Genomic DNA, 72,089 nt, shown 5'->3' with positions numbered 1-72,089 from the left:
CAGACCCGGAGGAAGCTCCTGGCTCCTGGCTTCAGATGACCCCAGCTCTGGCCGTTGCAACCATCTGGGGAGAGAACCAGCAGATGGAAGACCTCTCTCTTCTCTGCCTCTGCTTCTCTGTTACTCTGTGTTTCAAATAAATACATCTTTTTAAAAAGAGAACATTTGTTATGTTTTATCATATAAGAATTAAATGTCACCATAAATAAAACCAAAATACAAAATAAACTCAGGTACACCAAAAATTACACACAGGCAAAGGATTATTCTTTTTACTATACAAAGAGATTTTATAAATTAAAATTCAAATCCCAAACTTTCTAGAAAAAAATATGATGACCTGTGAATAGGAAGAATGGCTACAGAAACAGAAATGCAAGGAGATGATATACAAAAATAATTGATCGATTCTGCTCAGAAACAGATACTCTTAGATGCACCTTTAATCCCATCACATAGGGAAGTTATTTAAGAAATAATTTTGGCAAGTGTGTAGCCGGTGGTGGCCAGCTTGCCTCAGCTCCTTTTCGCTGATGGAGTAACTAGTTATAGTTGAGAGAGACAAAAGTAAGGAACATAAAGCAAAAGTTCATTTTAATGGTAAGTTGAGAGATCACGTGACATCTTTCTCCCTGGTTTGCAACTTTTATGCTAAAATAGGAAGGGCTTTCTCTGGGATGTGGCCATGATGCTCCTGATTGGCATTTGTGATTGACAGCCGGGAGTTGCATAGCTTTGGACTCTGTGCATGTGGCTACAATAAGCTATCCTTGTATCAGGCTACCTACATACAAGTTCAGTTCCCAAGTGCATTGTCTCGGTGGGGGGGGGTTCCCACAGAGAGGGCAGGGTCCTTGCTTTCGCCTCTCGATGGAGGTCTTGTGGCCCCTCCCCAGTCATTCGTGTCAGATTATCTACCTGATATATGGTATCGGCTATAATCTTTTGCAGAGCACTGTGCAATATATATTAAAATACGAAACCTGGGGTCAGCACTGTGGCCTGGCAGGTTAAGCCACCACCAAGGCTGCTCCACCTCCAATCAAGTCCCCTGCAAACATGCCTGGGAGAACCCCAGAAGATGCCTGCTGCCTCCTGTGTGGGAGACCTGGTTGGCGCTCCAGGCTCCTGTCTTCTGCCTGGCCCAGTCTCAGCCATTGCAGCCATTTGAGGAGTGACCTAGAGGATGGAAGATCTCTCTCTCTCTCTCAATTTCTTTAACGCCCTTCCAACTAAAATAAATAAATCTTTTGAGAAAAAGTAAGAAACCTGTATCTGTCTTGTGACACAACTCTAGGGTTATGCCTGAAAGTTATCAGTGGCATCATTCTTTGTTTTAATAACAAAATACTGGAAAAATTTCCAAGACTGTGTGCATAAGAAATTGAGATTGAGAGAGAATAAGAGTAATGTTTAATTAATTTCCAGTTTTATATTTTTGGTTTTTTCCTTGTTTTTAAGACAACTTGCTTTCTTGATAAACCAAAAAAAAAAAAAAAAGGAAAAAATTAAGGAAAAATAAAGGGCCAGAATAGTATTCTAAAAAGAACTTCGTTTTATTGCATTTTTGAACTCCAATCAACATGAATAGCAATTTTTATCGATGGGCTTTTTCTTTCATGGGTGAGTGAATTGCATGAAAATGGACCATTTGGCTCTGCAAGATTTCTCTCGTCTCTTTTCCTGACAAGTTTGCCTGAATGAATATCAAGTCAAACAGCTGGGTCTGCAGAAGCCAGGAAAACCACACTAACGCTGAGCAGAATTGCATTTTCTTCTTCTGACTTATGACCCTGAAACATTTTTTCAGGAGGAGAAGTCAGTCTCACAGAGCATCAAAGTTAAGCAGTGGTTGGGCGTTTAGAAATTTTGCAACAGCGACAGGAAAGAGGTACACACTTACATCCATCAATCAGAGCCTCATGTTGGGTCTGAAATCTGCAGAAAATCCCTCCTGTCTGAAAGGGTCCAAGACCCCGCTACCTTACATCGCCTCCATCCCTGAACGTGCACACAAAACTGTGGGCTATATTGTGAGATTTGGTTTTACCTATTTTCTTACTTCATACTTAAGAAATATGTCACAGTTCCATAATGAAGTTGGCAGCTTTATCACAAGACAGCAGGTGTCATAGGACATTGAGTTTCAGCTATAAGACAGTTGATAAGAAGGTGGTGTAAGTAAGGGGACCAGCTTCTAGATGGCTGTGAGTGTATAAATAAATAAAGAGAAATTCAGATTCTGAAACACTCCTTATGATTTGAGTATTTTAGCCATGTCCAACTTACCCCATCTCCATGGAATTTGTATCATGATGGTTTTCCACGAGGTATTTCTGAACTGAAAGAAACAGGAGGCCCATTTGCTACCTCCCTCTATGTGTAACAGTTTTCTTTGAGAAATGTGCTGTGCCTGGGACCCAGGTCCTGAGACACACCTTCAATCCAGTCTACCATGATGGCAGCACCCATAGGAATCCAGATTCGTTGAACATCTCATTGCAGCAAATGATGGACTTAATGAGCTTATTGGGAAAACATTTCAGCCTCTTGATTGCACAAAATAAGGTCCACAGAAATAACAGGGCAAACAGTCCCAGGTCTCCGTGACCTGAAGAATGCAATGAAGCCAAAGTATGATCATCGTGTCTCAGAGAAACCTGAGGCCACTCAGCCTGACAATTTAGCGATGATGACTTTGTCGTCGGGTCAGAGGAAAACGTGGCTTCTGGAAGAATATTTAGTCAGCAATGCTCACCAATGTCGGCGGCACAGGCTGTGAGAGTTCTTCTGTGCCCTGCAGATTCTAGGGCAAGAACACACTCTTCTGCTTAAAGAACTCGACAAATGGACTTATTTTGTGATGTCTTTGATTCCTAGAAAACAAAGTAAAAGAATAAAGAAAACCCAGGGACTGAAGAGCAGATGGCACAGGCAGATTTGGATTGATAGCCTATGAAATATAAGATAATGGTTTTCTTTCCTAGTTCAGGTCTTAAAAGGTCTTTTAATGGCAAAGCATGGTCATTTCAGACGAGATTTAATCGAGAGAAGGAGGAAAGAGGCAGGGGAGAGTGAAACTTAAACCAAAACAGTTGATAGTTAAGACTATTACAATTAAAGCCTATACTGCCCTCTGGTGGTCAAATCTGAAGGTGCACTTATACAGATGAGTTACATGAACCATCGTCTAACATCCATTAATAAAAACTAAAAGTACAGAGACTGGTACCTCATGTTGTGTGAATATTCCATCTTAACCATCTCACCTGACTACAACACTACTCATTATTAAGGCTGAATGACTCCTGCTGGTATAGGTTCTAGTTTTTACAAACTTTCCAATCTATGAACAAGGCTATAAACAGCACATGGTGTTGTGTGCTGACTCCTTATATACTTGAGATTTGGGCTTTCTTGTGTGTCACAATTTATGAAAAAATAATGGAAAAGAATAATTTTCTGGATTTCTTAAGACTACCTACATTTTAAGAAAATAGGTTATGCATGATATAATGCTATGTTTTTATAGTCAGAAAGAAACTTTTAGGAACACAGAGACATAAACTATTATCAGAACGTCAAGATCTATAGTCTTAATCCAGCAGCCCAGCCTAGTGATTTTGGTGGTTATTTGCATAAATATTAGACACACCTTCCAGTATGGACCCTCTTTTCTTTATGAGAACAAAGCACACTTTATTTTTTTTAAAGGTCTTTTTATTTATTTATTTTTTTGACAGGCAGTTAGACAGTGAGAGAGAGAGAGACAGAGAGAAAGGTCTTCCTTCCATTGGTTCACCTCCCAAATGGCGCTGCGCCGATCCGAAGCCAGGAGCCAGGTGCTTCTCCTGGTGTCCCATGGGATGCAGGGCCCAAGCACTTGGGCCATCCTCCACTGCACTCCCGGGCCACAGCAGAGAGCTGGCCTGGAAGAGGAGCAACCAGGATAGAATCCGGCGCCCCGACCAGGACTAGAACCCGGGGTGCCGGCGCCGCTAGGCGGAGGATTAGCCTAGTGAGCTGCGGCACTGGTCCGAAGTACACTTTATTATAGCTTTAAGGAATTAACTATGTCAGGGTGAGCATTTTGGCCTAGAAATTCAGATGCTGTTCAGGATGCGTGCATTCCATGTTAGGATGCCTTGGGGCTCCCAGCTGTGTTCGTGCTAATGCACACCCTGGGGGCCCGGCAGCCCATGTCTCAGGGATCATACGGATGATCTGCATTGAGTTTCCAGCTCCCCGCTGGGACCCATCCCAGCCCTGGCCACTGCAGTCATTTGGGTAGAGAACCGGAAGATGGGAGTCCGTCTGTATCTCTGTCCATCTCTCTCTGTCTCTTAATAAATATTTTTAAAGAACGAAATGAATTATTTTCAATTCCAATTTGGTTGGAATATAAATTTTCCTATCTGAAGGATATTAAATCCTGCATGTGGATGTTCTTCTTCACTGGTTAGTCTTAACATCATGCTAGACAGTTTTATATGAAAGCCAACAGAATCTATTTTTACTAGCGTACCCCTTGAGCTTCAAAGAGAAACCAAAAAAGGAGGAATGTGTAAGTAATTTTGGTTGACCACTTTTTCTTATTCTAATCATAAACTATTCTAATTGAAGAGTATGACAAAAATTAGACACTTTACTTTTATGAGTATTTTTTTCTGCTAACAAAGGAGGATTTAAAATAGTTTCCCATTATACTATTTAAGTTTCACACATTGTCTTTATTGAATCTGAGCTATGCTGAAGACGCACAGTGAAATTGTAAATTACCTTGAAGTTTAATGTGTCCCTTTTTTCTCAAATTGCTTCTTTCAATATAAACCTAAACATTGATGAGAGATTTTTATAGCATCAAAAGAATGAAGTCTTTTTTTTTTTTTTTTTTTTTTTGACAGGCAGAGTGGACAGTGAGAGAGAGAGACAGAAAGGTCTTCCTTTTGCCGTTGGTTCACCCTCCAATGGCCGCCGCAGCCAGTGCACTGCGGCCGGCGCACCGCGCTGATCCGATGGCAGGACCAGGTACTTATCCTGGTCTCCCATGGGGTGCAGGGCCCAAGCACTTGGGCCATCCTCCACTGCACTCCCTGGCCACAGCAGAGAGCTGGCCTGGAAGAGGGGCAACCGGGACAGAATCCGGCGCCCCGACCGGGACTAGAACCCGGTGTGCCGGTGCCGCAAGGCGGAGAATGAAGTCTTTAGGATTCATATGATTTTAATTCATGCAGTAAGTTTTTCTTGTGTACCTATTACGTAAAACTATTGTGTTGGCTATCTAAATTAATGGGAGAAGAATCTTAAGAGGATGAGAAGTATATATTCAGACCAAAATGTCTGTAGCTTTGAGGTAAGGCCAGAGGGCTTCAGGATGGACGGGAGTGAGTGGTGGATACTTGTCCTAGAACTGCAGACAGACGCGTCCCGTATAGGACTGTCCGGGTTGGCTACTCAGTTCTGGCTCCTGATTCCAGCTTTGTGCTGTGCAGATCCTCGGAGGTAGCAGGTGATGATTCAAGTATTTGGATGCATTTTACTCAGGAGGGAGGTCTGGATGGAGTTCCAGGCTCCTGGCTTTGCCCGGTCCAGCACTGTCCGTTAAAAGCATCTGGGGACTAAGCTGGTGGTTGAGAGCTAGTTCTCTTGCTCTCTCTGCGTCTCAAACAAGTTAATTAATTAAATTAAAATTTTAAAAGATATTTAAATTTGTATAGATTTAAACATTAAGTGTTTTGGTGGAAGGTGGAGAAATGGAGCGGTGTTGAAAATGGTTTTTGAGCGGGAGGGATAAGCGGGCGGAGCGCGCTCAGGGAGACGACCTGCCAGCTGGGTTTGCAGACTGAAATGTAAGCGCCTCTCCACACCTAGGCCTCTCTGGGCCCCACATCTGTCCCTGTGCCTCACTCATGGCTGTCATTCAGGGACTGTTAGGTGACTGGGTGGGCAACTCTGCGATGCACTAGGCTCAGTTTCCTTATTTGCAGAATCACATGGACTTAGAAAGTGATGCCAAACGCATTTGGGCCATCCTCTGTGTGTGAGAGCCTGACCCTGGGCACCTTGATGCAATGGATGAGATGGGCTGCATGAAGGCGGCAGCACTGCGCACAGGGGCTGGCTCGAGTGTGGACTTGCTCTGGGTGGGGCGACCAGCAGAGGCAGAGTGACACACACAGCAAAGCAGGGACGGCTGCCGGAGCCTTGGTCATAGGGCTGTCCCCCGGTACAGAGACCTGGTCAACTTGCAAAGGGTGACTCCGTGGATTGTTCAGTGAGTTCCAGACTGTCTTTGACTTCAGGAATCAATAGCATATTAAGATGAGCTACCACTAAATCATACCATCCGACTGTGTCCAGAGTTTTATGTTTGATGAGAGAAAAATGTCAATCTTAAAGAAACACATTGTATTATTCTCTCCCTTGAACCATAAGGAGAATTTGTCAAGAAATGAAGAAGTTAAAGACGCCTTATCAGTAAACATAGTTAGACATTTAAGAAATTTGTGTGCAATCTAATAAAAGAAAATATTTTCTCTCCATGTGTAGTAATGTATCTATCAACTGAAACGGCCTGTAGCTCCTAAATGACAAAGAAATACAGTCAGTTGTCACTTACGGGACTAGTCATAGGATTATGAAGTTAGTGGTCCATTGATTCATATTACATTTTTTTAAAAAGATGTATTTATTTGAAAGTCAGAGTTACACAGAGAGGCAGAGAGAGAGAGAGAGCGAGTGGTCTTCTATCCAATAGTTCACTCCCCAATTGGCCACAATGGCCAGAGCTGGGCCGATCCGAAGCCAGGAGCCAGGAGCTTCCTCCAGGTCTCCCACACAGCTGCCTGAGCTTCAAGCCAGGGCATTAATCTGCTGTACCACAGCACCGGCCCCCATAATACATTTACATTTACATAATACATTAAATATATAACATTTACATAATACATTAAATACATAAAATGTTATTATGATAGAAATTCCATAATTGTTAGTGAAAAAAATGTTAAGATTATGTTCAAAAACAATGTGGGCTGGCGCTATGGTGTAGCGGGTAAAGCCACCGCGTGCAGTGTCGGCATCCCATATGGGCACCGGTTTGAGTCCTGGCTGCTCCACTTCCTATCCAGCTCTCTGCTGTGGCCTGGGAAAGCAGCAGAGGATGGCCCAAGTTCTTGGGCCCCTGCACCTGTGGGGGAGACCCAGAAGAAGCTCCTGGCTCCTGGCTTTGGATTGGCGCAGCTTCGGCTGCTGCGGCCAGTTGGGGAGTGAACCAGTGGATGGAGGACCTCTCTCTCTGCCTCTTCTTCTCTCTGTGTGTAACTCTTTCAAATATTTTTTTTTTTTAAAAAGAACAATATATGTATTTAGTTCAAAAATTCTGTAATAAGATAAAGAGTCTTTGGGGAATACTTTGAGGATGTCTTTTAATTATCTTTTTAAAAAGATTTTATTTATTTATTTGAGAGGTAGAGTTACAAACAGTGATAGAGACAGAGAGAAAGGTCTTCCGTCCATTGGTTCACTCCCCAAACGGCCGCAAAGGCTGGAACTGCGCCAATCCAAAGGCAGGAACCAGGTAATTCTTCCTGGTCTCCCATGTGGGTGCAAGGGCGCAAGCACTTGTGCCATCTTCTACTGCCTTCCCAGGCCATAGCAGAGAGCTGGATTGGAAGAGGAGCAGCCGGGACTAGAACCGGTGCCCATATGGGATGCTGGTGCCACAGGCGGAGGATTAACCTACTGTGCCATGGCGCTGGCTGATGTCTTTTATTTATTTATTTTTAAAGATTTATTTTATTTATTTGAAAAAGTTACAGAGAAAGAGGTAGAGTCAGAGAGAGAGAGAGAGAGATCTTCCATTCTGTTGGTTCACTCCCCAAATGACCGCAATAGCCAGAGCTGAGCTGATCTGAAGCCAGGAGCCTGGAGCCTCTTCCGGGTCCCCCACGCAGGTGCAGAGACCCAAGGACGTGGGCCATCTTCTACTGCTTTCCCAGGCCATAGCAGAGAGCTGGATTGGAAGAGGAGCAGCCAGGACACAAACTGGTGCCCATATGGGATGCCGGCACCGCAGGCTGGGGCTTTAACCTGCTGCGCCACAGCACCGGCCCCGATGATGTCTTTTATTTTTAAAAAAATTTTATATAAAAGGAACACATTTTATGTAGAAAATGTCTTTTATTGAAGTGCTCTGCATAATTTGCAGGTTGCTGGGACATGGGTAAGAAAAGACTGTACTGAAGTAACCACACGGGTCCCAGAACACAGCTCTGAATCACAGAAGGGCACCAAGTGTAGCACCCAGTAACCGAATTCTCAGCATGCAGCTTCAAAACGAAACCCCCGTGGTATACAAAGTAGCAGAAACTATGACCAACAATGAGTAGGAAAATCAATTTAGAAACTGGTATAGATTAAAGAACTAGCAGACAACGGCAGGAAAGCAGCAATTACAATCCCACTCCACATGTTGGATAAGGAGGAGACAGCTTAAGGATGTTAAGACAGACACTGAAAATAGAAAAGCAATCCTAGTAAATTTCCACTGGTGGGAAAATGAAAACTATATTGAATGGGGTTAACAATACATGAAACACTGGAGAAAGAGCAAGAGATACTGCACAAAATGAACCAGAAAGAAAAAAGCTGAATAAAGAATAAAGAGGATCAGAGAGCCGTGGGAAAAATTCAGATCTCATACATGTGTAGCTGGAGTTCTAGAAGAAAGGGAAAGGGAATAAAAGTAGGTGCAAGTAAGTTCCAAAGGAGGCAGCAAAAACAGTAGAGAAGAATGTAAGTTAATAGAAGACGAAAGAAGAACCTCAAGGAAACCTAATTCATTAACTAAGTCAAGAAGATAAGTAAATTTTTAGTTAAAGCGTCAGGAACAAGAGAGAAAAAATAAATGACCAGTACTAGGACTCAGAAAGTGGACATCACTCCAGATACCAAAAATATTAAAGGAATAATAATGAAATATTATGAGCCTTCTGCCAAAAATCTGTATAACGTACATGAAATTTCCTTTGAAATTTCTGTTTTCAATTTCCTTTGAAAGGCACCAACAAGGAATGCTCACTCAAGAAGAAATACATAACCTGAGAACCCTATATTTATTTTAAAAAACTAGCCCCGGATGACTTCATTGATGGAATATATCACCTACTTACGGAATAATATCAATTCTTAGACCTTTTGAAGCCAGTCCTATTCTGATATAACAGAGGAATACCCTTCATGAATACCAAAGCAAACAAAAAGAATACATGTGAAAGATAATACATCTTGACAAAATTGTTTACCACAATAATGCAAGATAAACATTTGAAAAGTAATCAGTGTATTCACTATATTAACAGTAACAAGAAAAGCTGTATGAGTATCAAAACATGCTGAAGGACTTTTCTCAACATGTAGTATCCATGCATGATTAAAAAAAACTCAGTAAATTACAAACAGTGCAATCAGTGGTCTTTTTTTCTTTCTTATACCATCAGAATAGGAAGTTGCTTTACATGTCTCTTGGGTTTCATGAGCGATTAATGTAGCTAAAGCTTTATTTTATGGCTTCACTTTTATGTACTTCCCCTTAGCAGCTGGTTCTTGCATTCTGTAATATTAACCTATTTTTTAAGGCTACTGATTATTATTTTTTAATGTTTACTTATTTTCATCTACTTGGAAGGCAGAGCTGAAAAGGGAGAGAGAGAGACAGACAGAGACAGACAGCACGGCGGGGAGCTTGTGTCCACTGGTTTTCAACCCAGAGGCCCAGCATCTCAGGCTGGGCCAGGCTGAAGCCAGGAGGTAGGAACTCCATCTGGATGTCCCATGTAGACGGCAGGGGCCTACATCACTGCTGCCTCCCAGGATCCATTAGCGGGGAGCTGGATCAGAGGTGGAATAGCTGGGACTGGAACTGGCACTCGGATATGGCATGCTGGCATTCCAAATGCTGCTTACTCCTCTGGCCTCTAAGATTTTAATGTGATTTCTTTGGGATTTTCTGATTAAGTTCTATGACTGCTTTACTGTCTTAACCTAATATCTCACCTACTGCCTAACCCCAGATGCAAAGAAACCATTCAGTGAATATTCATGGCTATGACTCAGTACTAAGGAATTGTTTTAACAGAATCATTGGTTAATACATTCTGGATAACAATTTTAAATGGTCTTCAGAGTACACCAGGAAAAAAAAATCAAAACCGAAAAAGCCATTCTTTATCTTTTGTGTGCCTTGCACTGGGCTAGGTTCCTGATATAAAGAATACAACTTGAACTCTCCAAGGGTTCACAGTAATTTTAACTGTCACATGGATATGTGCCAATATAAAGTTCAAATATTTTGGAGAAAAGGAAGATGATATCCATTTTGGATGGAAAAACTGCTTGAAGTTAATTTCCTACACTAAGAACTTAGATGTGAAAGGCAGATCTATAAAGCTGTGTTATGTAAAGTGTTTCAGAAAACATGTTTTGTTTCCAGAGTATCTTGTTGACATGAACTGAGTCAGAGAAGTTATTACCAGAGCAAGAAATAATTAATCTTCAGGTTCTGCAGTGAAAACAGACCTGACTACCAACCTCTGGGAAGTGATTTAGTGTGAAAGTTGAGTGCTCTCAGCCAAAGGAGAGAGAGGACACCCAGTTATTATTTTTCACCATAATAATTCCATTTAAACAGATTGGCTTTAAGCATTTAATTTTTTTCTCCAAAATTTTTTTTATAAAATTCAGTGCAGATCTGTTCTTTTGTCTTTCTCTAGGAGGGCAAGATAGAATATTCTTTTATTTCAAACTATAGTAGTCCCCCCATATCATCAGGGGATATCTTCCAAGATCCCCGGAGGATGCCTGCAATTGCAGAGTTCTGAACCTTGTACACATGATATTTATTCCTATAGACACAAACGTATGGTGAAGTTTCATTTATAAATTAGGCATAGTAAGAAAGTAACAATGATAAAATACAATAAACATTATCAGCATTCCATAATAAAAGTAATGTGAATGTAGGGGCTGGCGCTGTGGAGCAGCAGGTAAAGCTACCACCTGCAGTGCTGGCACCCCCACATGGGCACCAGTTTGAGTGCCGGCTGCTCCACCTCCAACCCAGCTCTCTGCTATGGCCTGAGAAAGCAGTGGAAGATGGCCCAAGTCCTTGGGCCCCTGAACCCATGTGCGAGACCTAGAAGCAGCTCCTGGCTCCTGGTTTTGGATCAGCACAGCTCTAGACATTGTGGCCAAGTGGGGAGTGACCCAGCGGATGGAAGACCTCTTTCTCTTTCTCTGTCTCTCTCTGCCTCTCCTTCTCTAACTCTGACTTTCAAATAAATAAATAAGTTTTTATAAAAAAAAAAAAAGCCGTCACTTAGGAATCTGATCTGGATCTTCAATTTTTTACAGAAATATGTATTTATAGAGGCTATATATGACTTTGGTTACTCAAATTTTACCTAACTGGTATCATATTATGTGCATGGTTCTCTACAACTTCCTTTTTACTCAGGTTTTCCATTTTATTACTATGAATACAGATGGGTATAGTAGATGTACATGCAGATAAATCAGTGCAAGCAGAGTAAAGAAGGTAGTTCAGTAGAAGTGCTGTACTATCAGTCCTAAAACATAGTAGGATTTGCTGTTTCTATCTTAGGAAGTTCCCATGGACTGAATGGGGCCTCAAAGATTCCACTTGTAGCTTAAAATTGTAGTGCCCTATCTGGCCACAAGATGGCAGGCAGTGTTAGGTGCCACTTGATGAGATAAGATGCAGAAATATTAAAAGAATTAGGACACGCTAAACCAGTAAAAAGTAAACTTTCAAAACCTCAAGAAAGTTCAGCATTAACTTTGCAGGCTCAGCAAACCAAGGGAGATTTGCCACCTGTCCTTTTTTTGACCTCTAAATCATCAGCTGTTTGGTTTGTCTCCTCCACACTGATCTTACTGATACTGTCATGAGACATACACACACACACACACACACACACAATCTGTGATGCTGGTCTTTGAGAAAAGGTTTAATGTTGGGCAGTAAGATATAGAACATGACTCCAGTCCACTTCCTGGAGCAGGGGTCATACTGTCATGAGACACAGACACACAGACACACACACACACACACACACACACACTCTGTGATGCTGGTCTTTGAGAAAATAAGGTTTAATGCCGGGCAGCAGGCTAGAGAACATGACTCCAGTCCACTTCCTGGAGCAGGGGTCATACTGTCATGAGACACAGACACACAGACACAGACACACACACACACACACACACACACACACACACACTCTGTGATGCTGGTCTTTGAGAAAATAAGGTTTAATGCCGGGCAGCAGGCTAGAGAACATGACTCCAGTCCACTTCCTGGAGCAGGCGTCTGGACAGTTTCATGCTCAGGTAGGAGAGGCAGTTTCCCTAGAGGGGCGTGGAATCACGCCAGCCAAGGGTGCTGGTGCCCTCCGCAGTTTTCCTAAGAAAGCAGAAACTTAAAATAAATGATCAGACCTACTGTTAAAGCAAAAAATGCAGGAACTTTCAGGGAAAGAACGAGGAAACATCGCAAGGGGGCTTTGAGTTTGGAATGTCATCTGCTACCAACAATGCAGCTACTGGGTGGCAGCAGAAACTGTACACTAATAATGTGACCTTCCCCTCCCCATTTTTCTTAACTGCTTTACTCCACAATTAATTTTGCATATAGGTTGGCAATCTCAAGCTAAAGAATAATGCAAATATCTATAAAATTCTTTTTTTTTTTTTTTTGACAGGCAAAGTGGACAGTGAGAGAGACAGAGAGAAAGGTCTTCCTTTGCCGTTGGTTCACCCTCCAATGGCCGCCACAGCCGGTGTGCTGCAGCTGGCGCACTGTGCTGATCCAAAGCCAGGAGCCAGGTGCTTCTTCTGGTCTCCCATGGGGTGCAGGGCCCAAGGACTTGGGCCATCCTCCACTGCACTCCCGGGCCACAGCAGAGAGCTGGCCTGGAAGAGGGGCAACCGGGACAGAATCCAGCGCCCCGACCGGGACTAGAACCCGGTGTGCTGGCGCCGCAAGGCGGAGGATTAGCCTAGTGAGCCACGGCGCCGGCCTATAAAATTTTATATATATATATATATATATATATATGTAATACATATGAGATTTAGTGATTTGAAAGGCAGAATGGCGGGGGAAAGAGATCAAGATCTGTCCACTGGTTTGCTACCCAAATGGCTACAACAGCCAGGTCTGGGCCTGGCCGAAGCCAGGAGCCAGAACCCTAGACTGATCTTCTACACGTGTGGCAGGGGCTCAGGTACTTGGGCCATCATCTGCAGCCTTCCTAGGCGTGTGAGCAGGAAGCTGGATCAGATGTGTAGCAGCCGGGATTTGAACTGGCGCTCTGATATGGCATGCCAGCATCTCAAGTAGCAACTTAACTCACGGCCCCACAGCGCTGGCCTCATGGTTGTAACATACATTTAAACAAGAAAAACAGCTTTTGTACCATGTCAGTTTATTCCACTGATCAGCATAATTTAATGACATTTCAGTTTAAAATGAAAGGATTATAGGAAGTTACAGTGAAATATGTATCTGCATTAATAATTCAATAATTAATGGGACTCCAGTATTATTTATTAGGAATTCATAGTAATAAGTGTTTCAGTGGGGAGGGGAGTAGTTTTTCAATGCACTTTCTGATCTAGAGACATTTTTCTACATCTCCAACAGCACGCCGTCCTAATAGCTCACGATGATAGAACACCTGCCAAGTACTCACGAACACACTCTACAGTCTTCCACCAGCTGGCCCCACACAACAGCTTCGTGATGCACTTTATTGATGAAGAATCGGCTACAGAGGGCTCTGGGCTTTTTCCAGAGTCACATGGCTGAGGTGGCGCACAGGTGGGATTTAAGTCCACACCGGCTCGCCTCAGTGGTCATGCCCGTAGGAGCTGCTGGTTCCCCAGCAGAGTCAGGTGGGAAGCAGTGAAACGCATACTTGAATAGGGGTCTTACTATAAACCGTGTGCACTAGCCCAGTTCCATTTCCCTTTTCTTAAAGACATTTCTTAGAGAAATACTACCAGCAGGTCTGCCACTTTCTTTTGCCTACTAGAAACCACCAGTTAAAAAGGAAGACAAAAACAAAATGAAAGCTGGAAAACTGCCAGCAAAAGGTTGTCTAGAGAAGCCTATTTCAGGAAACAATTGTGTATTCAAGCAGTACTGGTCCACTCAAATTATCACTGATAAACTAAAAATCTCACTTAGCAACTGTAGAATTTCCCTCCGTTTGGGCGTGTGTGTACTTGCCTGTGCGTGTACCTGTGTCTGTTTATAATATGCACACACTCCCCATGGCGTGACGCGTGTGTGTTCTCAGGATGGACTTTATCTGGAGATAATCAAAGGCACTCTGAGCGTAGATGGGTGGATAGGACGGAATTGGGAAACATTAATTAAATTCTGGCAAAAAGTAATGAAGCGGCATTTTTAACGTCGTTACCCACTGTGACATGCCTTCCTCTAGCAGAGACCTGCCTGTGCAGTCTGATTCCACGGTGAGGCAGCCTGGTGCCCGCTCCCCAGGCTGTGCCCAGAGCCTCGGGCCCGACCTCGTTCACTGGGCTCGGCCTGTGGCAGTGTGCAGGACTGTAGACCTTCAGGTTACCCGGGACGAACTTTCTTCAGAGACAGTTCGCCAGAGGAGTCCTCCATGTTTGTACTTGGCAGAAATTCAGTTTTCCTTCATTCTCACGCTGCTGAAGAAGAAAAATCCTTCCCCCACGGCGGGAGCGGTGCAGAGGCTGCAGGTGTGTGAAGGAACGCATCGCAGCCGGGCTCGCTCTGGCGGGCACTGCTGCCATCTGCTGGCCGGGTGTCGTCAGAGTTTAGAAAACGCAGTGCACAGCGCGGCGGTCACGATGATGCAGAACGCAAGTGTCATTAATAAGTAGTTTTTCAGACCCTGAGTAATAAGAAATGACTGCAGTGAAAAAGAGCCTGAACCGAACACACACAAAAGCACAGACCCTCGGGATTTCTGGGGCTTTGCTGATGCTACGCTCCTGCCACCTGTATGCTTTTGTTTTCTGGATAGTCTCTCTTAGTAATCACCCAGATCACCTTGGAAACCTCCAAGACCCTTATTAATTGGCGTATTCAGGAAACGCATGTGGGCACCCACTCTGCCTCCACTTCTACTAGGGTTAAATGGTGACAGCAGAACAAGGGTGTTATGCAGTGAGTTGGACAGAAATCAAATACTTACAGGAAAGAAGGTGCATGATGACGGGGGCGTTAGTAAGAAAGTGCATGCCAGTTTGAGAGTGTGTTTTCGGATTCTTACTATTTGGGTTCTCAGGTAGGGAGGCTGAGCTTCCACCTGTTAGCGTCCACGAGTTCGCCAGGGGAAGGAGCAGCGAGTGGGCATTCAGGAAGGAGGAATGCTAGGTGCACAGGAAGCGCGTTTCTCCAGGACTCATAGGAGGACGCTCTGACTGCAGTGAGCGGTACACAAAGCAAGACGGTGCTGGAGGTGGGGGTGCTGTCCCAACTGCTGGGGCGCCACGAGGATTATTAGGCCATTTATACCTCTGGGCTCTGCTTTCCAAGCCACAGGAAGACATCCAGGGAGCAGGCAGTCATATTCGGTGAACAGGTCAGATGTGCTCGTCCACACATTTCTGCGAGATGGTGGACAGACTCCAGGGGCCCCACGGAGGCGAGGGGACCCAGGAGAAAGTGGCTGCATGCTCCAGAGGAAGGGCGATGAGGAGCATGTGGGTGGCTGGAGAGGATTCCCAAGGATGAGGCGGAGACGTGGCGCGAGGTGTGAAGAATGGGACAGGGCTCTTAAAGCTGAGACCATGGAGAGCAGCCGCTTCCCGGGGTAACCCGGTCCATCTTTGGATTAACAGAGAATTATCCACCTGTGCTAAGCAGAAAGATTTCCCACATGTCTTACCTCTAGGGATAAAGACCAGTCAGTGGTAGTACCTCTTCCACAGGTAAACCCTCCAACACTGAAAAATACCTATCTCATACGCCCATAGGTGTCTGTTTTCCTGCTCAGTATTTTAGCTTCTTTGATGACCACTCTTCATGTGCAGTGGTTTCAACCTCCCTTACTGTCCTGGCTGTTCCTCTCTGAATTTGCCTGTATCTATTTTGCAGACAGACCCCAGTACTCTAAGGCAAGGGTTGAGTGTCACAAAATGAAACAGGACCAGCATCTCTCTGACTTTAGTATTATGGTCTCATTACATTCAGATCTTCTGAGAGTCAAATCATATAATACTATAACACCTCCTTTTTTTAAAAAAATAGCAAAAACAACAATGATTAATTTTAAGTCACAAAGAAGACACATACGGGTTCTGGGCAGAAAACAGGGAAGAGGGAGGAGGCTACTCCAGGTAGCGGTGGGGCACCCAGCCTGCTCCCATCCACGGGGAAAGGAGAGGAGGACTTTCTCCTGTGAACGTTCTTGCCTCTGGGTCTGCCGCACTGCAGCCTGAGACTTCCCCAGTTTGGGGTAAAACTTCAGGGAAGGCTGTGGGCATGGGATGCTGGGCCTCCACAGAGCTGCACTGCTCATCGGGGGCAGAGAGCTCATAAGGGGTTGACCCCAGGGATGTCTGAATTTGCGAGCCCCCAGCCCTTACCACCACCACCACACAGCCCCTCTTCTGTGCTCATGCGGGAAATCAGTGAGGACCAAGCCCCAGCCTGGGTTCCTACAGCCAGGCAAAGGAGCGGCTTTTCTTTACTTCAGAGTAAAGGCTTAGAGAGACCCATTTCTCCCTGCAATGAGGGAGGGGGTTTCTGCGTAGGCTGTGACTGCTTTGAGAGAAACTCAGGCAGGGAAGCTCTCCCAGGGCTCCCACAGGAAACTAGACTTCGGGCAGGCCAGGCCAGGCTGACCACATGCACACACTGCTCTCCTTTCTGCGACTTAGTCAAGATTTGGGTTAGCATGGGTCACTTTGCCTCTGTTTGAAATAGAGCTCTGTATGTCAGGGTGGGGTGAGTTGAGTTGTTTGACTCACTGTGGGCCTCCGCACTACTAGAAGTCACTCTAATAAGAGTGTCTACAAAAGGTTTGCCAAGTACAGAGCAGTTTATTTATGCACACACACACACACACACACACACGCGCACTGAACCTCTGGGTTTCCCAACATCTGTTTCCTTAGGTGTAAAAACTTTAATCTTAATGTAGACAGTACTACCAGTGTAGACTAAACATAACAAATATGGGGACACTTCAAAAAGTTCACAGAAAAATGAAATTCAAAGGAGTTTATTTTGGTACAAAAATCGTTAAAACCCACATTAGTTTTCTTGATAATACGCATCTTCCATGAACTTTTTCTAGAGTCTTCATATTTGTTCAAAGAACGAATATACGCGGGTGATTTCCAAACGTCCTTTGTCCATTAGAAATTGATGCAATTACTTAAATTTTTAAACATGGGCTTAAATTATAAGCACTCTACATCCTAATTATGTGACTACGTTCTAAGCTTCATTTTTTTTCTTATCTGTGGACATATGAATAATGTTGTCAGGGATGGTTACGAACCTGTCCCAACTGCTTACTCTTCTCGAGAAAAAAGGGCTGAATATATTTGAGCAAGAGCAAGAGTTTTCCTTTGTCAAAGGTGAATATTAACACTCAAAAAAGCACGCTAGCCCTCTTTCCAAAGTCAAAAGTGTCGCTCCCCCATTCGCAGAGGAACGACACAGGACCCTGCACTGTTCTTTTGTCTGCTCGGCCCTCCCCGGGTTTGCTGCTGGTTCTTCCCGGGTTGGCTGCCGACCCCTCCACCTCCGTGGAAGGGCAGTTCCCCCTGCCACTTTCCCCACTTCCGCGGAGGAGCGGCACACCGCCGGCCGGCTCTCTCGGGGGCTGCTCAGGTGTTATCCGGATGTTCCTGGTGCATGCCGTCTCTCTCCTCCTTTATAGTCCTCTTCCACCAACCCCAACTCTGCTACCCACATGCCGAGCACGCTGCTCTCCTCCAATCAGGAGCAGGATCAGCTCCTGCAGCTTATCAGTCAAACTGGCGAGAGGCAGCTGCGTAGAGGTTGTTTGGGCTCTCTTTCAGCGCCATATTGTGGGAGAGCAGATGCATAGAATAAGTCTTAATTCCAGTAACTTAGTCTAGTCTCAGTTGCTCCCCACAAAAAGATGTTAGCCTGAATTCCTGAAGTATATTAGGGTCACTATTGCCAAAAGTAATAATAAAATATAACAGGTGATCTCATTCTTTATCTGAAGTAGCCAATTTTAAATTGTCGTGGTAATAACTCCCTGTGTTGTTATTACTGTAGACACACTGATTAAAGTGTGTTGGTGAAATCATAACTTCTTATAGTTTACCAATGTAATACTCTAAAACAACATTTTCAAAGAGCAACAGATATGGGATTTAAAAGAAGATTAGAATTGCAAAATTTCCAACTGACTGACAACGCTTGGGCACAAGGGTCCTTGGGTCCCCTGCTAGTCCTTGCACCTGTTAAGCTGAGTACTATAAAATACTTGTCTCCAAGGACAGCTTCAAGACGCAGACCTGATAGGATCTAAGAGTCACAAAAATAAAGGCTTTGCTTTCGTATTGTTAGAATAAGCTTAGAGAATTTGGTGTGGTTTCTAATAAAAACACTTACAAATATTTCCAGGGGACTATCCTGGTGGGTGTATACTCAGAACTTTCCTTTAAAACAGCTAGAAAGAGGCAATGAAACATCTGCATTGAATCAGAAGCACCTCTGGACACCTTTTAACTTTTGTTTGTAGGTAGACAGATCGGATTTTACCTTTAACTCTGTTGGGGTCAGTAACATTCACTTCAGCCTTCTCTCTCTCTCTCTTTTAATATCAATAGAAAAGAGCAGTCATTTCTAATGTTTAAAAATTCTTACTTTATAAGCAAATATTCTCAATCTAAGTTGCAGATATTTCAGAAAGAGGGGGTATGTGCTTATTTTTATGTTTATGGCCTATTTTAAATACATCATTAGCCAAACTTGAGAACTTACTCTGAAAATTAAAAAAAAAAAAAAAAAAGTGCTTCTCTGGGATTTCCTTGGACTCCCACTGCATGGAAGTGGACAGCACTGCCTGCTGAGAAGTGTGAGTTGCTTCCCCAGGGCCTGTGGGAAGTTTCCACCTCTTCAAAGTGCTTTGCCGTCTATGTCCGACTGTAAGTTTTTGCGGTGAAGTAAATCGTGTTTGAATCTGATCTTACTGGAGTTTAAGATTTTCAGGTGATTATTTCACGGTTTTTTAAAAGGTAAGACCATCTGTAGGTGACACTTTTCTCATTTCCTTTCGTGTATTAGTTCCTTTATTTCTTACCAAACTGGCGAGGATCTGCAGAAAATATTGACTGATGGTGGCAATGGAGAAAGCGCTGACTCCCAACTTACAGAGAATCCTGTTCCACTCGAGCTACATGTCTCTGATGCTTTTTTCACAGACATTCTGTCCAGGTCAGGCTTCCTTCCTCTTGCTGACTGCGAGGTGAGCAGTGTGTACATTACCAGTTCCCTCTGTTTACCCAATATTGTAGTCAGTAACTTTAATTGATTTGCATGTTACGAGCTATCCTTGAATTCCTGAATTAAACCATTCTTGGGTGTAGGTGGGCCTTTAAAATGATCTGTTTGGTCAGAGGTGTCTTTTTAAAAGATGTTTTTAGGGAAAAAAAAAACTCTGACTATGCCTCAGATGTTTTTAGAGGATTCTGAAGAACTAGTACTAAGATTTCTGGCTAGGAATTCTGCCTGTGAAGACAGCTCTTACGTGTAAGTTAAGACAATTTTTGACTGAGTGTTTTTTTTTTTTTTTTTGCAACAGTGACCAAAATAATTTTCAAATGCTTTCTTAGTGTGTGCTTCTTTATACCTATAATTGCAAACAAGCTACAATCACTAACTTGTGATTTTCTAAGACAGTGTCAAATTGTTGAATACAAATAAATATTTTGTGATGTAGGTGAAATATCTGTAGGGAGATTTACAACACATTTTGGGCACTTAGTGACTTTTTATAGAAAGTGACTACAACTAAAATAAATGAGAAATGCATATGAACTTAACACATGTATTTGTAAATGTTTTAGATTATACTTGTGTATTTAAGAAATAAAAATCCAGATTATAGGCCAAATATTAGCTTAATGTGAGACTCTTACTTGTATTATCAAGTGATGGCTCTTTTAATTGAGACCTTTTATTATCATCGGGATGTTTCAAATCCAAAACTGAATAATCATTTTAAAGGTCAGCTAGCTAGAAATACTTCCACTTGATGCTGTCCAGAGATTAGCAACTTAATATCTTCCTGGAAGCAGCATTATTTGTTAAAACAACTGCATGTTACAACAGAAAACACCGCGTCTCTGATGTCTCCACAGAGAGTCTTTGGATTTACGATGCCTTTACAAAAACTATTATAAAACATCATTCGTGTTTAGTCAACAACTAAAGATCTTTTCCCTAGGAAAAAAAGTTCTAAAGTAATTTTTGTTGCACACACACACACACACACACACCAGAGCTAGGTTTTACATCCCCATCATTTGCTTTTGAAAGAGGAAGAAATGGTGGTAGCCAGCAGTCACTAAACTGGTTTAACAGGGAGGCCTTTGGGAAGCAAGAGGACTAAAATAAAGCTGTATCTCCTTATCTTATTTGCTTCAAAGGGTAATTTACCCTTTGGACTAACTAGCAAACAAACAAACCAAAAACCTTTTATTCTGCTTATATATGACATTTTATACTTAGCATTTTAAAATTTTTTTAAAGATATATTTGTTTGAAAGGCAGAAGTAGAGAGAGAAAGAGAGAGAAAGAGAGAGAGAGAGAGAGAGAGAGAGAAAGAGATCTTCCATCTGTTGGTTCACTCCCAGGTCTCCCATGTGGGTAGCAGGGGCCCAAACACTTGGGCCATTTTCTGCTGCTTTCCCAGGTACATTAACAGGGAGCTGCCCTGGAACTGGAGCAGCCGGGACTTGAACCTGCACCCATGTGGGATGCCAGCACTGCAGATGGAGGCTTAACCTTCTAAGCCACAGTGCTGGCCCCAGCACTTAATCTTTCGTATGTTGTTGAGTTATTTAACTAGAATCCCTTCGGGGCAATGAAGGTTAACTGAAGTCTTTTCCCCTCTTGGTGCAGTGAGGCGTACACGACGCTTCATAATAACTACCCTGGCTCTCGGCTTGCTTCCCTCCATAGGCACGGAACATTTTCAGCACTTTACCTGTCAAATTCATTTGTGTGTTTCTGCCCTGGGCTTACGAGCCACATACAGATTTCAGAAACTTAATGTTGAATACGCTTCTTACTTGGACATATGCCTGTTTTCTACCCTTTCTTATACATACCTGTATTTCTTTAAACATGAAGACACCCCACATTGCAGCTATAAATCCTGGGCCCTTAAATAAAGATAAAAACTTTTATTAAACTAGGTATTTTCTTATGACTGTAAGTTGGACAGCAAATAAAAATATTTTCAGGGAAAACTGCCCATAATCTTAACCATAATTCCACATTATGCTAATATTAAGTAATATAAAGTAAAAAAAGCCTCTTTTTTCTATGTTCTTCATTTTATCATTCTGACGATGTTATGATATTTTGTGCCACAGAATATACTTTAATGTATATATTTATAATAAACTACTTAATCAGAAAACAGATTTTTCTCCACTGACTTAGTTCCTTAGGATTTTAGAAATGGAATTAATAAGATAAAGTGTATGAATATGCTTCTAAATTTCTTTGGTGTGAGGTAATGGCGTGTTCTTTGGGGCCTGACAAATAATGTGCGTTCACGTACGTATGGACACAGCATGTATGTAGAAACATGTCACTGATAATTATTATGGCACAACAATCAAATAATCCAACACTGGATGCTAATAAACACTGCAGATAGTTTTATGGGAAGAGAAAAAAGCCTCATAACGACAAAAGCAACCACAGGGGTCACTGGTCAGGAGACAAGGCAGGGATAAAATAATGCGACCAACATGCGAGGAAGTGAAGACAAGGAATGATCCCGATATTTCAGACCTGTAAGCCATTCAAATCTGATGTTAATTATTTTAGCCAAGGAGGAGAAAAACTGCCATTTGAGTTAATAATGGTCTCTGTGTACAAAATGTATTATATCATCGTTATGATTTCCCTCCACACCCTGAGGAAACGTGAGGAGTCTCACATCAATGATTCCAAAATGGTTTTCGTCTGCCGCTACACCAACTGTCGAAATGACCAGGTCAACAAAGTTTGGTTCCACTCCTGGCATGCAATGCAAGTGAAGTGATAAATACACTCTTTATTAGCATCTGAAAAGTCAACATCAAATGAGCTAGAGACATAGGTCAAAAGAACTGCCTTTTGCCAAACCCATAAGGTCCTAAGCCTCGAAATCCAAATCAAACAGGAAGCACAAGAGTCTTTCAGACAGCCTCACACTGACCTTCCATAGGATGGGAGAAACTGGATAAATAATATTAACATTGGGGCCGGCGCTGCGGCATAGTGGGTAAAGCCACCGTCTGCAGTGCGGCAACCCATATGGGCACCGGTTCAAGTCCCAGCTGCTCCACTGCAGATCCAGCTCTCTGCCATGGACTGGGAAAGCGGTAGAAGATGTCCCAAGTCCTTGGGCCCCTAAATCCACGTGGGAGACCAGGAAGAAGCTCTTGGCTCCTGGCTTTGGATCTGTGCAGCTCTGACCGTTGTGGCCAATTGGGGAATGAATGAGTGGACGGAAGATCTCTCTTTCTGCTTCTCCTTCTCTCTCTGTGTAACTCTTTCAAATAAATAAATGAATCTTTTTAAAAAATAAATAATATTAAAGTCATGCAGTCACTCAAGAATTTTTGTCTTTAATAATTCACTTCCCTAGGAGAAGGAGGGAAAAGGGTGGGAGTTGGGGTGGGAAGAATCACCACGTTCCTAAATTCTTCCCACCCCAACTCCCACCCTTTTCCCTCCTCCTTCTCCTAGGGAAGTGAATTATTAAAGACAAAAATTCTTGAGTGACTGCATGACTTTAATAATACTTACAGGTAAACATGATACCTAATTGCCTGTTATATTTTCTTTTTTAAATTCAAAGTTACAGAAAAAGAAAGAGATCTTCCATTGGCTGGTTTACTCCCCAGATGGCCACAACAGCCAGAGATGGGGCCAGGCCAAGGCCAGGAGCCAGGAGCTTCATTCGGGTCTCCCAAATGGGTGCAGGGGCCCAAACATGGGCCATCCTCCGCTGTTTTCCCCAGGCCATTAGCAGGGAAGTGAATTAAAAGCAGAGCCGCCAGGACATGAACTGGAGCCTATATGGGATGCTGGCAACACAGGTGGCGGCTTTACTCTCTATGCCACAACGCTGCAATGCCGGCCCCTTTCTTTCCACATTTAACATTAAATAGTCTTGAAATGATGGACAACAAAAATCCTTCTTGGAAAGAATTTGGTTCCTTTGCCATTCTAATTATAAGGACCGTGGACCTAAAGATATTCCTTAGAATTTGCTAGATTTGGACATTCTCCCTCGATGGGGATTAAGAATGTCAAAAATGTGGGCTATTTAAATTTTTAAATCTCTGTATTATTTGACTTCAGTTACATGTGAAAACTGTTTAATAAGCACACTACAACAGTAAAAAACATACTTTTTCAAACCCAGAGTATAAATCAAACTTTGGGTCCAGAGTGGTGGTGTATTGGATAAAGCTGCCAACTCGGACACCAGCATCCCATAAGGGCACCAGTTCACGTTCCGGTTGCTCCACTTCCAATCCAGCTCCCTGTTAATGGCTTGAGAAAAGAGACAGAAGGTGGCCCAAGTGCTTGGGCTCCTGCCACCCATGCGGGAGACCTGGAAGAAGCTCTGGGCTCTTGGCTTTGGCCTGGGCCTGCCCTGCCTGTTGTGGCCATCTGGGGAGTGAACCAGTGGATGGAAGATCTCTCTCTTTATCTTCCTTTCTCTCCGTAACTCTTTCAAATACATAAATAAATCTTCAAATGCTAAGCTTTCTAAAGTAGACAATATGTTTTTTAAAAAACCAGTTTTCTAGGTTTGCACAGGTGTGCTACTAAAACATTTCAGGCAAATTCTGTGATGTGACTTAGGAAGCAGGGGATGCAGGTAAGCAGCTGGTGGGCAGTGTAAGATGTCTGTGGTAGACATAAAAGCCCACCCCACCACTGAAGCAGCTCCTGGAAGTACGGATCAGTCCAGTATCGTAATGACCTGAAACAAATTCTAAACTGGATGCCATGCTGATGGCAGAAAGTAGCCTGGGGTACTGGACACTCAGCAGGAGTCTTTAGATCTCCACTCTGTGTGATTTGGGACAATGCTCTTAGCTATTGCCTCCATTTCCTTACGAAGAAGCTCTTGGCTCCTGGCTTCGGAATGGCCCAGCTCCATTCACTGCGGCCATTTGGGGAGTGGACAAGTGGATGGAAGATTTCTCTCTCTCTGCCTCTGCCTCTTTGTAACTCTGCCTTTCAAATAAATAAATAAATCTTTAAAATTGGGATAATCCTGTCACTACCTATCCTGCGAAAGGAAACACTTCCGGTTTTTTGTTACCTGATTACATTTATATAACTGGTACCTAAAAAATCAGATGAAGCAAATTAATATGACATACTCCATGATAAACAGTATTACCAGAGACAGTCCCTTAGTGCTTTCTCAGGCAGTCTAAAGTACTTTCAATCTCTCAAGGTTGTCATGAGATCCAAGTGTAGTGATATGAGGGATCTTCAAAAAGTTCATGTAGAATGAGTATCATGAGAAAACTATGCATCAATCTCTTTATTTTGCATCAAAATACAATTTTGAAAATTTTCCATGTATTTTTTGAAGGACCAAAAACATTTTTATATTTATAAACTATTATATAAATTCATATTAACTCTGTTATAACTAGCAAATATAAGGGTACTTCAAAACATCTGTGGAAATTAGAATTAAAAGAGAAGTAAGTTTATTTTGGTGAAAAAAACTGAATTTCAATATTTAGTTTTTTCATGATATACATTTTTCTTGAATGTTAAACATTTAAAAATATGTTTATTTATTTGAAAGGTGTAGGGGCTGAGACAGAAACTAGAGAGAGAGAGTGTGAACTCCCAACCACTGGTCTACTCCCCAGATGCCCGCAATGACTGAGGCTGGGCCAAGCTGAAGCCGGGAGCCAGGAACTCAATCCAGGTCTCCAACTTCTATGGGAAGAAACCAGCAGCATCACGCTGCTTCCCACTGTGCACATTAGCAGTGCCCTGAACTGGGAGGACAGCGGAATTCCAACCCAGGCATTCCGATACAGGATGCGACTGTCCCAGTGGCATCTTGAACTCTAGGCCAAAACTCCTACCCCTTCCATGTACGCAACATGACACTAGGCAAAATTATCAAACAGTGATCTACAGGGATATTACAGCTTATTATCAATAAGCCCATTAAAATGAGATAAGAAGTGTTCCTGAGCAGTCAATGCGATGAAGATGAGTGTTTGTTAGTTTATCTACCTGCACCTGTTCTACTCCTCGTACTGCTGAAAACTCAGACTCATGACAGCCCTCAGTGGTTCTAGGAATGCCTCCAGAAAATTAGCTTTACCTTTGAAGAACAAACATTTGGAAGAAACAATTCAGCTACTCACAGCAGTGATGATTGGAAAGCTGACCACGGCACTTAGAGAGTGATTAGCTATGAACCAACAGCAGGTGGCTATCGCCCAGAGCACTCCCGACAGGAAGCCTGCAACACCCACAGACAGGACACATTTACAAACTGCACTCCTCACAGGACAGATTCACACTTTCTACAGCAGAAGATCAAAGTGCGGGGAAGAACGCATTCCTACCCACAATGGTGGCCAGCATGGGTTTTGAACTGTGTTTTATAGTCATTTTAGAAACCAAATAATTTTCCCGCCCTTGACTCCTATGGGTGGAATGATCGATCCTTCCACTTCACTGACATTAAATAAAGTCCCCTTTAGAGTGGCTGAAGTAGAGACTGGGTGGTAAACACAGGCCTAGGGAAGCCACTAGATCTTAGGTCTGAATGACATCTGCAAGTACCATTCACTCTAAAGACATAGGAAGAGCTTCATGTTAATCTATGTATCATTCTAAGCTAAGGGAAAAAACACTAGTATTTAAGTGAAAATACCAGCTGAAAATCTCCCAATACTTTAGCTACTCAGTAAGTATTCTACCATAAAAGATGGCACACTTTAGTATCAATCAATCAAGCATTCAAAATAAATCTGACTTATGCTTTATTTTATTCTTTAAAAAAATTACTTGTAGGCCGGTGCTGCAGCTCACTAGGCTAATCCTCCACCTGTGGCGCCGGCACCCCGGGTTCTAGTCCCAGTCAGGGCGCTGGATTCTGTCCTGGTTGCTCCTCTTCCAGTCCAGCTCTCTGCTGTGGCCCGGGAAGGCAGTGGAGGATGGCCCAAGTCCTTGGGCCCTGCACTTGCATGGGAGACCAGGAGAAGCACCTGGCTCCTGGCTTTCGATCAGCGCGGTGCGCTGGCCGCAGCAGCCATTGGGGGGGTGAACCAATGGAAAAGGAAGACCTCTCTCTCTCTCACTGTCTAACTCTGCCTGTCAGAAAAAAAAAAAAAAAAAAAAGATTACTTGTAGACCTATATTCCTAAACCAGGATTTAAAACAATTACTTATTTTCATTTTACTTGAGACACATAGAGAGAACAGAGAGATCTTCCATCAACTGGTCACTCTCCAAATGCTCACAACAGCCAGGACAAGGCTAAGCCAAAGTTGGGAGACTGGAACTCAATCTGGGTCTCCCACATAGATGGCAGGAACACAAACACTTGAGCCATCAATGCTGCTTCCCAGTGTGTACATCTTCAGGCAGACTGGATTGGAAATGGAGCCAAGACGTGAACCTAGACACTCAGATATAGCCTAAAGGCTATCCCTGAGTAATTTTTTTTTAAATTAGCAACTACTAATGGATTGACTAAGTACAAAAAAATTTAATTCACACCTCTTTTAAATTGTATAACAATATCTTCTTATTTCGGGATAAATGGTTTTCCTACGTGACTAAAGATTCTTATTTTTTGATACTTTTTCTTATAAAGTCTCAGGATCCTGACTTCTAATATGAATCCTTAGATAGTGAAAAACAAATACTAAAGATTGATGCTTAATATAGAAGATGTGTCAGCACAGGAAAAGATCTGAGATTAACTGCTGCTTAAATTTAAGCTTTTGGGGGCTGGCACTGTGGCACAGCAGGTTAAAGCCCCAGCCTGCGGTGCCGGCATCCCATATGGGCGCTGGTTCGAGTTTCAGCTGCTTCTCTTCCGATCCAGCTGTCTGCTGTGGCCTGGGAAAGCAATAGAGGATGGCCCATGTCCTTGGGCCCCTGAACCCATGTGGAAGACCCAGAGGAAGCTCCTGGCTCCTGGCTCCTGGCTTCTGCCTTTGGATCAGCTCAGCTCTGGCTATTGCAGTCATCTGGGGAGTGAACCAGCAGAATGGAAGACCTCTGTCTCTCTCTGGCTCTACCTCTTTCTGTAACTATCTTTCAAATAAATAAAATAAATCTTAAAAAAAATTAAGCTTTTGAATAATGACTAACATTTCATATCCAGTTCCTGGTTTTTAAATTCTTCATATTTGATGGTGAACTGTGCCATAGCAATTAAGGGAATGGACACTTAGAATTATTCAAGCTAAGTAAGTACAGGATAATACTTTCACAGTGTGACGAGTTTCTGCAGGAAATAGTCTTACCTGGTAAGACTGCTTCAGGATACAGTTTAGGACTATTTTTCATGACTACACAGTAAGCCAGAAAGTAGACTGTACTTGTGAGAAAGATGCCACTGAAGTGTGCAAACACATAGTCCAAATCTGAAAACACAGAATACGTAACTCACACATCACTTTAACCATTTCAGATACACTTAGATTTCTGAAAATAAAACAAACTCATCAAAACTAATATAAAAGTAAAGGAACTATTAATTATATTTCGTCACTCTAGTTTATATTTCTGTTCATATGGCAAAATTAACATATTTAAAACCTAGAAATGCTAGGCAGTAAATCGGTTACTATGATCAGATCTAAAAGGCTAGATTTTATGACCATCTTGGAACGCTGAATAAGACACTACGAGCATTCTGTGCCTGTGATGTTACTATCTCCCTTTTAAGAACAGGTCTGCAGATCTACTTTTGCTAATAAATGCAGCAGTTGTACTGCAGTGGGGGTATAGCTTCAAAGTATTTTGGTGTGCAGTTTCACGTGGTTATTGATCAATGTGGAGACCAGCATTTCTGCTGCAGTTGACAACTACACAGAAAGATCCAGGAAGTTACTCCAAAAGTTTTACTCAATTGTTTGCGTAAGCTAACAGCACATGACACTGGCCCAGTCTCTGAGAAACCAGCCACGCTGCCTGCCCATTTAAGCTGGTGGTCCTCTGGTCACACACATGGGTGTAGTGTAGCTTCTTGGCTGGGAAGCTACATTGCACTCAATGTTTCTGCCATCCAAGATTTTGACCAAGAAGACTGCCTATGCTTAGGGAGGCAAACTAAAGCACAAAGAGTTTTTGTTTATTCTCTGACTCTTCAATTTTACTTTTGTATCGCCCCCTAAGAACAATACATCTAGATATGGACCACAAGAAAGGAGAATAGCATGGTAATTAAACCACCCTCCCCCTCAGCTGCCTGGTGTGATGCCTCCTTACATGACTCACTAAATTTGGGATGCAGGCAAATTACCTAAAATCTCCCTCTATTAACTTTTTCAGTTGTAAAAGAGAAAAATAATGGTATCAGTTACTACGATGGTTAACTGAGTCAGTATTTGTAAAGTGCTTAGAAAAGGACACATATGGCTGGCGCCGCGGCTCACTAGGCTAATCCTCCGCCTAGCGGCGCCAGCACACCGGGTTCTAGTCCCGGTTGGGGCGCCGGATTCTGTCCCGGTTGCCCCTCTTCCAGGCCAGCTCTCTGCTGTGGCCAGGGAGTGCAGTGGAGGATGGCCCAGGTGCTTGGGCCCTGCACCCCATGGGAGACCAGGAAAAGCACTTGGCTCCTGGCTCCTGCCATCGGATCAGCGCAGTGCGCCAGCCAGGCGGCCATTGGAGGGTGAACCAACGGCAAAGGAAGACCTTTCTCTCTGTCTCTCTCTCTCACTGTCTACTCTGCCTGTCAAAAAAAAAAAAAAAAAAGAAAGAAAAGAAAAGGACACATATTATATATGTATTTGTTAAATAAATGAAATAAAAATAATTTCCTTCCTAAAATTTCTTCCTAAAACTATTTTTGAATAAACTAGAATAAATGAGTACATTCAGCGGTGCCATAAAAAAGAACTCCAAGAACTCATTGTTCTATCTATGCAATGAGATTGTTGAAGATACTGTTTATTATGCCCCAGTACCAAGAACAACTTTACTCCTGAACAATCAGTTGTTGTTCTCTTGTATTCACTGGATTGTGGGACTCGTTTGATACCCCTTTTGGCTGTAAGATATCTGAGAACCAAATTTATGACTCATTTTTAGAAAGTGTATAAGTTTTTAGATTCACTCATGGTTACTATTTATTTCTTCACTCTTGTTTTCCCTTCTATTTTAATTTCTCTCATGTAATCATCTTTTTGTTAGTTATAATATTTTAAAAATGAAAAGGCTAAATATGCAAAAAGTATTTGAGCCTGTGATTGTAAAGTTGAAAGTCTGTTATTACAAACATGTAGAACACAAAAAGGAAAGAAAGGAAGGAGGAGAGAGGGAGGGAAGTATTGTTGTATTCTTGGAATTACATCTATGAAATCTATTCTCTATTAGTCAATAAAAACTAATAAAAATTATTTGTATAAAAACAAAAGAAAGATGTGAATAAAAGACATAAGTACTATGCACGGGGCTAGATATAAAAATGATGAAGGGAACCGTGGCAGCTACTCAAAGTCTACCCCTCTCTTTGAGCCAATTTCAAATCTCAATTTCTTCATCAATTTTCCCCTTGTGACTTTCACCCTTCAGACTCTGAACTCTGTCTCATCCGTGAACTCATTCTCCTGCCATTTCATGCGTGTCAGCCGTGTTTCTACACAACTCGAGAACCCTCAGAGCAGCCCTTCTTTCAACTCCATGGGAGCCTGGACAAGGCACTGCGCCCAGTGATGAGTTTACTGCTGAGGGATTACTTCTGTCACTGGAATCTAAGATGCTATCAGGAAGCATTACGTTGGGCTTTCCAATGCACTGTGCTGTGCTTGAAAAATAATATTCTCTGGCTAAATAGGGTTCTACTTTGATCTTAGTAAGGCTAGACTTTGACCTTTACTTGAAGTTAGTTTTATGCTAGGCACCTTAACCTATTCTAAAAGAGTAGAATACATATTAGCTCAGAGATTATCTAAATGCAAAATAGTCTCCAAATCTTATTGGAAAGTAAGAAACCATGCACTCTGACCACATGGCTAAAATGAATCCTGACTAAAGTCATTGTAAGTACATGTTAAAAATCTCCAGAAAACACTCCAACAGTCCTTTATTAATTTTAGTTTTCAATGCCTTTCCATTTCACTGCTCACAATGAAAAAGATGAAATCTACATACCAATATTTACTATTATCATAATTCTTATACATTTCTATGAAAATGGTAACAACGAGATTGTTTACAAAGTAAAATGATTATTTGCCCTTACCATACTGGCTTGCCCCTGCATACGTGCTATCATTTCTTTTGCTGTGGTCCTTGATATAAATGATTGGCACAAATGTAGACCCATAGAGTACTCCAGATATCACGGCCAGACTGCAACCTCTTGAGAGATAATGAAATCATTATGAGTATTGGCTCAAGGCAGTATTTCTGGCTAATTCACAAATGGACTCACAACTAACGCAAGGTTCAAAATGCAAATCACAAGTAGTAAGCAGAAACCACCCATTTATCTCAAGCTCTGCAACTGACAGAAGTCAAAGAAATACCTGTAATCACACAATGGCATCCCGATTAGAAGGGCTGCGTCAGTTCCACTGTCTAATTTTGGAAAGACAGGATTTACAGATGTGATAATGGAGTATCTTTGTAAGTTGTCATTACACGTGGTGCTGGCAGTGGCGCAGTGGGTTAACGCCCTGGCCTGAAATGCTGGCATCCCATGGGGCGTGCAGGTTCGAGACCTGGCTGCTCCACTTCCGATCCAGCTCTCTGCTATGACCTGGGAAAGCAGTAGAAGATGGCCCAAGTCCTTGGGCCCCTGCACCCACATGGGAGACTGGGAAGAAGCTCCTGGCTTTGGATTGGTGCAGCTCTGCTGTTACAGCCCACTGGGGAGTAACCCACCAGAAGGAAGACACTTCTTTCTCTCTCTCTCTGCCTCTCCTTCTCTCTGTGTTAACTTTGCATTTCAAATAAATAAAAAATAAATCTCTAAAAAACTGTCATTTCACTAGTAAGAATTTTGCTACCTTTATATTATATATTCTACAATATACCCAGCGATCTCATTACATGAACTATTTTGCAAAGTGATACCATGCTCTATGCATTTTTTAAAAGCACCTAGAAGGCCGGCGCCGCGGCTCAGTAGGCTAATCCTCCACCTTGCGGCGCTGGCACACCGGGTTCTAGTCCCGGTCAGGGCGCCGGATTCTGCCCCGGTTGCCCCTCTTCCAGGCCAGCTCTCTGCTGTGGCCAGGGAGTGCAGTGGAGGATGGCCCAAATGCTTGGGCCCTGCACCCCATGGGAGACCAGGAGAAGCACCTGGCTCCTGCCATCGGATTAGCGCGGTGCGCAGGCTGCAGCGCGCTGGCCGCGGCGGCCATTGGAGGGTGAACCAACGGCAAAAGGAAGACTTTTCTCTCTGTCTCTCTCTCTCACTGTCCACTCTGCCTGTCAAAAAAAAAAAAAAGCACCTAGAACAGAACTAGGATAGACTAAGTGTTAAATTCACTTTTGTTCCAGACTATGGACATCCACAGCCTGCCCATATCTTATCTGACTATGGCCTGCTGAAGACAAAGTGGTGATCAATCAAATAATCTGCATACCTCAGATGAAAATTTCCTTTTTTATCAGAAGAAAATGTTCTATTCTAAGTACCGGGGTCTTGCTGATTTCTCAGACTTAGCCCACATCTGCTTGAAGCAAGCACTTCCAGTGACATTGTGGGGTGGCTTGGCGGGGTGACTGATATTTTAGAACAATCACTTAGACTTCACACAAAGGACAGTAATATGAAACAGGAAACAATTTTAGGCAAAAAACTCTACCTTTTTAAGCTTAAAAGCAAATTCTTAGCCAACTTATTACTTCTCATGTAACGAATCTTAACATGATCAGTCTCATTTGAGGAATAAGTCTATGAGAAGTCACAGGCTGCCAGGACAGTGTGTTCTTCCAACACTGGGAATTCCTGCATCATGAGAACCTGGCCTTCGCTGTCCTGGAATGTCTCACACATAAGACCAAACTTAAGACCTACGTGTGTGTGTGTGTGTGTGTGTGTAGATAGTATATACATGCTATATAGATTGACTGATTAACAAACACTCCTCTAATGGAGGAAGTGCTTTGTGAAAAAAAAGTCTGAAAAAATTCATTTTTTGGAAAGATTTATTTTATTGTGCAAATCCTGCAACATACTGCTTTCTTCCAAAGCTTGTTTCTTGGTAGTTCATTCATTCAAGTATTTGTTGAATACAGTGCACCAGGAACTACCTCTTGCCCACTGTGAAAACAGTATGTACACTCAGAAAGGAAATGCTTTATATCCTTGAGTCGAAAGAATGTGTCAGCACATAAAGGTTAAAGTAGCCACCAAATGTAAAATCTAACTTTTGTGCATTTTCATATTATTTTTGTAGTCCAAGAAATAAACAAACAAACCAAAATCAGCACCCTGAAATAGAGGGACTGAAATTGAGCCTAACTCAACTCATTGGTTAAGTCCTTATGGACAATGAGACAGAACTCACACAGATACCAAATATTCTACTGTATTTGACAACGTATGTCTTGGGATTATATACTTGTCTGCCACGTGAGCAGAGGACCCCCCAGAGTAGGGCAGGCCGGCTGGGCAGTACAGCACTGCAGAAACGCATCACCAATTTGTGACTACCGAGAGCTTTTTGGTCATTACACCATCTCTTTCATTTTGGGCACAAAAGTTCTGCAAAATGATTTTGCTTCTGTCATCTGTTTATTGGTTAGAGGCCAGGCCACCTTGACTTAGCTTTCCTTGAAGTGGCTCAGGGACCTTTGTACCAAAAACTTAGTAGGGGAAAGAGCAACTTGACTCTATGGGGCTAGAAATCAAAGCTTGGATTACCATTTTTTGAACTCAGATGGCCATCACTTCACTCCAGTAACCCCTGCCTTCATCAGATATGAAACAATAACAGAGAGAAGTAACTGCTCCTTACACTAGGCGGCGGTGAACTGTAGACAGCTTATCCACCCAGGAGTCACTGGAATCACTGGGACAGGAATCTTGAGCTGTGTTGATCACCTGTTAGGAACAGTCACACAAACCGAAAAGAACATTCAGTTAATCACACTGGTGACAAAAAGATTCCCAAAGTATCTGTCTCCTCTTGTAAACATCCTCTAAAATACAAACACATTGGGGCAGAGAGTTAAAAGGCTGCCTGGGATGCCTGCAAACTCAGCTTCCGATCCAGCTCATTGCTAATGCACCTGAGAAGCAGGGGATGATGGCTCAAGTGCTTGAGTTCTTGCCACCCACATGGGAGACCCAGATGCTATTTCTAGCTCCTGGTTTCAGCCTGGCACAATCCCAGCCATTGCAGGCATTTGGAGGAGTAAATCAGCAGATGGAAGATCTCTTTAAAATAACTGAATAGATAAATAAATCTTTAGAATACAACTATTTAATCTTGCTGTCTTTAGAATCAAACATTTCTGATTCTGTTCCTCTTTAATTCACAATGGTTTGGCAGTTGGACAGCGTTCTATTTAACTACTTCACTATTTTTTGGCTATTTTGCTACACCTATTAAATCTAACAAAAGTTACTAATAATTGTATTTTGTTTGCATGTTTTAATAATCTGTAGAGAAATTAGAACTACAAAACACCCAGATTCTCCTATACTGGAATGCTTTAAATCAATGAGCCTTTTTATACTTTTTTCTTTTCCTTAAATAGTGAATTAAACATTTCCAGCCATGTTTCAAGATGGGGCTAATATTCTGAGTCAGGAAAAAACATGAGCAAATTCATTATATTTGTACCATGGAAAGCAATCTTTTGTGCCTCTTATTAAGTAGTCCCGATAACATGCTCTTACTGTTTTTTAACAGATGGGAAGCTAGATATGAAGTATCTGTTATGTGCTAAGTCAAGCTTTACTTTGGTAATGTTTTATTTCATGGTAAGAAGCTCACGGTTGATGGTTGCATACTAACCTATCATGCTGTTTCTGTAACTTTAAACTTAGCTTATATCCTTCCACCCTGCCTAGACAATCCAAGGCAGTTACCCCACTGCATGTATTACATGCACTTGTATTTATATTTCTCCCTTTGTTTGAATGGAGATTGGTCACAAGGTATCTGATCTCCAAAGTAGGCAAAGGACACTAGGAACTTCTCCCACTCCCATTCTCCTTGAATGATTTCCCAGATGAGAGCTATCTATGGGTTAAAATACTTTTCTCTCTTACATTTAAGCAAATTATTCAATGTTTAAAATTATTTTTAATTATTTTCATTTTATTCTAAAGGTACATGTGTGCACGTGCATGCACACACACACACACACACACACACACACGAGAGAGAGAGAGATGGAGAGAGAGAGAGAGGGAAGAAGGGAGAGAGAGAGGGAGAGAAACAGCCAGAGAGATCTTCCTTCTGCTGGTTCACTCTCCAAATGCCTACCATAGCCAGGGTTGGGTCAGCCCAGAACCAGGAGCCTGCAACTCAATCCAGGTCTTCCAAACGCGTGGCAGGGACCCAAGCACTTAGGCCATCACCTTGCTGTCTCCCAGGGTGCACATTAGCAAGAAGCTGGGATTAGAAGCTGAGTTGGAACTCTGGACCTGGGCACTCACATATGGGATGTGGGTGTCTAAAGCAGTGTCTTAACTTCTGTCCAAACACCCACTTCTCATTCAATTTTCATGTCAATTTCAAGTTTCAGTCATCCTAGGTGAAAGTTTTGATAGAAGAAGAAGGAAAAGAGAAAGAAATGCTAACCTTGACGTAAGGAGTAGAGGCAGCACCGTGCCAGGAGGCAGTCCCTCAGTGGGACTGGGCGGGGGGTGGGCATGATTCAGAGAGCAGCCAGACAGCACCAGGCCCAAGGCAGGCAGAAGGTCACTGGTGGCAGGAAGGACCAGAGTCTGCATTCATGGCCTGGGGTTTGCCCTGGAATCACTTCTGTGCATGTCTTGCTGACACCCATGTCCCCAGTTAGTTCATCTTAGCTATTCCCGAAAAATTTAGACTCCTCAAGACCAAAACAGTGGCCTTTCTTCACCTCTGAGCTGATCAGGATATGGCAGAAAAGAGAAACAGGAAGAAAACAAAACTCAACTGTACCCTCACCTGACTTCACTCACTCTTTCATTGGCTTCCTGGTCTGTTCCTTCCTCCAGCCTACCTGAACACCTCCTTCCTCCTTCCTTCTAAACTTACTTGCACAGTCCCCTTCTGCAGAAATCCTTACATCATTCCAAAACATGGAGCTGTATACCTAAATATACTCAATAAAAATAAACAAACCTCTGGGCGTGCTGAACAGTTCCACTGTGGAAATACTGAGGGCCACACAGATCTAGACATAATAAATATGCTAAGATATTTCACAAGGCCACAAGTGACAAGAAAACACTGTCTTCTCACCTATGTTTCAAATCCTAATGTTATGCATCAAGTAAAGTTTCTCTTGTACTATACTCACATGCTCTGCTATTAGTGGTGTGGTATCCACGGAACACGTGTTATTCGGTATTTCACTTTTGATGAACAAAAATATGAAAGCACTGTAAGGAAAATAAAATTTCAGTGATATTTATCCTAGCGTTGGTTCATATCAAGCTGCCTAATGTTTAAGAGAAAACACAACTTAAAAAATCAAGTCCTAATGATTGGATGATGGTTTCCAAACTGCACCTGCAGTGGCCCTGCCATTTCTTCAGAACTGCAATTGTCCTCCATTTCTCTCATCTTGCTTCATTGCCACATACGTATTCATCTTTTTCTTTCTTTTCTTTTTTTTTCTTTTTTTTTTTTTTGACAGGCAGAGTGGACAGTGAGAGAGAGAAAGAGAGAAAGGTCTTCCTTTGCTGTTGGTTCACCCTCCAATGGCCGCCGCGGCCAGCGCACCACGCTGATCCGATGGCAGAAGCCAGGGGCTTTTCCTGGTCTCCCATGGGGTGCAGGGCCCAAGCACTTGGGCCATCCTCCACTGCACTCCCAGGCCACAGCAGAGAGCTGGCCTGGAAGAGGGGCAACCGGGACAGAATCCGGCGCCCCGACCGGGACTAGAACCCGGTGTGCTGGCGCTGCAAGGCGGAGGATTAGCCTAGTGAGCCGCAGTGCCGGCCGTCACCTGTTATTCTTAATTGGACTAACTCTAAGGGCACTCTGACATACAGCTGATGGGAGTGCAGAGCTGTGCACTTGTCCCAGAGATGTGGGGCTAGCTATAGACATTAAAGGTGAGTCCATTTCTGACCCTCCCAAGCCAACTACAGGCCCACCAACACAGGTACACCATTTATAAGTTAAGGTGACCTATATGGTCAAGCATGGGACATCAAGCAGCTGTAAAAAAAAAAAAAAAATGGGGATGATCTCTATTCACTGATATTGCAAGAACTCCAAGAGGGAGAGAAGAGACCCCACGACTTGAGCCATCACCTGCTACCTGCCAGGGTAATCATTAGCATGAAGCTGAATTGGGAGTGGAACTGGGACTGGAATATTCTGATAATGGATGTGGGTGTCCCAGGTGGCATCTAAACCTCTGCGCAGAATGCTCACCCCAATGAGGATATATCTTAAGAGATTAAAGCACACATGTAAGCCTAATAATGTTTTTCTTTTTAACAACTTTCTCACAATGTACTTTCTATCCACGTCCAGTATCTTCGCAACTAATGCCCCATTTATTATTGACTTTTGAACCATGCAAAATGTGTTAAAATAGTAAATTTGGAAACTTGAACAAGTTTGGTATGCTTTGGACATTTTAAAAAATACCTTTAAATCCAATTTAAAGGTTTGAAGTTAAAATATGCTTTAAGGTGTATATAGATTGAAAAAGAGTAAATGAGTACATGCAGAGTACTACATACTATATCCCAGTTTTTGTTTAAAAACTATTGATTTCCTAGTTAGCTTCTTAGTTCAGTTTCTTTCTTCCTTTAACATGTGAAGGATTCTGCATTGTCTTCCACTTTGACTTCTATAGCTATCTGCTTTCTGCTTTATCCAATCTATCCCAACATAACTCCCCACATACACTTCTACCCCTGACCACTCTCTGCTCCAAGCTCTCTACTCTCCTAGGCCTGCCAGTTTTCACAAGGACTTGGTCTTGCTTGTTTCCTTCACACTGCAGAGTCTAGGACCCATCACACATTACAGGCTCCTCTTCACGTCCAAGCCAAGGAAAAGCTGCAGTGCTGAAAGTGCAGAGAATTCCCCCAGACCCACCCAGTCTTCCTCTTTTCCGAATTCCCACAGCACTGAGAACAATTACCACACAGTTCGGACCATTTGTCACAACTCTATGTCATCTCTTTTTCTCCAAAGATTTTCTGGCCGGCGGCACGGCTCACTAGGCTAATCCTCCGCCTGCAGCGCTGGCACTCCGGGTTCTAGTCCCGGTTGGGGCGCTGGATTCTGTCCCGGTTGATCCTTTTCCAGTCCAGCTCTCTGCTGTCGCCCGGGAAGGCAGTGGAGGATGGCCCAAGTGCTTGGGACCTGCACCCCATGGGAGACCAGGAGGAAGCACCTGGCTCCTGCCTTCAGATCAGTGCAGCATGTTGGCTGTAGTGGCCATTTAGGGGATGAACCAACGGAAAAGGAAGACCTTTCTCTCTCTCTCTCTCACTAACTCTGTCAAAAAAGATTTTCTAATTGACTAGAAGATAGGAACCACATTCCTAGCTTCTCAGGGCCTTCAAAGTAGTTATTACCACTCAGGTAAAAATGAATGCATAAAACCTCAGATTTGCACATGTGGGAATACATATAAATGAATTAAATACACGCGTGCACACTTGCACACATTATTTTTGAGGTTAATGTTAGGCAATGCAACTGTACTTTCCCTCAAAATCCTGTGAGAACGGCCTAATTTGTATAAACTTCTGAAGCAAACAATATGGACTGACACGTTAGAGGGATTTGAAGGCTATGGATAAAGCTGATTCTCCAAACATTCACTTTATCTTCCTAGACATCAACATTTTTACCTAGAAAATGGAGCTACTCCCTCATCAAAAAGCTGTCATGAAAGCGAAGTGACAATGCACAGGGTACTCTTTGGCACATGGTAAAATTTCAAAACATGACAGTAAAGAGTTTTAAGTTCTAAATGGAGGGAGAGGAGGACCTGAGCCGGGGAAAGAAATCAAGACTACACAAGGGTGTTGAGCTTGGGTGGCTAACGCTAGTCAGAGGAGCAGGGAAGTCACAAATAACCCTAGGGGCCAGCACTGTGGCTCAGTGGTTAAGCCACTGCCTATGATGCCAGCATCCCATAGAGTGCTGGTTTGAGTCTTGTCTGCTCCATGTCTGACCTAGCTCACGGTTAACACATTTGAGAAAGCAGTGGAAAATGTTCTAAGTATCTATGCCCCTACTATCCAAATGGGAATCCCAGATGGAGTTCCAGGTTCCTGGATTTAGTCTGGTCCAACTCCAGCCCTTCAGGCCATTTGGGGAGTGAAACAACACAATGAAGATTCTCTCTCTCTCTCTCTCCCCCTCTCTCCAACTCTACCTTTCAAATAAATAAATATTTAAAAAAAAAAAAAGAGTAAGAATCTTACTCCAATTACATCATGAAGAGGTGGGTGGCAGTAAGTTGGGAGGAGCTAATGAAATTTATTTTATGTGTATAGACATAAGAGCAACTAAATCACAAAGTTTTTAGGGCTACAGACTTAAAAGAGCTCAGTGCAGCATACCAGCAAAGATTCCATAATGAATGTTGCCAAAAACATGGGAAGTTTTAAAAACCAGTGTTTTACATGAGGCATGCGTCTCTGGATTTCTGAGCTTTCCAATTTCCCTAGGTTTGCAGTCTTATTCACCATACTATTAGTAAAGTGTGTGTGTGTTTTCACATGATGACTGAATTCAGTATTTACTGTGAATCTACTCAGTATCAAACATGTGGAGGAAACTCTTGGTGATGGTGGGGTGACAGCACACACAGAAGAAAGTGGATCTTGTCCTTCAGGAACTCATAGTTTGAGAATAAAAATAATGATGGATAATAAAGTGGACTGAGAATCTCAACAAAAAAGTAGTAAATCAAAATAACTGTAATAGTTCAACGGCGATTCATTTAACCTGGAAGAAAGAAATCAAGGAAATACCGCGTGGGATGGGAAATCCAAGTTGGAATTAAGAGTGGCCAGGGAGGGCATCTGAAGCTGAACAAAGTGTCTGGGAGGTGGTAGGATAAATAACCCAGGGTCAACAGACGCACAACACAAGAAGAGGCGCTGGGCGTATCCACTGCGGAGGGCAACCCCACAAGGAGACAAGCTGATTCTGAACCCAACGAGAAGCCATAAAGGTTTTAAACAGAAGACTGACATAGAGGCCGGCATTGTGGTATATAACAGGTTAAGCCACCACCTGCAAAGCCATATCCTATATGGGTGCCAGTTCAGTCCACTTCTGATCCAGCTCCCTGCTATTGTGCCTGGGAAAGCAGTGGAAGATGGTCCAAGTCCTTGGGTTCCTGCACCCACATGGGAGAACCAGAAGCTAGTGCCTGGCCCAGCCCCCCAGGCACTGTGGCCATTTAAGGAGTGAACCAGTTGATGGAAGATCTCTCTCTCTCTCTCTCTCTCTCTCTGTTTCTCCCCATCCCTTTGTAACTCTGCTTTTTAAATTAATGAAATCTTAAAAAAAAAAAAAAAAAAGACTGACGTGACCTGATTTATAACAAATAGGAGCAAGTCATTGTGCAAAATGACACGAACAGAAGCAGGGAGATTGGATGTGAGGTTTTCACTGTTGTGTGCAGGTGTCAGGGTAGGAAGGGAGAGGAAGAACTTTGAAACAATCAGAAAGAATTTTATAGGATTAGAAATAGGGTAAAGTATAAAGAGGAAAATGTAAAAATGACTGAAGTTTTTTTATTTGAGTGACTATGAGTAATTCCTTTAATCAGTTTGCAGGGAAGGGTAGGATAAGAACAGTCATTCTGGGACAGGCATTTTGGCTTAGTGGCTAAGATACCACTTGGGATGTCCATATCCCATACTTGAGTGCCTGGGTTCGAATCCTGCTCTGTTTCCCAGTTCAGCTTCCTGCTAATGCACACCTGGAAGGCAGCATGAGATTGCTCAAGCAGTTGAGTCCCTGCTACCCCAGTGGGAGACCCAGATTGAAACCCTCCACCCCTGAGGCACTGACCCAGCCCTTGCTCTTGGAAGCATCTGGATAGTGGACTAGCAGAAGAGAACTCTCGTCTGATTCTCTCGCCTTCAAAAATAAATAAATAAATTCATTTAAAAAAGATTGAGTTTTTTAAAAAAGGAAAGGAAATGAAAGGAAAAAAGGAAAGGAATCAATGACCCAGTGTTTGTGGAGTGCTGTGCAACACAGTCCCCTTCCACACATTATCTTCCCAAAGACTGGAGGGCAGGACTTTGGGGCACCTGTACAGGATGTGTGGCCTGGTGCACGGTTAGATTCAGAGACTGTGGTCCTGAGAACAGGTTAGTGCTAGAGGGAAAACATTCAGTTTCTTTATAATATGAAAGAATAGCTGAAGCATGGGAGAAAAATATCCCTCCAGGCATATCAAGTTCAGTGAGAAGAGAATGGAAACAGATTTTTCAAAATAATCTGAAGCACATTACTATTTTTTAATTGAAAAAAAAAATTCTGCCTCGTAAGAGAATTCTTTTAATTAAAGCAATGTTTCAAACAGTGTCCTGAGTATTGGCGTCAGCTCCACTCCCACCCAGAGCCTAGAGGACAAAAATTGCTCTATTGGCAGCTGGGATCTGCCAGGGGGGAGTGCTCAGAGCTGAGGAAAAGACAGGAGAAGCTGCCATGGCTCAGGGCAGAGGCACCTTCTCCAGACACAGCAGCCACGGTGTGGGTGCTTGCATAATGGGGTGATGCCACCTGCCTTCTTTTGCTTCCCTGGGTCTTACATTTTTGGAACTAATTCCCTGTGTTCAATTTTCCCCTATGTGAAATACCTAGAGTGGTTTATCTTATACACACCAACTGGCACTTGTCTTATATGCCAAACAGGGAAAATATAAGGCTAGATACAATCTAACCAACTCTTTAATGAAGTGTACAGAGGATAGAAGCAACAATTTCAATTATAAAAAGAAAATCAACATTCTAAACCAAGACAACCATAATCCAAGTTTCTTTATGCTGACCATGAAGCTCCAAGTTTATTCAATGAACATCTTTTAGAAAAAAACTGGTTTGAGTTAAAATCATGAACAGATTGCAGGATCTCTCCCCATAAGAGCAACATGGAAGGGAGCCTGGGCATGTGACAGGAAGGGAGCATTATACTTCCATAACACCAAGCTTCAAACTGGACTCCAAGATTCCTCAAGAAGACTGAACAGCGTAGCACAAATCTGGAGAGCGCATGCCCAAAGGGGAAATATTAATTGAACAGGAACACCTACTCATGAAGATAATTATAAATGGAAACTATACTCACAACATTACTGATATGCCTAGCACTATTCTATGCACTTATATTTTATTTCATTTAATCCTCAAAACAGCTGATGAACTTGCTGCTATCCTTTCTTTAGAGAGGAAGAAACCAAGGCTTGGGGAAATGAAGGGATCTGCTCAAGGTCAAATAGGCAGAAGAGGCAGAAAACAAAAGATGAATTTGTATTGTAAAGAGTACACTCTTTTAAAAATGAAAAACAAATAGGCAGAAGAGGTGAAAACAAAAGATTAATTTGCAATGTAAAGAGTACACTCTTTCTTTTAGAAAATGGAAAACAATGCCTAATCGACTAGGTAAACAGGCCTCAAATTACCAGATAATATGCCAAAATTAAGGCATACCATATCACAACTTTTGGGTACAAAGAAAGTGCTTCACAGAGAGCGAGCTAATCAAAGCTAGAATCCTGTATGACAGTCCTCTAATCAAAAGTGTCCAGAATCTACTACTTCAGAATAATCTAGGTAGTCTGTTTCTTAGGCTACAGGCCTGGGACCACTCCCTAAGGCAACATTTCAATGACAAGAGACTGCTCCTGCTCCGGAATGAGGCCGGGGAAAAGCTATTCTTGCTGGAGGAAGGGAAACACACTGTTCTTTCTTTGAATATAAGGGTACGAAAATCTTTGCAGGCAGTGCCATTCATTATGTGTGGTACTGACAGGGAATACAAATGGAGTTCAGAGAGGAAAAGGGACTAAATTTAAGGTGACCTAATTCCCTTTAGGTTTTATTGACGACATTGCCACATAGAGATTCGGTCATTTTCATCCCATTTATAGAGTACATGCAACTAGACACACACAGATCCAAAAAAAAAAAAAAAAAAAAAAAACCAGATACCTCAGAAAAGTAGGAGTTTTCGCAGGGGAGAGACTTTATCTAGTTGGGCCAACAACAAGCGGGGAGACACAAAGTGGAAACCAGTTAACAGGGTGAGTACTGGTGTCCCCACTGTTATCCATGATTAACCATGGTCTGAAAAAATCAAATGGAAAATTCCAGAAATAAGCAAATTTTAAGTATTAAATTGCACAATGTTCCAAGTAGTATGATGAAATGTGATGCCATGCCATGCTATCCCATTCTGTGCCGCCTGGACACAAATCATCCATTTGTGTAATGTATGCACATGTTTGTGTACACCTTACACCCAAAGGCACCCAGCAGCTGCTGCAGTATCACAGTGCTTGTGTTTGAGTCTTATTTTTCCTTAAAAACAGTCACAAAGGGGGCCAGTGCTGTGGTGAAGTGGGTTAGGCTGCCACCTGCAGGGTACCAGTTCAAGTCCCCACTGCTCCACTTCTGATCCAGCTTCCCGCTGATGGCCTGGGAAAAGCAGTAGAAGATGGCCTAAGTGCTTGGGCCCTGCCACCTACGTGGGAGACCCATAAGAAGCTCCTGGCTCCTGGGCCCAGCCATTGTGGCCATTTAGGGGAGTGAACCAGCAGTAGGAAGATCTCTCTCTCCCTCTCTCTTTCTCTCCTACTCTCTCTGTAGCTTTACTAAATAAGTAAACCTTTTTTTTTTTTTTTCAGTCACAGAGCATAAGAGTAGTGAAGCTGTCAGTTTAGACATGCCAAAGAGAAACTGCAAAGTATTTCTTTTAATTGGAAACACAAAGCTTCTTGACTTAAAGAGAAAAATAACTGCAGGCTGAGATTACTATGATCTACACTGCAGTTTTTTTATTCGTGAAATTGTGAAGAAGGAAACAGAAACAAACTAGTTTTGCTGCTCTTCCTCCCACCGTAAAAGCTAAAACTGAATTGTGTGACAAGTGCTTAGCTAATATGGAAATGACATTAAGTGACAGGGTGTAGCACTGTGCAGATTCTGGGATCCCCTAGGGCTTTGGAAGGTATCCCTCATGGATAAGGGGGCGGGGCACTGTAACAAACAGAAAAGATAAACAATAACTATGCAGCGCCATCAGGCAACCAGTACAATACTTGTGGAGCACGTTTTAGTTGTCAAAAATGCACCCTCTGGTTCTAATTTATGAACTATGGGTTATGCTTTCCTACATAGTATAGATAACAAAACCTGAAGTAGGCAGGCATACAGGTTAAAATAGATTAGGTTTGTGAGCTGGAAGACCATGCCTTCGTCATGCCCCTGTGTGACCTCACACCCTACCTGAGACCTTCTGCCATGCCCCTTTGTGACCTCATCCCCCCTACCTGGCCACACCTGGGTGCCTACTGGCCAATCAGATTAATTAACCACTCCCCTTTGGAAGTGGGTTAAAAGCCTGGGACACAGTGTGTCCGGCCCTTCTCTTTTCCCTGGCCTCTTGCCAGGAGGCGGGCTTGCTGTAGCCCTGAGCCTCCAGGGCGCATGGCCTTCAGGCCACCCACCCTAGGCTTCCTGGCCTAGATGCTCCTCCACATGGCTGGTTCCTGGTGCTCAGTATGGACCCCTGTTTACCTCTGTCTTATATAAAGTTCTCAGTCTCCTATGCATCTTTCTCACTAAATAAAAGTTTAAAACGTACCATGCTGCCTCGTTTATCTGTGCCGGTATTTAGAATTCTTATCTAAATATTAGGCAAGACCCCTTCTCGGAGTTATTAATATTGGGGATTTAGTAGTAAGCCCATGGTGAAATCATATGGCACCCCAAATTCCGGTAGCACATGTGGCACCCCAGATAGCATTTCTAGGGAACTTCAAGGGGCCACATTTCAGTGTAAATTTTAGGGGGTCTAATCTGATTTCAAACCGAGCTTCAAAGCAGTTAAAAGATTTTCCCAATTTCTCAGAGCTTCTGAGATCCAAAGCTGGGGCTGCTGACTGCAGATATGGGATCATCTGTGAATGAAGAATCTGAGGATAAATCAGGCAGAGGAGACCCACCCGATCTTTAACGAGTGCTCTAAATGTGTGGAGGAAGAGCTAAGCCACCAGAAAGCACTGCATACCTTACTACTGATAGCCCAGCTCCAGTGTAATTCAGCAGTGGTTTTGGTACTTCTTCTGCATCCATTCCAAACCAGCCAAACCTGAAACACCAAAGTCACATCAAATTGGATACTGTTGCCATGCACGAAGTGTGGGCCAAATTCCGGGTTTCAAATTCTAGTTCTCTGACTGTGAGCTTGGTTTTTACCTTCTCTGTGCCTCGATTTCCCATGGTTAAAATGGAGTTAATGCTTGGACCTACCTTATAGGTTTGTTATGAAGATTAAGTATGTTAATACATGCAAATGTACTTGTGAATCTCCCTTTCTTATTAAGACTAATGAAGAAGGAGGAAGAGGTAGTTCAAATGGTTAGCTGACTGCTAATGAACTGGCTGCATTTCATACAGTATTGAAATAGTTCTAAATGCTGTCTTGTTCAACAATCCCTATTCTTAGAAGTCACTTTAAACTCTTTTCTTTGCTGGTTATTGCCATGATAGCCACCAAGAATCACATTGTACCATCCAAGGCAAGAGAAAAGGGAGCAAGAACAAAAAGAAAACTAGCATTTATACAAAGCAGGTTGGGGCATGAGTCAAGGGCAGGAAAGACTGTATTAGAGGGTAATGAGTCCACCTGTTTTGTTACACAGAAGTGGTGATAATATTCTGAGTGGAAGGAGAGCTGTGAAGTAAGGTGAGAATGACACACTCCATTCTACTTTACCCAAACTCGACTTCAGCGTCAACCTGAATGCTGACGGAATCCAACAGAACGTTCTGTGATAACAGAACTAGTCTGTAGCTGCACAGAACAGTGTAGCCTGCCACATGTGGCTACGAGCACTTGAGACATGGCTAACACTACGGGAAACAGAATTTTATGTCACCAAATTTTCACTAATTTAGGTTTAAATATGTTGGTCATATGAGGCTTCTACCTACCCTACTATTCAGCACAGACAGCTGGAGAGCTGGGGTTGGCAAAGTTTTCTTAAAAAGCCAGAGAGAAAATATACTAGGTTTTGGGGGCAGATAATCTCTTGCAACTGCTCAATCCTGCCATTACAGTGTTAAAGCAGTCAGCAACAACACAGTCACGCATCACCAATGACAGGGTACATCCTGAGAAACGCATACTTAAGTAATGTGGTCATTGTGGGAACACTGCTGAGTATACTTATGCAGTCTAAGAAAGCAAGACATCACTAAGTGATATAATCTTACATGACTATTGCCACACATGGGGTCCATGGTTGACCAGAGTGGAATCAAGCAGTGTATGAACATAGCAGTATATGAAACTCGCATAGGCATGTTTCAGGAAAACTTTACAAACATGGCTGTGATCTTTAGCTAGAGCAAATGTGTGCCTTGGAACTGGTAGCCCAGGCTTGGATCCTGGCTCACTAGTTTTGCAGCTTTCAGCAGATGACTCAGTCCCTATGTGTATGTGTATCAACTCTTCTAGGAGGTAATGTTTACCTCACGCATTTGTGAAAATGAAGTGAGAGTGTACATCAGATACACCCATCAACTCTCACACAGTGGAAAGCGGAAATAAACATCAGTACTTTCTTGTTCTCCCCACTTCTGTTTCCTAGCTATAGACTTCAGGCAAATATCTAGACTACTTATGAAGAATTTAGAACGAGTGATAATTACAGGTGGCATATTTGATGTGTGTATTTTACCAGCTGTCATCCCTAGGAGATTAAGAATAAGATGTTATTACTCTCCGGAAGCCCAGCCCTTAGCTGTCGCCTTACATAGAGTAAGGGTGTAGTGAATCTGAGTTTAAACAGTTTGACCGCTGTTACCTTGAGCTTGCCCAGCCAGTTAAGGCGTTAAATGATCCCCAGATTAAGATTCCAAGGCCTAAACCAATGGTTTTGATAATTGGGACAACAGCAATGTTCCCTGTAGGTGTAATATACAGAAGAAATACGTTATTTCCAATACAGCAAATACATTTATAAGTTGAACTAGTGTTTATTCTAACTTCAATCGTAGGTCATAGGACTTGGACAAATTTAGTAAATCATAGTACCTCATTTTTAAAATAATAATTCTTTGGGCATCAGACTTGTGATTATTAAAGGAACTAGGCTTAGGAAATAATCCTACAGAGAAAGATGTCGAATTCACTTCTTGCCTAACTCTACAGCTGTTCTTCACCTTTGACATAGGTCTCTAGTCTGTGACTTCTTGCAGAAGCTGTCAATGATCAGAGTAGCAGTGATTATCCCTTTAGACTCTAGTCTTTGACCCCAATCTGGCCCTCGAATTTGCCCTTCTATGCTCACGAACTTGTCTTCCAGATTCTTGCATTCATAGCTCCAAGCTACTGCAGACAATGCCGGACGAAACCCAAGTTCATCACCTTCTTTTTAACAGTTCTTGTCTGCTGAGCAGTCTGGCCTCCCACCCACAAACTCCTCTGAAAGAATTTTCTCTGGGAGCAGGTGGTCTGCCCAGTGGTTATGATGCCCACATGCTACACTGGAGTGTCTGGGTTTGTTACCTGGCTCTAGCTCCTAACTCCAGCAAGCTTCCTGTAACGCACACCCTGGAAACAGCAGGTGATGGTTCAAGTGACTGGTTCCCCACCACCCACATGGAAAACCTGGATGGGATTCCTAGCTCCTCACTGCGACCTGGCCCTGTCTGGGCTACTGAGTGCACTGAGTGAGTGAAGAAGTGGATAACTCTCATCTGTCTCCTTCTCTCGCTCTCTCTCTGCCTACCAAACGGCCTTTTTTTTCAAAGGTTCCTTCTTTTGGGTTTTAAGTTGTCTTCATCTGATTTTCCGCCTGTTTTCCCCTTTCAGCTCTTTCTCTGGCTGATTTTTTCCACTTTCCATAACTCCTTCTGATTTAAATGCCCACTTAAGACTTTCCCTTGAGCACGCTCCTCCCCTTGCTATAGTCTCTGTGAATATATGACCCAATATCATGATTTCAGCTGTGAACTAGAGGCGTGCGATCCTTGCACTTAGCCAGTCTGCACAGAATCTGTGTTATGCTCCAAATTTCCAGTAAGAAGTTTGCAACCACATGTCTTCTATTGTGGCCGCTTCAAGACCTTTAGATTCAGAAGTTCTCAAACTGAATTAAGCACTTCCCCTGGCTATTGTATTCTTTCCCTGTGTCTTCACAACCATCAATATCTCCACCCTCCTAATCACCTACAAGAAAATCCTAACTCAGCACTGGCTCCTTGTTCTCCTCCACGCTCCAATCCTGCCAGCAGCCTACCTACAGCATCCACACTTGCGATTCTTTCATAGTAGACTCCCCACTCGGGGCACCTGGGATGGATGGATGCTTGGAATTCTCTTTGTCAAAGATACTTTGATACTTGGAATTCTCTTTGTCAAAGAGAAAAAATTGATGGCATGTGTTTGTATCAATTGAAAGCCAACAGTGCTGCCTGGCTGAGAGAGGGCACAGATTCCGGTATATATTTTAGATATTGATAAGACAAAAATTTTTACTTGTTTTGCTTTTCTCTGAATCAATACTTTTGAAATAATAATGTGTCTATGTTTCCCCTCTACTAGGGATAAGTCCTAAAAATGGTATTGAGACGTCTATTTAATAAATTTTGTCCAACAAACATGTGTGAGAAAGGCCAGTGCACATAAATACTAGTTACACTTAAAAAGATTGAAACATTTTTATGATAACAATTTTCCACAAGGAACTTGGAAAGAAATTATAAGAGAAACAAACCAGGAAATGAACCAAAAAATATTTAGTAAGCATCTGAAAGAAAGAAATTAAGTACCTAATTTCTAGTATCCATGACTAAGATTATTCAGAATTACAATTTGTTCTATTTTCCGACTGTGAGTTATTTTGATCATTGTATTAATTGATTATAGAGTAAGTTGTATCACACATTACCTGTTGCCCAAATGCAGCCCCCGAGCATTGCAAGAGGCCAGAACTTGGGGCAATGCAGTATCAGGTTGACCACCAAGGCAACCAACCAGATGGCAGCACAAAGGATCCACTGGAGAAACATACCTGGAAACAAAAGAAGGTGGCACCCTTGGATCAAGTTGATTTGAGTAAATCTGGACTTTGGACTATCAATGAGATATTAAAGGCATGACCACAACTTATTGAATGTCTGTATGCCAGGCACTTGCACATTTCATTCTTACAACTCCTCTGCATAATAATTAATCCTAACTCAGAGACAAAGAAAATCAATCTGAGATTAGGCAATTTGACCAAACAGCTAGAAATTTGTAGGACTGGAATTTACGCCCAGGTTGTTTGATTCTGAAGTCTATCTATACACACTGTGTTTCTGCGTAACATTCTCTTTTTTTAGAAAAGATTGTATTCATTTAAGACGTAGAGTTAAAGACAGTGAGAGGGAGCGAAAGAGAGAAAAGTCTTCCTTCCGCTGGTTCACTCCCCAGTTGCCGCAACGAATGCAGCTGCACCGATCAAAAGCAAGGAGCTTTTTCGGTTATCCCACATGGGTGCTGAGGCCCAAGCACTTGGGCCATCTTCTACCTCTTCCCCAGGCCACAGCAGAGAGCTGGATTGGAAATGGAGCTGCCAGAACTTGAACTAGTGCCCATATAGGATGCCAGTGCTGCAGGCTGCGGTTTTAACCCACTGCACCACAGCACCGGCCCCATGTTTAACATTATTTTCCCCTTACTTATTAGACAAATCAAGAATTTTCTACTGAGAACACTGGCAAGAACAAGCTTGTATTTCTACTTCAAAATCACACCCAGGGGTAGGTGTTTGGTGTTTTTAAGTCACCACTAGGGGTGCCTGCATCCTGTATCAGAGTGCCCAGTGTGAGTCCCAGCTATCTGTTTCAGATTCCAGCTTCCTGCTAACACACTGAGAAGCAGCAGGTGATGGCTCAAGTACTCACGTAGCTGTCACCCATGTAGGAGACTGGGATGGGTTCCGGGCTCTTGACTTCAGCCTGGCCCAACTCTGACGGCACTGGAGACAGAACCAGCAGATACCAATCCCTGTCTCCATCTCTGCCTTTCAAATAAAATGAAAATAAAAATAAAAACACAATAAATCACAGTGCCGTCCATCATAAAAATGGCATTGATAACAGAACAGCACAGTTAAAACAGTGATTAAAACATCCAGGCTCCCACAAAGGTTAACGCCCAAGATGACCAGACAACACAGGCATGAGAACTAGTTACTCTGGATCAGGGTTACTCTGCTTTCTATGCCCCGAGTTGCCATTTGCCAGTTACATGAACATCAGCTGGTGCTAAGAGTTATATCTGTACATCTCTCCAGCTTCGTGTCATCGAGGATTTGGGGAATAATAAAGAAATCTTAGAGAGTCAAAGAAACACTGAGGCAAGTACAACTGAGCATATTACTTTTGACTGTAACTTTGCCAGATTTTTGTCTAGTTCTATTTATCGCCATACAGAGGTGAGACCGAAAATTGACTGCTAACCTCTAAGACAAAAGGGCAGTATCTCAGAGATGAACAGGAAGTTCATCTTATAAATTCTTCAATTTAGAAATGATAGGCCGGCGCCGCGGCTCAATAGGCTAATTCTCCACCTAGCGGCGCCAGCACACCGGGTTCTAGTCCTGGTCGGGGTGCCAGATTCTGTCCCGGTTGCCCCTCTTCCAGGCCAGCTCTCTGCTGTGGCCAGGGAGTGCAGTGGAGGATGGCCCAAGTGCTTGGGCCCTGCACCCCATGAGAGACCAGGAGAAGCACCTGGTTCCTGCCTTCGGATCAGTGCGGTGCGCCGGCCGCAGCGCGCCAGCCATGGCGGCCATTGGAGGGTGAACTAACGGCAAAAGGAAGACCTTTCTCTCTGTCTCTCTCTGTCCACTCTGCCTGTCAAAAAAAAAAAAAAAAAAAAAAAAAGAAAAGAAAAGAAAAAAAAAAAAAGAAATGAGAAACTGAAAACAAAAGAGCTGGTTAAGACTTGCACAGGATTCCATAGCTTGTTTTTTGTTAGCAGTTTTCATTCCTGTCCCAATTTCAAAGAAAAATAGAAAGTCTTGTCTCAGGAGGAAACAGATTTGTCATCTTACTTTAAGTAGCATGGAGACAAAACATTGGGGGCAAGAGCACATGTTATGTGGTATTTCACTGTAATATCTCCAGTTCCTTCTCCTGGCTTCAGTATGGAAGGCAGGTAGGTAAACATGTTATTGCTTCTCTTTCTGTAAAATTCACACCACGATGTTGCATTAACGTTATGTGCATTCCTGAAAATCATTGCATTATACAACCTCAAGCAATAAAAACCACAGAGTGTACAGGCAGTATGTTGGGGAACAATACTCAAAAACTTTATCAGCAATGTATCAAGAAAAATGGTAATCTTATAAAAAGCACAGTTTAGTTGTAACTGGTCAATGGGTTAATGGGTAAAACGCATGAATTCTACAATGAATATACACTTTAAACTGAAAAAGACTGGAAGTGCGCTTGTGGAAACAGGAATCAGCAGATTTGCAGCTGGTGAATTATTGTAAAGTTAGTGGATGGAGAGCTATGGCACCAGATGCAGGTAGGTGTGTGTGTGTGTGTGTACACATCTGCATTTTGTGTATAATCACCATCTTCATTCATGTGGGCAGAATTTTCTGTGTTCTTCCAGTTGTTTTTTAGAGACAAAGTTGCACACAAACAAGCACAAAATTCACGCTATGGCCAGATTGTCCTCTAATTTATCAACTGTCTTTGAAATCTGTGTTTTCCAAACTGGTATTATTATTAGAACTGTCTATAATTTCCTCCTCTTATGAACATAAAAGATATAGCTACAAAGCTTCCTTGACAGTACTCACCCTAGCTTTACCATGAAACACAAGTTAGTGGTAAGCCTTTACTGACCCACTCAAACTGGCAGGAGCATTGGCAAATGACTTATCTTAAGCTCTATTCATTAGGCAATAGGCGCAACAGAATTCGTCCATTTTTTGTTATGTAGTTGAGAGATGGAAGGAGATACACACACACACACACACACACACACACAGTGAGACCATTGTCTGGTTCACTCCTCACATATCCCTAACAGTTAGGACTGGGCCAAGGTGAGGAGCCAATCCAGATCTGTCTCCCACATGAGTGACACGAGCCCAACTACCGACTACTTGAGCCATCACCAATGCCTCCCAGGGTGCACACTGCAGGAAGCTGGAACTGGGAGCGGAGCTGTGTGGGGAGCAACTCGGACTGGACTGAGTTACTGGAATTAAGACTTATTCTATGCATCTGCTCTCCCACAATATGGCGCTGGGAGAGGAGGAAACAGCTTCTACACAGCTGCCTCCAGTTCAGCCAATAAACTGTAGGACTTGCTCCTGATTGGAGGAGAGCAGCGTACTCGGCGTGTGGGCAGCCGAGTTGGGATTGGTGGAGGAGGACTATAGAGGAGGAGAGAGACGGCATTCACCAGGAACATCTAAGGGGAACATCTAAGGGGAACATCTAAGGGGAACATCTAAGGGGAACATCTAAGGGGAACACCTGTGCAGCCCCCGAGAGAGCCGTCCGGCGGTGTGCCGCTCCCCAACGGAAGTGGGGAAGGTGGCAGGGGGAACCGCCCTTCCACGGAGGTGGAAGGGTCGGTAGCCAACCCGGGAAGAACCAGCAGCAAACCCGGGGAGGGCCGAGCAGACAAAAGAACAGCGCAGGGTCCTGTGTCGTTCCTCCACGAAGACGGGGAGCGACATAATGGTGCCGTGACTCGGATAGGAAGCCTAGGCAGGGTCTAGTGTCGTTCCTCCATGAAGAGGGGGAGCGACAGAGCTGGAACTTAAACCCAGGCATTCTGACAGAACAGCGTGCATCTTAATCACTCGGCCAAATGCCCATGCCAACAAAATTCATTTGTGTAGATATCATTTTTAAAATACCGAGGAAGAAGAACTTCACATTTAAAAACAATGAAAGGCTGACGACAATGGAAATGTGAATTACCATCCCCAGTGTCACATTTTTTCAGTGGCACAAAGTTTGAGCCAAACAAAAGGATAGCTATGGAGGAGCAGATGTATCCGATGGCTGGGTCCGTTCCATTGCTGCTCATGGTTCCAGGAGCGCCTGAGTGTGAGACTTGGTGCGTTTTCCAAGAGTTTCTGAAATAAAAGAAATAAAACTGAAGCCATCAGAAGTCCTGAATCTGTGAACAAGTTATGATTAAGACATGATATCTATTCAGTTTTTCAAAAGTATGCTATGAGTCCTTTTCACAGATAGCTAAGACATTATACAATTATACAGTATGTTTATACTATATGTTCATTGCTTTCATTTATAATACCAACAGACCATTTCATTTTTATTACTAATACAAAATTTAAAAAATGTTTCCAGATCTTGAAATCAAAACTTCTTCCAAATTTGGATCCAATTTTTATTACATTATGAAAAAATTCTCCTATGTAGGTAGACTGGTATAATGACTCTGTTTACTTCAATTGGTTGTTGCGACATTCAAATGAGAAGGCATCTTGAATGCTTTGAGAACTATTAAGTGTCTTATTAGCAAAAGCTTTTGTTATAGTTCAGACTTGAGCTTAAGTGTAAGGTCACCACAAAACATACCAAACACTGGAGTTAGAGGAAAGGGTTTATTGTCGGGTGGGGGAGGGCCAGAGGGAGGGAGGGAGGGAGGGAGGGAGGCAGGGTGCGCGCGCGCACAAAAAATACAACTACTTACAAAATGTTATTTGTCATAACCATGGACACTCTCACTGAAAGAACAGGTCTTGCGCGCCACGTGTTCAAGAACAGGTCTTGCTAAACTGTTGCAGTTGGGGAGGGGCAGGGAATCCCATTAGGGTGGGGGTGGAGCTGACACCTGTGGTTGGGCCATGGGGTCACCTGGCTTCCAGCAGGTGGGAGGGGACTAGAGCCCCCCAGAGCCTAGGATAGTGTCCAGGGTGTAGATGTTGCCATAGATAAGACTGTGCCACTTTGCTAGCATTAAGGGCCTATGTGTGTCACACTGCTGCTGCACACTCAGGATCCCCACAGAGAAAGGCACTTTTCCTCCTCAGCAGTACACGCATAGGAGGTACAAGTTATAAACCTGTGTATTGTCACGACTTGCAGCAACTGCACTGCTGGAACAAACACTTGGAGAATCCTGTAGAAGATGTGCAGGTGCGGAAGGAGCAATTCAATAATCAGCAGAGAAGCATGGGGCGGCTGCTCGGCCACCTGTGCTGTGTGATCCTGGTAGCAACCTGTCACATATGCATAACCACACCTGCATTAAAATTAAATAAGGGGCCAGCGCCACGGCTCAATAGGCTAATCCTCTGCCTTGCAGCGCCGGCACACCGGGTTCTAGTCCCGGTCGGGGCGCCGGATTCTGTCCCGGTTGCCCCTCTTCCAGGCCAGCTCTCTGCTGTGGCCAGGGAGTGCAGTGGAGGATGGCCCAGGTGCTTGGGCCCTGCACCCCATGGGAGACCAGGAGAAGCACCTGGCTCCTGCCTTCAGATCAGCGCGATGCGCCGGCCACGGCGGCCATTGGAGGGTGAACTAATGGCAAAAGGAAGACCTTTCTCTCTGTCTCTCTCTCTCCACTCTGCCTGTCAAAAAAAAAAAAAAAAAAAAAAAAAAAAGGAAAAGGAAAAAAACACCTTAGCTCCTCAGCCACGTTAATCACATTTCAGGTGCTCACTCAGCACTGTGGCCAGTGGCTCCCACACAGCACAGTGCAGGTGACAACACTTTCAGCATTGCAAAAAGCACTATTGGGCAACACTGCTACGCTAAATAAAAAGTTCTGGTTCCTCATGAAGAAAAACCCAAAACCACAAACAACCAAGAACCAGATACAGGACAGTAGACACAGTTCACCTTTTTAGCTGTACAAGCTACATGAGAAGAGAGACAACACACCCGGAATTGTATCAAAGAAGGTAAATAAAATAGTCTTTCTCACTGTACCATCTTGGATTGTTTTGTTCATTGACTCTTCAGAATAAACTCTCTGCAACAGGAAACAAATAAACCTTTTTTTCCCCCTCTAAATTTAATGTTACAGTGATAATTTCTTGTGGATACATAATGAATAAAATACACCTGATGTCACCACTTCCTCATTTTATTTTATAATGATAAATATTTAGAAGCCCATGTATTGCTCCTCATGTCTTCTTGCAGATAAAACAAAAAATACAACCACTTACAAAATGTTATTTATCATAACCATGGACACTCTCACTGAAAACAGGGGTCAGCTCAAAATTTTACAGTAAGTTTTACTTGGGAAAATACTTATTTGAAATTGTATGCACTCTGTTAAAAAAAAACACATCGCTGCATGGGGATGCTGTGGAGAAAGAGACAGACAGGTATGGGCAGACACAATAAAACAGTAGCATTTTACTGTTATGCTCCAACACAGTTTCGGCCTCGCAGTGGCTTGCACAGGCTACTGCTCAAGGATCAAGCAGGTGGATTATAGCGAAGGTCAGATTCCAGAGCTGCCATAGGACAGAGGTGCAGGAGGTATCTGGGGGAGCAATCACAGGACTGAAGATGCAGGAGCCAGTGTTAGCTAGGAAATCAATTTCTCTCTATGTGACTGAAAAGAGGCAAAGCGGAGCAAAGCCTCTGAGGGTACACTACGAGAATGCCTAGCCTTCGAAGGCGGCGGAACATTTCACAGGGAAGGCTCTGCTACAGGACACTGGCCTCTGAGATTCCAGCCTGGATTCAAAGGACAAACGGAAGTGCTGATCAGGCCAGAGGAACTGCACTTTGGCTGCTGCGGGAACACCTCTCAGCATTTGTTTAGGTAGATGAAGTTGAATGCACACGGCTCCGGGACACTGCAGAGGGCTTGGGATCTGACCGCTGTGTGGAGTCGTGAAAACCAAGTATCTTCAAACCAACGCGATTTTTGTGAAAAACGAGAGCAGTATCACTTCCAGCACATCGCTCTCAACCCTTCAGCACAGGCCTGTCAATGAGTCTCAGACTGCTTTTCAGCGAAACACAGCGTTATTTAAAGTTTACGTCCAAGTGTCCACGCATTCATTAATCCCACGCATTCATTTTTACCTTACTACTGCTGTCCGTCTATCAGTAACTTCAACTTCTGCGCAGACCGACGCTGATCCACACACTGCTTGCGCTCCCTCAACTAAGATTTCCTTTTCAGTTTCACATCGATTTCCTCAAACCTCCCCGCTAACTCCGCCGGCCCCCTGGCTACCGTGCACAGCGTGCGGACGTCGGTAACCTGAGCCCAGACTTTTTCCCCGCGAGCACGCTAGGGGCGAGTCCTGGGTCGCTCCCCGCCGCCGAGCTCCTCGGCTCTCCGGCCGGTCGCGGTACTCACGGCGCTGGGGACCCGCGGGGAGCCTCCTCCTGGGCGCCCGTGCGCGCCCGCCGGGGCCGGCTCCTGCCCTCCGCTCGCGCGCCGCGGCCTGCGCACCTGCACCAGGTGGGGGAGCGCTCCAGCGCCCGGGACCCTACGCCTGGGTCTCTCCGTCCGCCCGCCGGCTCTCGCTTCCTGCCGGGACAGCCGCCTTTGTCCAGGGCGGAGTGGAGGGAGGGCTCTGGCGCACGTGACCCGGAGGGCAGCAGCGCGCAGCCCGCGCGGGCGCCCGCCTTCCTGCCGCGGCCGGCCCGGGCGGGAGGGAATCCGCAGGTGTTCCCGGTCGTCCTCCTCCAGCTGGTTGTCAATCAACCGGCGAATGAGAAAGGCTGTTGTGTTTTAAGTGGCGACTGTTCAGGGAACTGAGAGCCTGCCGCGGAGCTGGGTGTTGTCTGTGGTTTTTCAGGGATGGAACGAAGCTGAGGTGACTTCTTCTATCTTACTTAGGTGAAACTAAGGTTACGCTTACATTGGGGTAATTTACTGACTAACTGACTTTAAAGAGAATGGCTACGCAGAGCAAGTCTAATGAGGTCAGGAAAGTTCACCAGAGGAGGGGAGGGGGAGCGGCTTTTAACTTTTTAACCCTTCACGTGCACAGAAAACTTTGCTACCAGGACTTCTGGTTTCTGTGCTGGCAGTTGAAGACCTTGGAAATCTTCACTCCATCAACACAGCAGGAGAAAAACTGAATGAGCCCCAAATCAGCAGCTCTTCTTAGACGTGTCAGAGCACTGGGGTCCCAGGCTGATCCACCTCCCAGAGAACTGGATAGGGGAAGACAGAGAGCGATGGTTCTCAAGCCTGCTGGAGCCAGTACTGGATTGAGGACTCTTAGTAATTGGCAAATTGCTAGAGGCTAAATGTAGGCTAAGTTGAGCCTTGAAAGTGCAGGGAAACTGAAGTTCAGTCTTACAGGAACATCCACATTTTTAAAAAAAATATTTCATTATTTGAAAGGCAAAAAAAAAAAAAAAAAAAAAAAAAAACACAGAAAGGGGAGAAAGAGAGAGACTGAGACTTCCACCCTCTGGTTCAAATGACCACAACAGCTGGTGCTGGGCAGGTTGGAGCTGGGAGGCAGGAACCCCTTCTGGGTCTCCCACATAGGTGACATGGGCCTAAGCAGTTGGGTGGTCTTCTGCTGTTTTCCGGGGCACATTGGCAGGGAGCTGCATCAGAAGTAGAGCAGCAGGAACATGAATGGGCAATCTGGTACCGGATGCTGTTGTCACAAGTTTTAGCGTCATCTACCTCACTACACCACCTGCCCTGGGCTTTCACATTTTAGTGAGTTTTGCTACCAGACATTCCATCAGGTTTTCAAGGTGAAGATAGGGAAAACATTTCCTCTTGCTCCTGGCATGAGGTAGGGGGAAAGTACCACTGGAAATACACTTGCAGCATTTTGTTCTCTGAAGCAAGAATGTGCCTTCAAGGCAGACTTTATCATTCCTTTATCTGAACTACAGAAAGTGCACTTAGACCATTGGAGACCCTTCTAGACTTTCTCACATTAGTGAGGTGGGGTGGGGGAAGAAGGTGAAGAGATTCTTGGGACCGTAGCCCAGGGATTCTTCTCTCCAAAAATTAAAGGTTCTATCATGATTATGGAATGCATCCCCTCCTCAATAGCTTAGGAAACATTATCAGTGCTCCAGCATCGTGGCAGTTCATTACAACCGATTGGCAAGACCTAGAGTCTGTTTAAGAACGAGTTTCTGTGGGGTGGGCATTGTGGTGTTGTGGGTTAAGTCACTGCTGGGGACGCCTGCATCTCATATCAGGGTGCCTGGTTAGAGTTCTGGGTACTCCACTCTTCTGATCCAGCTTCCTGCTAATGAGTGCGGAATGCGGTAGATTATGGCTGGGCTTCCCAATGTCCCTCTTAGTAACTGACAGATCTAGCAATGCAGCGTTAGCCTAGGTAGACTGTGCTCTTGGCCCTATACATCTTACACTGGACGACAAAGCACATGAATTCCAATGTAAACCTGGACTTTAGTTAATAGTAATAAATCATAACTGGTTCATATTTATATTGGTTTATCATTTGAAACAAATATATTACACTATTTCCAGATGCTAATAATGAAAGAACTTTGAGAGAGGAAAGAAGATGTATATGAAAACTCTGTCCTATTTGCTCAGTTTTTCTAAAAATGTCCTAATAAATAGTCCATAAAATGTTATTATCCTAAATCTGTGATTGCTTTACAGCAGGTGGGGACCTCGTGTGTCAGCTGGCTAGGATGCCCTGTGACACTGGGCATCCCATATGGGTGCCAATTTGAGTCCTGGATGCTCCACTTCTAATCAAGCTCCCTGTTAATGCACTTGGACATGCAGAACACAGCCCAAGTGATTGGTCTCTTGCCACCCACGTGGGAGCCCTGAATGGAGTTCTAGGCTCCTGACTTAGGCCTGGCCCCACCCCAACCATTGTTGCCATTTGGAGAGTGAACCAGGAGACAGAAAATCTCTCTCCCCCTCTGTAACTCTGCCTTTTAAATAAATAAATAAAATTTATTTTAGCAGTTAAACTATTTTCTTAACCTAGTATTGTGAAGCAAAACTAGCCCCACAAATTATCATATTTAAACAAATGATTCATTTATTGGCTTACTTATTAATATATATTTAATTTGCTTGATTATCTCTTTCAGCCATTCTCCATATATTACAGAAATACTTATAAAGTAAGAAATCTGTAAAGTAATATTTTAATTTTTTCTACAGGAAACTGTCGCTCCCTGTCTTCGTGGAGGAACGACACAGGACCCTGCGCTGTTCTTTTGTCTGCTCGGCCCTCCCCGGGTTTGCTGCTGGTTCTTCCCGGGTTGGCTACCGACCCTTCCACCTCCGTGGAAGGGCGGTTCCCCCTGCCACATTCCCCACTTCCGCGGGGGAGCGGCACACCGCCGGCCGGCTCTCTCGGGGGCTGCACAGGTGTTCCTTCAGATAGATGTTCCCCTTAGATGTTCCTGGTGCATGCCGTCTCTCTCCTCTTTTATAGTCCTTCCACCAATCCCAACTCGGCTGCCCACATGCCGAGTACGCTGCTCTCCTCCAATCAGGAGCAGGTCCTACAGTTTATTGGTTGAACTGGAGGCAGCTGTGTAGAAGCTGCTTCTCCCTTCTCAGCGCCATATTGTGGGAGAGCAGATGCATAGAATAAGTCTTAATTCCAGTAACTTAGTCTAGTCCGGGTTGCTCCCCACAGAAACGAAGTCAGTAATTTCACACTTGAACTCTGAAATCTAGTTAGTATTTTACAACCTTTTTGGAGTATATGCATGTGAAGGCTTTAAAAAAATCTAGGCTGTGTCCCCTCCTTCTCCTGGTTGCTAAATGGTCCTACGGTGGGAGCTCCTGGCCCTCACTCTCAGGATCTCTCCATGTAGTGAGAAGTTGTGAGTTGAACAAACAGTAACACCGCTGACTGATTAGAAAAGGCAATTATGCATGACTGTGTTAGGGACTCTTCCTTGGCTTTTTTAGAAGAGAAAAGGAATCCAGGTAACATGTAATTTTTCCCTTTTGGTATCCTGCCAGAATCTGTATAAATGACTTAATATAGGAAGAAAAAAGCAATGTTTTTTGCTACATCAATTGATCCTGAGGCCATAGTTAATGTTGTTCATCTTTCTGCCCCACCAGTCATGCACAATTTCCCTCACTGTGAGTCTGCTGGAGTGAAGCCTGGAGCGATGCTGTAACTGTATACCTCTGGCTCTCACTGGACATGGAAGATTCCAGAGACGCACCAATTAATCTTCTTGTTTCCACAGGACAACCTCATGTCCTTGCAACCAAGGTGTTTTGGGCTCTCCATGGAGTCCCATGATTTACCCAATCATGGCAAATTTATAGAAACACATGGATATGGAGAATGAGGGTGGTTCTGTGAGTCTGATTCCTGGTTCACCACATGCTGTTTCCTCTGCACACATTCTGCCATCTACCACCCTCGGCACACACAAGACTGGTGGGGCTGGCCGATCTTGGACTGTGAACTATCTGTCTATCTATCTACCTATCTCCAAAACTGTGAGCTAAAATAAATCTTTTCCCTTCTAAGTTTGCTTTTCTCAGGTATTTTTGTTGTAGTAACAAAAAGATGAGTAATTCAGGTGTTCAGAAAAAAATGAAGATTAAAAAGGAGAGTGGACTCTGGGGAGTAGGAAATGTGCACTCCAAAACTGCACATTTTTGGAGTGTTCACCTCACTGACGGGGCGACATTTGAGCCTGCCTGGGAGCAGAAGGAGAGGGGATGGCCAGTTCAGAAGTTCTGAGGCATATTTGAGGGATGGCAGGGGGTCACTATAGCTGGAGCTGAGGTGGTAAAAGATGAAGTTACAAAGGCAGTGAGGGGTGAGCGAGGACTTTAGGGACCTTGTACGTCACCATGAGGACTTTAACTTCCTGTGACGGAAATGGGGAGCCGTTGAAGCATTTTGATCATGGGATATGTATTTGCCATCTATTGCTCCTATTGCTATGTGACAAATGTGGCCATCCACAGCGTAGTGGCTTTTTCAAAAAAAGATTATCTATCTATCTATCTATCTATCTAGAAGGGATAGTGACAGATAGAGGAAGAGAGAGAGAGAGAAAAGAGAGGGAGAGAGGGTGAGGGAGATGAGAAGTGGGGGTGAGAGAGAAAGAGAGAGAGAGAGAGATCGTCCATTTACTGGTTCACTTCCCAAATATGCCTGCATAGCCAGGTCTGGGCCAAACCAAGTCAGGAGCCCAGAGCTCCGTCCTGGTCTCCCACATGAATGGCAGGGGTCTACACCTTTTGGGCCATCCTCCACTGGTTTCTCAGGCACATCAGCAGGGAGCTGAATGAGAAACAAGCAACCAAGGCTCAAACTATCACTCAGATACAGAAGAAAGATTAACCTGCTATGGAACATTTCCCCCTCTCAAATATAGAGTCTTAAAAGAGCACTAAACATGGATTAGCTCTCACAGTTTCCATGGTTTCTGCATTTGGGAGTGCCTGGGTTGGAGTTCCTACTCAGGGTCTCGCATAAGGTTGCAGTCAGATGTGTCATATTACAACCACATCTAGACATGTGGTTGGGTCCCATGGATCCACATACAGATGGCTACTTACATGTGGGCACTTTGGTTCTAGCTGCTAAGGGAGACCTCAGTTGTTCACACAGGCCCCTCAAAGTGCTGCCTGAGGGTTATCACAACAAGATGCTGGCTTCCTGCAGGGTGAGCAATGTAAGAGAGTAGCAGTGTCATTGTCCTTTGTGACCCGGCCTCTGAGGTCTCACCCTGTGGCTCCTGCAGTATTCTATCAGACACACAGTTCTACCAGGAGACAGATGTGAGAGGAGACCGTGTCATGTGTGGATACCAGGAGGTAGGCATCACTGGGGGCCACTTTGAAGACTGACTCCAGGGAAGAGAAAGCAGAGAGTTGCTGGAACAATGTTCCTGAGTGGACGCAAGTAGATGAGATTGAGAGCAAAAGCAGGGGAAATGGCATTTTTTCTATGTATACAAAGAGATTACCGGACTGGCACCATGGCTCACTTGGTTAATCCTCTGCCTGTGGTGCCAGCATCCCATGTGGGCTCCGGGTTCTAGTCCCAGTTGTTCTTCTTCTGGTCCAGCTCTCTGCTGTGGCCCAGGAGGGCAGTGGAGGATGGCCCAGGTGCTTGGGCCCCTGCACCCACATGGGAGATCAGGAAGAGGCACCTGGTTCCTGGCTTCGGATTGGTGCAGCGCCGGCCGTAGCGGCCACTTGGGGGGTGAACCGGCGGAGGGAAGACCTTTGGACCTTTCTCTCTGTCTCTCTCTCTCACTGTCTGACTCTATCTGTCAAAAAAGAAAAAAAAGAGATTACCAATAGTGACAGTGTATGGATGCAGTTGGGGAGGTAGGGAGATGTGGTGGTGGTGGTTTGGGGGAGGCTTGTGCACATTCACTTCTAAATTTTCACTTTTTAGCAATGAAAGAGAAAATAAGATCCTAAGTGAGGAGTGAGGACTAGGAGAGAGGTGTTGGAGACTCATAGAATTTTAAGTTTTTCAGTATTTTTCAAGTGATTTTTGATCATTTCACTAATCCTTGCTTGGTCATATTACAAAGGAGGAAAAAAAAACTCTCTTTTTATCATTGATGTATTATGAGGTACAGCCTGAGTTTTAGTAAATTTATTTAAAAAAAAACCCCTCTGACTTTTTTCCATTATAATGACTTTTTGTTTTTGCTTTGTGATTTTTTTTTTCCTTTTTGGATTGATGAACTTAATAGGTTTATAGAATGGAAACTTTTATGCTATAAGCATCCTTTGGTTTGCAAGTAGACTCAGTACTGCTAATGGAAGAAATTGGAATATACACACTGAAGGGTGCTTGAAGAAGATATTTTTTAAAATGTGACCTAGTATTGTCCTTACCCAGTCATTCTAATACCACCAGGGACAAAGTTGTAGGGTACCTAAGTCAGATTTGCTGACACCTTGCAACATATTTTATAGTACATCTGTACAACTGTGGGATGTCTTAAACAAAGGAAAAAGTCAAGTTATACAGGATTTTGTATATGAGTGGGGTTTAGGCACAATGCAAATGAAGTTGTGTTTGATGGGCTCATAGCGAAGTGTAAGCCTGTCAGTACAAATTGGGGGCTGTGAAGTGGACCTCGGGGCCTATTTTCTTGGAAACCAAACTGAGCTCGATGCCTAGTGCTGTGTTAGGGGACCTGCTATCTGAATTCCGCACCTGAGCTGCTTCTCCAGGTCACAACTAACGCCTCTGGAAAGAGTGGGGGGATTTTAAAATTTTAGCTCCTACATATGAAGGAGAACATGTGGTATTTGTCTTTCTGTGTCTAGTTTATTTCACTCAATGTGAGGTCCTCTAGTTCCATCCATTTTGCTGCAAGTGACAGCATTTCACTCTTTTTAAATATAGCTAAATGCTTAATATTCCACTGTGTATATGTGCCACATTTTCTATAGCTAATTTGATTTTTAATTCTGCATTTTATCTGATGCAGCATTTCAGCAGACCTCAGCATTCGTGTGTTCCACACTCAGGTTTGCCCATTGCCAAACGGAAGCCTTGCCAGTTACTTGCCCATTGTGACGTCTTCCTGTTCTTTCTTGTTCTAGCATCCTCTGGCTAACAAGCACTGCCATCAAAGTTGTGTGAGAAAGCCCTCCTGTTGCTATGACTGACAGGGCTTCTTATGGGGGAGGCACATCCCGTGTTCCCATACCTCCCACGCCAAGGGAGTAGGGCAAGTTTGGATTCTGTAAAAGCTTTTGAGGAAGTTTCTCATCACTTGGCGTCTTCTGGGCCTTGGAGTAGTTCTACTCAAGGTCTCTGTCAGCCAAGCTGCTTCTGTAAGCAATCCTTGAAACATAGTAACCAAGGCCGGCGCCGTGGCTCACTAGGCTAATCCTCCGCCTTTCGGCGCCGGCACACCGGGTTCTAGTCCCGGTCTGGGCGCCGGATTCTGTCCCGGTTGCCCCTCTTCCAGGCCAGCTCTCTGCTGTGGCCAGGGAGTGCAGTGGAGGATGGCCCAGGTGCTTGGGCCCTGCACCCCATGGGAGACCAGGAAAAGCACCTGGCTCCTGGCTCCTGCCATCGGATCAGCGCGGTGCGCCTGCCGCGGCGGCCATTGGAGGGTGAACCAGCGGCAAAGGAAGACCTTTCTCTCTGTCTCTCTCTCTCTCTCACTGTCCACTCTGCCTGTCAAAAAAAAAAAAAAAAAAAAAAAAAAAAAAAAAAAAAGGATAAGGAAAAAAAAAGAAACATAGTAATCAAACCAAAAGCAAGAGGAAAAAAGAAATGAGGTCAATATTCTCCAAGTCCTGATTCTATCTTGCACAAATGTCTGAATTGAATCACTTAACCTCAGGCTACAGGTCACCACAGTTTCATCAACAACAAAGCACTTGCCTTAAATTTATATAGTTAAAGAATTTGTCTGTTGGGGCTGCATTGTGGTGCATCGGGTTATGGGTTAAGCCACTACTTGTGATGCTGCCATCATGGTGCCTGTTCAAATCCCTACTGTTCGCTTCCAATCTGGCTTCCTGCTAATGTGCCTGCAAAGGCAGCAGAAGATGGTGCCAGTACTTGGGCCCCTGCCAGCAAGTAGGAGAACAGGATGGAATTCCTGGCTCCTGGCTTTGGCCTGGAACACCTGGCTACTGCAGCCATTTGAGGAGTGAATTGGTGGATGGAAGATTTTTCTGTCTCTCCTCTCTGTTTTGCTCTGTCTTCCAAATAAATAATTAAGAAATCTAAGTAAATGCAATCTTTTTTTAAAGAGCTCATTTGCTGATTTTTCTTTAAAAAAGGGAACAGCTTTTCCAAGTAAAGTCTTCATTTTTAGAGACCAAACAGTGCTCAAACTATTATATTTAAATAAAAGTTTTTACTCTTATGAGTACTTTTACTCATAAGGAATTTTAAAACTTTGAGTCCAGTCTCATGCGGTTTGTCCCATTGCACAGTCTCCCGAATGCCTTCCAGTGAACATCCATGGCCTGGCCTGTCTCGCTTGTGGGTCTGGCCATAGGACTTTGTTCAGTGATGTTCCCCACTCAGGGATCCACTGGGTGAGTCCACAGTCTCCCCATGGTGGAAGAACAGGTGTTGATGAGAGCGTCACTGTTGAGACCCAGCAAGGGCTCTAAGAAGGGAGGAGAGGTGAGTGAGATAGAAAGTTACTGCTGGAAAAGCCTTATAAAGGGTAGCTGTCTCCATGGACATAACAACAAAGAATGACAGATAACTGTGGAGGATCTAGCACGGGCAGACGCTGTGTGAAGAGCCTCGCACACATCACCTTGTTCAGTTCTTCAAACAGCCTGGTGCGTCATGTGTTCTTCTGAGCCCCATCTATGGAAGGGGACACTGACATTCCTGAGTGTCTTCCCAGGATCCACATGGCTAAGAAAAGGCAGCGTTAGTTCTAAAACGCGAATCTCTCTGAGCTCAGTGCTTGTTCATTATTGTTAGTATGCTTTCCAAAACATCGGCCTCATTCTGATGCTTAAATATGCCTGAAGTGCACATGCGCTTAGATATCTAAAGGAGATTTTAAACACCGTTCACGTGTCTGTGTACACATCACAGATCGTTACCTGCACACTCATACGTTCAAAAATTCTCTAAGCCTTTTTGCATTGCCAGTCAACTACACTTTCACTTTTTTTGTGCTTGATTTCTGAGTCCTCCCACTTTGGCTTGGTTCTTGCCATCCTTCTGCTTTTAAGGTCTATCTCCTGTCTTCAGAGTTAATGTCCTGACTTCTCCTGTTAGTCTCTCATGAAATATTAATCAATTTCATCAATCAAAATAACCAGTAAGGACCAGTTTTACAATAGTCAAATTAATTGCAAATAAGAGACCATATGTGCTTGAAAAGAAGTTGAACATAAGCTAGGAAAGTGATCTGGAAAGTTTGTTAGTGGAAACATAATGAAGACTTCCCCATGTGTGGGTCAAAAATGAAAAAAAAAATGAGAGGGAAAGAAACAAAGAATGGATAGATAGATAGATAGATAGACAGACAGGCAAACTCTCATCTGCTTGTTCATTTTCCAGTGTCCACAATAACTGGAGATGGGCTGGGGCTATAGGTTGGGGCCAAGAATACAATATAGGCCTCCCACATGGCTCTGAAGGACAAATTACTTGAACCATCATTGTTGCTCCCCAAGATCTCTCTTAGCAGGAAGCTAGAGTCAGGAGCCAGAACCAGGTATCAAACCCAGGCACTCTGTTGTGGGATCCAGACATCTTAATCACTAGGTTAAATATCTGCTCCATGGCACAAAAATTGGAAACAGGCAGCCAATCCAATGTGAGCATAAAGTTTACTTCCCTTAGATTTGACTACAGTTGATTTGCTCTTTCTCTCCACCTGCTGGTAGAAAAAGAATAAACAGTTTGCAGTTTGCACCCCCATAGAAACACAAAATGAAATATACTGTTTGAGTACTCGTTATAGCATTAAATCTCAATGTACAGCACATTAAGGACAGAGATCCTACATGAGGAGTAAGTGCATAGTGACTCCTGTTGTTGACTTTACAAATTGACACTCCTGTTTATGCAAACTGTTGAAATCTTTACTTAATGTATACTAAACTGTTCTTCTGTAAAAAAAAAAAAAAAAAGATATTATCAATTCCCAACTTGACTCTCACTGGGATTAAACATGACAATAGGTCTGATCTGATTTCATCATCATTTAAAAAATCATCTATTATTTTTCACTTTATGTTACTGTGTGGGAGCAAACTGTTGAAATCTTTACTTAATGTATACTAAACTGATCTTCTGTATATTAAGAGAATTGAAAATTAATCTTGATGTGAATGGAAGGGGAGAGGGAGTGGGAAAGGGGAAGGTTGTGGGTGGGAGGGAAGTTATGGGGGGGAAGCCATTGTAATCCATAAGCTGTACTTTGGAAATTTATATTCATTAAATAAAAGTTAAAAAATAAATTAAAAAAAAGAAAAAGAATAAACATGCACTTTGATACAAAGTTTAGTCTGAGCTGTTAAATACATGAATAAATCCTGATATGCCATCTCTTTTGGAAAAATAAAAACACAGTGTCAGCTTATCAAAAAGCCTCCTAATTATCTCCCTCAGATAGTGTCCTTGTGCGTGCAGGAAGGAGTGTGGCTTACAGGACATGAACATGAATGAGTCCGAGAACTAAGATGCTAGATACTCTAGTGTACGTGTCCTCTAGTTTCCAAGACAAGGTCCCATCTAATTTGTCTTTGCTGATGGCATTCCTGGTCAAAGTGTAACTCTTGGCTTTTGCTCCCAACACTCTATGGAAACTCAAAATCACCCATGGCAACTGCAGTACTAAATCCACTGGCCAATTCTCTGTCATCATTTATGTGACCCTTTAGCAGCATCTATCAGCAGCTGATTTTCCCTTCTCCGTGATATTTTTATTCAGATGTCTTACAGAACACCTCTTCCTTTTATACTCTAAATGATCTTTCACCAGTCTCCTTGGTTGGTTCCTCTTTTTATTTCTGGCACTTTTATTTCTGAGTTTCTACATTGATCTTCTAAAATCTAGTCCTATATTTCATTTTTAAAAAAATATTTATTTATTTATTTTGAAAGACAGAGGTATAGGGAGAGAGGGAGAGACAGAGAGAGGGATCTTCCATCTGCTAGTTTACTTCTGAGATGGCCACAGTGGCTAGGGCTAGGCCAGGTGGAAGCCAGGAGCCAGGAGCTTCATCTGGGTCTCCCATGTGGGTGCAGGGGCCTAAGGACTTGGCCCGCCCTCTGCTGCTTTTCCTAGGCCAATGGCTGGGAGCTGGATCAGAAGTAGAGCAGTCGGGGCATGAACTGGCACCCACATGGGATGTCGGTGTCAAAGGTGGCGGCTTTCCCCTCTGTGCCAGAGCTCCGGCCCCTAGTCCTATATTTCCAGTACTTCACTCAATACCTCCACTTGGTTGTCTGAGACAATTCAGACTTACCCTGAACCTGCCCTATGCATAATCTTCTTCCCATGTAATGACAACTGGGTTTTCACTTTCTCAGACCCAATATTGTTGGAGTCCTGAGCCTCTGCTACTCCACAGCCTCATCTGTTGCCCAATAGGGGAGAAACATACATCAAGAGTTTCTGCTCCCAAGGGCCTCCCTCTGTGATTCACTCTCTTTTCTCTCAATCTACAGTGTCCAGTCAAATGTAGTGCATGGCCATCTTAAATTACGCAAAGCTGTTCCAAAAACTAGAAATTTATGTAATCTTGGGGTGAATTGTATATGAATTCAAAGTATACATTCTGTTATTAAATTTTTCATCAAATTTAGTTAAATGTACCAATTATATCTTAAAGGCTTGAGTAAGAATTTTAACTTTCCACATTCTTTTTGTCTCTTTTTGGCTCTTCACAGGTGTCTCAAATCAGCACGAAAGCATTGTCATTTTTGTGCATGGAACTGCCTCACTGGCCCTATTTGATTGGTCCAGGAATGTCAAACCGGCTCAAGATAAGCTATTTAACCCCAGTGACAGTTGATTGATCCATAATGTGACACAGGTAGATCAATTATAACCATTTCTTTGAATACTTGAACTTGGAACCACTAGGAGTAAAAAGGGGCTCCTCTTTGGGAATAAAAGTTATGAGAAATGAAGCTGAGGAGCTGCTCATAGCCACATTTTCAGCTGTGTGAAGGGAGGCGTTCTGCAGTGAAGAGTGAAAGCAACATCCAGAGAGTCCAGTGTAAGGAAAGGACAGGCCCTGTGACAGTCTGGTTCTTGCATCTGATCTGTCCTGGGGCCCAGCAGGTCTGCCTTTAGCAGGTATTAATGAAGAACCTTGACTTTATGTACTGTAGACTCCATTGCTAACTAGCCTTAATGGAGAAATGAACTCAATTTCTTACATGGTTGGAAGGAGGGCAAAGCAGCTAATGCAATCAAAGATAGAGACGCAGTTATCAGGCCCTTGTTTATGCCTGAAACTGACACTTCAGAACGGCTAGTTTTCTCTTTTTATTCATCTCCCATTTCTGCTTGTCTTAGCTTTTGAGTTAGTCTTAACTGGACTTCATCCTGTTAGGCTTTTTCTAGGGTGCTGAGAAAGATGGCTGCAGGGTGCTCCAGTCTTCCTTCTAAAGCAGTGTTGCCAAACACAAAAGCTCTCAGGGGAAAGTCTCTGTTAACTGTAATGGAAAAGTCTAGTGAAACTACTGGTTGGCATAGCTTGGTTTTCATGATCACCTGTGAGCCAATCACTTAGCTAAAACCATGGGATGCTTTGGCGTGACCCAACTCCTGTTCTATGTCTGTGGGCCTATCAGATAGAATTGTACACAACACAGGAGAAGCAGAGTATTGTTACCACAAAGGATAGTTTAATGCATCTTCTTTTGTCTGTCTTTCCTCCCTCCCCTCCCCTCCCCTCCCCTCCCCTCCCCTCCCCTCCCCTCCCCTTCCCTTCCCTTCCCTTCCCTTCCCTTTCTTGGTTTCCATAGAGCATTAAAAGTCTTTTCTTTTTTGTCTAACCCAGTTATTTAACTGCATTTGCAATCAACAGTTCTGATGAACACACACTTTGCTGTCTCTCTTTCTTCTTAGATTGCTATCTCTCTCCCTAAATGACATTATTACTGAATCATCCTAGTTAAAAATGTGGGTGGAATTTCTCAATTTCTCCTCATCTCTTCCTCCCCATAGTAAAAAATTTGGGGACCTTTTCTCAATTTCTGCCTATTTCTTCCTTCCTATATTCAATCAAATAGCCAAATTTATTTATTTGAAAGGAAGAGTTACATAGAGAGGGAGGAGATACCCCCCCCACACACAGATCTTCCATCTGCTGGTTCACTCCCTAAATGGCTGCAACAGCCAGTGCTGGGCCAGGCTGAAACTGGGAGCTGAGGGCTTCATTCAGGTCTCCCATGTGTGTGCAGGAACCCAAGCACTTGGGCCACCCTTTGCTTCTTTCCCAGACACATTAACAGGGAATCAGATCAGAAGCGGAGCAGCCAGGACACAAACTCGCACCCACATGGGATGCCAGCATCAGAAGCAATGGTTTTACCCAGTACACCATGATGCTGGCCCCCTAAAGTATTCTAAGATCTACTTCACTCTCCCATCTCTGTTGTTCCAGACATTGCTCATGCCCTCGTTACCTTTTGGTTAATATGCCTCCTCAATTTTCTTTCACTTTTGCTTCTTTGCATTCTGTTTTCCAGTCTACTCTAGATAAATGGTCCTGTAATTTCCATGAATAATATTTGCTCTCGGCATCTACTGCCTTTGGAATAAAGTGAGAAATTTCTCGGTGGTACATAAAGACCCTCTGTGAACTCTTGCTGAGGATGACTCACGTGCTTCTTGATGTTTGCATCCCAGCATCAGCTCTAACCTATGCATCACATTTACTTTCCTGCTGAGTCGTCTTTCAGTCAGTGCTATGCTGACTCTGAACTTTAACTCCATAATTAGATGTTCTTTGTGTGCTCTTTGAACTCCTTGCTATCTTAACAACTTCTGCCTTTTAGTATGCACGAGGTTCTCAAGCTTTATTATATATGAGTCACTCGGGAACTTTCAAGAAGCAGATATTTCCTTGACCCATCCCAGACATCCTGTAGCAGGAAGAACTTTTTGAATGGCCTCCCTGAGATTCAGAAGCAATCATTTGGCAGGCATGGTGCATGCGTGTCTCTGCTACCGCCTGGTACTAGAGTTCTCTGATGCTCTTTCCTTCACAGATTGGATTTCTTTCTCTTCCTACTCCTGAGGGTTCTGATTGGGTGACCTGAATTTGAAGTCTCTGCATGTTTATATCATAGTCATTTTTGCACCAGATCCTGGTGCCATCAACACACAACCAGCCATGTCAACCCCTTCCCTCTCCCATAATTATGCAGCAGCCCCTCTGCTATGCCAATTCTTTGAATTTATTCTATATGTTCTTACTTAATCATATATAATTACTGTATAGTTCAAGCCTAAATTATTTTTTCTAATTACTTTGGTGATGTCTCCTATCTTCTCACTGGGGAGCCCTGAACTACCATCACTAGATGATCCCTAGCACTTTAAAATGATTGTAAAGGCTGAGCCGGGTTGTGCATCTCTTCCAAACTTCATATTGGAAATTGGCTGTGCTATGAATATACACACCACAACAATCAGAAAGTATTCAGCAAATGTCACATTTTTTTCCTTGAAGATTTGTTGTTAGCATTTACCAGCACATTGCTGATTCCAGCAGAAGACCAACCTGTGGGAACACAGACCCCAGCCTGGAATCATGCCCAACACCATAATGATTTCTTGAGATATTATGGATGTGTTTAAATAATTGGTCAGACCTAGACCCAAACTCTTAGAGTCTGTCTTGTCTATATTCTTTCTCTCATACTGCATATTTGAACTGTCAAGGGAGTACTTTTCTTAGACTTGTGAAGTACACACCTGCAGCTGATTTCACACAATCCTCTACTCTGACCACCATGAATCAAACCTCCATTGTGTCAGTTGCAATTATTTTGATGGCCTGCAGAGGTTTCCCAGTGTTCACTCGTGCCCCCTCTGTAGTCTGTTCCTAATATAACTGTAGTGATCATGTCTCATCATTTTTAGAAATGTATGTATTACACAACTGGAAACACTCCAAGGGCTATTTCCTTAACAGTAAGACCCTAAGTCCTTTTATTATTTTTTTGTTGGACATGTGGTCAGTTTTATCTTTTTAACTTTTATTTAATAAATATAAATTTCCAAAGTAAAACTTTTGAATTATAGCAGCTTTTCCCCCCATAACCTCCCTCCCACCCATAACCATCCCATCTCCCACTCTCTGTCCCATCCCATTCTTCATCATGATTCATTTTCAATTATCTTTATATACAGAAGATTAACTTAGTATACACTAAGTAAAGATTTCAACAGTTTGCACCCACACTGAAACACAAAGTATAGAGTAATATTTGAGTAGTAGTTTTACAGTTAATTCGCATAGTACAACATATTAAGGACAGAGATCCTACCTGGGGAGCAGGTGCAGAGTGACTCCCAATGTTGATTTAACAATTGACACTCCTATTTATGACGTCAGTAATCACCCGAGACTCTTATCAGGAGCTGCCAAGCCTATGGAAGCCTCTTGAGTTCACCAATTCTGATCTTATTTAGACAAGGTCATAGTCAAAGTGGAAGTTCTCTCCTCCCTTCAGAGAAAGATACTGTAGCCTTCTTTGATGGCCCGTTCTTTCCACTGGGATCTCACTCACAGAGA

The 72,089-nt window shown here is 43.4% G+C and overlaps 1 protein-coding gene and 1 pseudogene across 20 annotated transcripts; one reads left to right on the top strand and one right to left on the bottom strand.

Moving 5' to 3' along the window:
* Nucleotides 1–13,491: 13,491 nt before the first annotated feature.
* On the bottom strand, nt 13,492–56,537 carry TMEM144 (transmembrane protein 144). 20 transcript variants are annotated; one of them, XR_016211533.1, is made up of 15 exons: nt 56,352–56,532; nt 55,549–55,621; nt 53,991–54,147; nt 52,877–53,034; nt 48,826–48,948; nt 46,738–46,837; nt 44,937–45,017; nt 36,003–36,084; nt 33,500–33,585; nt 30,772–30,890; nt 27,830–27,949; nt 25,711–25,808; nt 21,403–21,456; nt 15,596–15,933; nt 13,492–14,969 (listed from the first exon to the last, which is right to left on the bottom strand). XR_016211533.1 is itself a non-coding variant. In XM_089301855.1 (14 exons), exons 2-14 carry the CDS (start codon nt 55,571–55,573, stop codon nt 14,886–14,888), a joined length of 1,287 nt encoding a protein of 428 aa, XP_089157981.1. In that variant the 5' UTR covers nt 55,574–55,621; nt 56,352–56,523; the 3' UTR covers nt 13,492–14,885. The 20 variants fall into 20 exon arrangements, 11 of the variants coding, with proteins under 11 accessions (XP_089157981.1, XP_089157982.1, XP_089157984.1 ...); XR_016211538.1 differs by lacking the exon at nt 55,549–55,621 and having other exon boundaries at nt 56,256–56,532; XR_016211535.1 differs by lacking the exon at nt 55,549–55,621.
* A 10,473-nt stretch (nt 56,538–67,010) lies between these two features.
* LOC149124808 (biogenesis of lysosome-related organelles complex 1 subunit 6 pseudogene) overlaps nt 67,011–72,089 on the top strand; it is a 14,734-nt pseudogene continuing 9,655 nt past the window's right edge.

Source organism: Oryctolagus cuniculus, chromosome 8, assembly GCF_051225735.1.
Source record: "Oryctolagus cuniculus isolate XC-2025 breed Fujian yellow rabbit chromosome 8, ASM5122573v1, whole genome shotgun sequence".
Taxonomy (NCBI): Eukaryota; Metazoa; Chordata; class Mammalia; order Lagomorpha; family Leporidae; genus Oryctolagus; species Oryctolagus cuniculus.
Note: the sequence above shows the minus strand (reverse complement) of the source record. Positions and strands in the feature narration are given on the sequence as shown.

Excerpts from the sequence above, each read along its gene's own strand:
- TMEM144 (XM_089301855.1), bottom strand. The coding sequence starts at position 55,573 with ATGTTCCGCCGCCTTCGAAGGCTAG. Across the intron at positions 36,085-44,936 it reads GCTGGGCTATCAGTAGTAAG|TGCTTTCATATTTTTGTTCA; the intron begins GTATGCAGTGCT and ends TTTTCCTTACAG. Across the intron at positions 25,809-27,829 it reads TCCTGAAGCAGTCTTACCAG|GCTTCCTGTCGGGAGTGCTC; the intron begins GTAAGACTATTT and ends TGGGTGTTGCAG.